This window comes from Mixophyes fleayi, chromosome 4 (assembly GCF_038048845.1).
Source record: "Mixophyes fleayi isolate aMixFle1 chromosome 4, aMixFle1.hap1, whole genome shotgun sequence".
In the NCBI taxonomy this organism is placed as follows: Eukaryota; Metazoa; Chordata; class Amphibia; order Anura; family Limnodynastidae; genus Mixophyes; species Mixophyes fleayi.
The window spans coordinates 72,624,884-72,696,972 of NC_134405.1; the positions used below are offsets into that span (position 1 = coordinate 72,624,884).

The 72,089-nt window shown below is 41.5% G+C and overlaps 1 protein-coding gene across 1 annotated transcript; it reads left to right on the forward strand.

The window, feature by feature from the left end:
* The first annotated feature begins 8,531 nt into the window (after nt 1-8,531).
* LOC142150713 (uncharacterized) lies at nt 8,532-48,519 on the forward strand. The gene is made up of 4 exons (XM_075205910.1): nt 8,532-9,104; nt 9,416-9,499; nt 9,977-10,326; nt 48,214-48,519. Exons 1-4 carry the CDS (start codon nt 8,600-8,602, stop codon nt 48,517-48,519), a joined length of 1,245 nt encoding a protein of 414 aa, XP_075062011.1. The 5' UTR covers nt 8,532-8,599.
* Nucleotides 48,520-72,089: the final 23,570 nt, after the last annotated feature.

Genomic DNA, 72,089 nt, shown 5'->3' on the forward strand with positions numbered 1-72,089 from the left:
GTGGCCACATATCATTATTGGTTGGTCGGCATTAATCCCCCGGCTGGCTTGGAGAACAACTATTCCCTTAAAAAAGATGACAGTTATGGTCAGGAAGCTGAATAGCGCCATTAGGAAAATAGTGCGGTCCATGGGACGTTTAGTTATCAATCACCCGGGATTAGGGGTAGAGTCACCTCAATTTTTTAGAAATGATGGCGTACATCTAACTGAGGAAGGTATGGGGTTGTTTATAGATAGCATTTGCGGTGGAGTTTCGGCGTGTTTAGATTAGTGGTGACGGGCTGCGGCGTCTGTGGGGCGCAGCGGGGTAGGAAGGCACTGCGTTCAGCGGCTGATTAGTGGGCGCACAGGTAGTTGTCGTAGGTCACTGCCCCCCGTTGAGGCACCAGTAACTCCCTTTTTGGCCCTTCGGTGAGGAGGGTCCCTGTTCGACTCGGTGAGGGAGGGCAGAGTGAGTTTTAAAAGGGGCAGCCACTCTGACGCCAACTCAGCGCAAAAGTTATGTTAGGATTTGTTCCCCGTGGTGTTGGACGTACGGCGGTTTGCGCCAGTCCACTCGTGATAGTGTTTGTCAGCTTGAGAGTTGTTTTGCATCGCCCTTTCTCCGCCACCATAGGTCTAGTTAAAATTAAAATCATAATAAAAGTTCTGGCAATTTTTAATAACTTATTCAAGTCTCCGTGTCTTTATTTGCATGCAAAGGTTTTAGAATCATAAGGTTGATGTAAGGTTTACGAAACATACACGGTGAGCCCTTTAATACAGGTTATGTTTAGTTTTCTACTTAATATGGAATTTTATGCAGGACAAACGTAAGGAGGATGACTTAATATTCCAGAAGCACCACAATGCAGCCAACACTGGCGCTGACATATGCTGTGAATACCAGGCAGTTTGATTAAACCTTGATTGGTATTACGCAGCCAACACTCTGTGATATCTTTTCACTTTCACTGTTGTGTAGCAGCCAGCAGTCTGGAACATTATGCATACACTGTGCTGTGATCTTAAGTCCACCGAGTGTTAGAACAGTGAAAAAGTGCATTAAAGTCTAAGAGGTCTGCGCATCCAAAGGATTAGAAATTCTAAGTCCAGAGTCGTTCTATGCATAGAAAGTGAGAATGCCAAAATGAAATATGTTTGTGTCTTTTAGAGTGTGACCCACTTTGTGGATGTAGAATACCGTGTAATGTCTTTTGGCAGAGTCCCTACCTATTTATGCAATTTATTCCATAGGAGACGTGTATGTGGAGCGATTGTTGGAGCAGATTACTTTAAATAGTTTTGGAGGCAGAGTGTTAAAATACCAATGTATTGTACATAAATCCATGCTGCTTTTACACTAAATTTAAAGGAGATAATTTACCAAAAATAGATGAACCTGAAACTCCAGGGAACGGAAGAAGCTATGTGACATCCAGGACAGGGGGAGAAGTTACCAAAGAGATAAAGCGACTGCCAAGGAACCCAGAGTCTGCGAAAAATTAGAACAATCGTAAGTGCATATATTTTATGTCCCCATTAATTTATTATGCTTGCATTTTGTACTATTGTTTTCTTTGATATTTCTCCTAGCACCCATCCCTCTTCTTTAATACAACAAAAAGAAGTGGAAATTATTATTATGATTTTTTCAATAGTTTATGAATTATACAACAGTTATATAAATCTATTTTTTCATGAATGTTTATTTTGAAAATATATTTGTAGCATCACCAGGTTATCTCAGTTTATGGCAGTCAGACGCGGGCTGGGAGAGGCGTGGCCGGGGGGCACACAGGCGGCCGCATCTCATGAAAAGGGATGCGGCCTGTGCGCTGACGCGGCCGCATCTGATGTCATCAGATGCGGCCGCGGGGGAAAGAATTGTATTTTGCAGCCGGGGGGCGGCCTGTCGGCCTACCCCCTGGCCCTAATAGCGGCCTGACCGAGCGGCCCGGGGGGGCAATGCCCCCCTGCCCCCCGGGTCAGCCCGCCACTGATGGCAGTTAAGAGCTCAATTTATCCCAGATTAGAAGAACATATACAATCAGTTGGACATTAAAAAGATGCCATTATTGCTCACACTTGTTTAACACATTTTACCAAGCTCATCTTGGATGCCAAAACATCTCTAATAATCTTTGCTATCATAAATTATTGCATTTAAATACACACATGCACACACTATGGGGTTATATAGAGTCAGATGTAATTCTGACTTGTAAGCGCAAAAAGTGCTTTGGCTTACCGATTTACAAATATCATTTTAAGTGTCTCTTATGAAATTGTATGCAATTTGCATACTTATCCAAGATGCAAGTATCTTAAGATACATGCACCTTGGAATACACAGTAAACTACGGGACGCTTTTTACATTTATGTTGTAAGTGTATAATGCGTCCATCTCTACATAAGGCCCTATATGATCATTCTATGAATGTTTTGATTAATAAGAATCATTGCAATGGACAATTTCTTTATTCCTTTGTTACTTTCTTTCCATAGTAAGAAAGGTAAAAGTAAAGTGATGGCAAAAGACATTCTCAAAACAAAAAATTCTAGCTGTGCAAATGACATAAAACATAATTAAATTAGTTCCTTCTTGGTCTTCTCTGCTGCTCTGTGCTCCATTGCTCCAGACTGACTGAATGCTGGGCGTGACATGATGACATCACGCTCGGTATTCAGACAGTCTGAATGGAGCACAGAGCAGCAGTGAGGAGGGACGCCGGCGCCGCAATCACGTGAGTATGTTTTTTTTTTTTAAAACCACCCTGCTCCCCCCCCCCCACCCGCCGCAAAAAGAAAAAGGAAAAAATTTAGTTTTGAGAAACAAACATTTTTAAAAAAAAAAAAAAAAAATCATCAGCGCAAGGGCCCGGGCCGGGCCCCATCACATGCCCGGGTAATGAGTACCCCCCCCCCTCTCGGCGGCCCTGCTTCTGGGTGACCACAAGTGAGAGAACTGCAGACATTCCTTTAATCATTGCGAAAATGGGAAAAAACATAATAAAATTGAAGTTCCGTTATCAGTTACATTGTGTCTGGGAAGCATTGCTATATCTTTTATATTGTAAGTTAATGTCCAAATAAAACTTTTCAAAGGTTTTTAACATTTTTGGGTATATTTATTTTTGTTATTAAATATTTGGTCCAATTCGTCTAATAAAGATTCATTTTGTACGAATATCTGGATTGGAGTCGAATGGATTATCTATAAGATTTTTAGATTATAGCCAAAATGATTGTTAGTCATGTTCTGATCACTTGTAGCCATACCTAAGTGAGTGAAAATGTATTATATGAAATAGAAAACCATAGGAAAATTGCATCATTTGTAAGCAGTGCTTTAGTTGTCATAGAACTCACAGAACTGAGTTCCGGCACCTTTTTTCAACGGATTTTCCAAGTTTTAAAAGTAACTTTTGAACATTTAATGTTTGGTCCACGTGGACTTGAATCGCCCTGTTGAACATAGCAGGTAGGCGGCAAAAACATTAAAATGGTGCATGCGGGCTGCTTGTGTGTCGAGTCCGATCAGGGCCGGATTTACCGCTAGGCAACCTAGGCACCTGCCTAGGGCCTAGCGGCTCTCGGGGGGCCCAGCTGGGGTGGACAGGAGCAATTTAATAAAAAAAAAAAAAAAAAATCGGCCCCTCCCCCGACTCGCGGCACCCCCGCCCCGTGAGTCGGGGGAGGGGGGTGTGTGTCACGAGTCGGGGGAGGGGGGGGAGGGTGCCGCGAGTCGGGGGAGGGGCCACACAGAGCTAGTGTGATATGCGTTATATTTCAAAACTTTCCAAGACAGAAAACAAGTGATGTTTTTTGGATGTTGATCAGCAGAACATAAAGGGAAAGCATATGTTATATCTCGCTAGGCAGTTGAACGACTGAACCTCCAGAGTATCACACTTGTGAGGATACAGAAAGATGCTAAGGATCTGGGGGGACAAGGAGTAAAATTCATGGCATATTCAGCTGCACAAACAGAGCAGGATTAAAACCTGTGCCTTTTGCTTCCAGCTGGTTTGTGCTTCAAATGTGCTGCAGTGTGGCTGTGATAATGAAATATCTGATAATGCGAGGGAAAGGCTATATTTGTGTACAATATCTGCCTGCTGGCTGAGAGAGAGGTGTCAGGAAGTGTTCTCTCTTTCATTCTATCACTTGTTCTGTTTCCCCCAAATGATGAGCAATCGCTGACAGTTCCAGAATTATTTATTTATTTTGATCCGCACCGCATTCATGACAAGGTGTATGTACACTTTTATTTTTTGCAATGCCGACACCACATTCAGTGCTGCATACGTTTGACAAGATGATGTCAGCTTTCCTAGTGATTTATTCTGGTACATGGATTACAGAAATAAGTGACTTTAAACCATACTTGCCAACTCTCCCGGAATGTCCGGGAGACTCCCGCATTTTGCGAGAGTCTCCCGGACTCCCGGGCGAGTGTGGCAATCTCCCGAATTCTGCCCACTTCACTAGGAAGTGCCCACTTCCTAGTGAAGTGGGCAGAATTAGATCCCAAACGCCGCGATTCCCGATGAATCGCGGCGTTTAGCCCCGCCCCCCGCTGTCAAATGACGCAATTTGCGTCATGACGTCACAGGGGGCGGGGCCGAAATGACGCGATTTTGGCCGCCCCGCCCCCTCACGCCCCCCTCCACTGGCTGGCTCCCGGAAGAGAGCTGAAGAAAGTAGGTAAGTATGCTTTAAACTGACCCTCTTTTAGAGGAATTGTCACATTTGTTAACCATTGGCTGGTCTCCTCCCTCCCTCCTCTGTGTCACATGGGACGTGCACCACATGACAGGTGCCGTCCCATGTCTGAAGGGGATGAAGACTCCACAGCTTCTAGATGGAAAAAGGTAAGTTGAGGGAGGGGTAGGGTAGTATATTAATAGTGTGTGTATTATGTGTGTGTGAGGGGCCACTGTCTGTGTGTATTATGTGTGTGTGTGTGTGTGAGGGGCCACTGTCTGTGTGTATTATGTGTGTGTGTGAGGGGCCACTGTCTGTGTGTATTATGTGTGTGTGGGTGAGGGGCCACTGTCTGTGTGTATTATGTGTGTGTGTGTGTGTGAGGGGCCACTGTCTGTGTGTATTATGTGTGTGTGTGAGGGGCCACTGTCTGTGTGTATTATGTGTGTGTGTGAGGGGCCATTGTCTGTGTGTATTATGTGTGTGTGAGGGGCCACTGTGTGTGTATTATGTGTGTGTGAGGGGCCGCTGTGTGTGTGAGGGGCCACTGTGTGTGTGAAGGGGGGGCCCAAACCGATATTTTGCCTAGGGCCCCATGAGGTGTAAATCCGGCTCTGAGTCCGAGGCATGCGTACTTCGTCTGCGCTGGTTGTGATGGCGCTGCTCGGCTTGTGATTGGTCATGTGGTCGCGCGCTGAGTTCTTACTGCGGGCGGCGACCGTTATGTTTCGTTACACAACTGACGTGTGTAGGTGTGTGTACTGTGATTAACTACGTGATGTGAGTTCCGGCACCTTTTTTCTTGCAAAAAAAGCACTGTTTATAAGAGTTACTCTTGCGCTGAGTGAAGAGATTTTAGTTGCTTGATAACTGCAATTAAACTAGAGTAATTTTCTGACACAGGTTTAGTCTGATGCCTGGTCCTAGAGGGACCTAATATCTACATACAGTTGAGACTGGCATATTCTAGGATAAACTAATATCCATGAGTGCAGTTCACTAGTTTAATTCAGTCATTTATTATGTGCTTCTGTAGTTCCAATGGCTCCATCTAAATTGACAGGCTGAATTCTCTTGAATATTTAAGAACCCCACAAAATAGCTTTCTCCACACTTACGAAGCAGACCCACCATACATGGGACCAGAGACGGATTTAGACCTCATGGGGCCCTAGGCAAGAAACTGGTTTGGGGCCCCCTCCCTGAAAAAATCCATAGCACTATAGTTTTTAGCATAACATATACCCCTATTCAGGGGCTGGCTGGCAGACTTTAGCCCAGAGGGGGAAGCAAATAGCACTGGCCCATAAGTAGCGGCCCATTTTTAAAGGTTGGTCTCACCTCCGGCCCTGGGAGGGCCCTCTGGGGACCGCTGGGCCCTAGGCAATTGCCTAGGTTGCCTAGTGATAAATCCGGCCCTGCATGGGACCCACAAATGCTGCTATAACATTATAAGTTTACAGCAAAAACCCTTTCATTGGTGCAACAAGATGGCTGCAGTCAGTTTAGCCCGGGGGCGCTCAGGCGCGTTATTGATGATGCGGCCGCATCGCGTGTCATGTCATGCAGCCGCCTGTGCGCTGACACGGCTGCCATCGTGTGTCTTGTGATGTGGCCGCCGGTAATATTCAGGAGATATTGTATCCACGGGGGGGGGGGGGGGGGGAGCCCAAGCAGCCGTCAGAATGCCCCGCAGCCCCCCGGCCCAGCACGGTCCTGGCTGCAGCTATGGAATGAGCAAATATCTCCCCTTTGGGTGGAACAGAGCATGATAGATAGGCGTTCCTTGTAGATGTGGCATAGGCAAAAAGAATGTACACAAGGAAATACAGGATTACGCCATAATTTCAAAGTGGCTGATGACATATTTACATATTCATGAATGGGTGAAGTGCGCACATTAAAAAATACAATAAAACTGTTTGACAGTAAAACTAAAGAAGTACAGAGGTCCCTTTACTGTCAGTAGTTAATCAAAATAAATAAAGGAGGTTCAAATTTTGGTAGAAAAATCTAAATATTTAAATTAATGATTCAGATGTGTGTGTTGGCCTTGCTTTGTATTGACACTAGTTGAGCAAGAGATGCTCTTCGATGAAGCCTCTCACAACATGTAATGATAGCACAGACTAATCACAGCTATGCATAATGTAGACAGGTGTACTCAGGGCTGCCAATAGGAATTCAGCGCCCAGGTACAACAAGTTCATGGGGCCCCCCTTACAGTTTAGCGTGTAAAAAAAAATTGCGCCGCCGCAAAAACCATAGTATGTGGTCTTACTATTTGGGGCGTGGCTATGCATCATTGGGGCGTGGCTAGCAGGTGAAAAGTGCCACCCTCCTGTAAAAAAAAAAAAGCCTGCATTGTTGTGTACACCATTGACACAAGGGTGCAGTGCCCGCTTGCCAGAGCGTGACATATGTCCCAGCAGTCCTGACTTTCAGGACATCTAGCACCCTTACATTGGACAGAGCAGTCACCAAAAATCGGAATTGTCCCACTAGAATCACAACATTTCACACACTGTCCTACCTGTTCTTCTCACTTTCACCACTTGTGGCTGCTGATTTCTTTAGTTGCGGCTTGTCTGGGTCCTGGAATGTTGGGGGCCCTATGTGGAAAAAAAATGGGTACATTTAGAAAATTACATCCAGTATCAGTATCAATCAATAGCACCCACAAGTAATAATATGGCCTTCCTCCAGCCCAATTAAAATAATAGTATTTCCATTTAATAAATAAACTTATTTCCCTCCCTGCAAACAGCCCCAGCAATAAATTAATAGTATTTAAATTTCATAACTATACCTATTTCCCGCAATCATCACTGCCATTAAATAATTCATAGGCACATTTAATAAAGAGACCTCATTCTCCTCAAACTCACCCCCGCATTCAATAGCCACCACCTACCTCACACACACTACATTGCCACAAGCCCCCTATGCCATCACATACACATTACTGTGCCCCTTCATCACAACTACACTGGCCCCCTTATGATCACACTACGCCTTCCATGCTGCACCCCCCCCTTCTTCATCACACTGTGCCCCCCCTCTTCTTCATCACTCTGTGCCTCTCTACCCCCCTTTCTTTATCACTCTGTTCCTCTCCCCCCCTTTTATCACTCTGTGCCTCTATCTCCCCGCCTTTATTACTCTGTGCCTCTCTCCCCCCTTTATGTATCACTCTGTGCCTCTCTCTCCCCCTTTCTGTATCACTGTGCCTCTCTCACCCCTTTCTGTATCACTCTATGGGCTAGATTTACTATGAGGCTTGATGCATGGCGGCTTCAAGCCGTCATGCATCGCGGTTGTTTTCCGGCGGGTTTGCATTGCAAACAGCCGGATTTACTAATGGGCGCATTTCGGCTTCAATTTGAAGCCGCCGGCGATGTAACGGCGGGATGTAATGCTCAAAGCCGCCGGCGGCTTTGAATAGAACATGGCGCTTTTGATTTAAATGACGGCGCTTTTGTGTAAAGGCGTTTTTTTTGGAAAATTACACCTGTCTCCTGGCCTGTTACTATTGGCTATTTTCAAACTCAGGAGATTTGACATCACAAGCCCTATATAAACCACTGGCCTGACACTTTTTTCTCTGATAGGGTTTAGAGGAGTTTTGTGAGAGGAGTTTGGAGGATAGTGGTTTGGTGAGAGTTGGAGTTTGGTGGATTGGTGGAGCGATATCTGATTGAAGTGTGAGTAGTCCTGTGGTTTTTTCCTGTTTTGTACATTTATTTTCTCATTTATTTTCTGTCTTGCATTTTTTGTATTTGACTTGTCCTTTGTCTGTGTTACTTGTGTGTGACTGTGTGGAGAGTGTGTCTGTAGGTAGTGTAGTTTGTTCTTTGTGTTTGTAAGTCCTTCAGTGTTTTGTGTTTTTCTGTCTTCTGGGTAAAAATGTCCAGAGATAGGAGGGGAGAACAAGCTGAGGAGAGGGAGATGGAGGTTGAGGGGTCAGAGGAGGGAGAGGGAGAGGTTGAGGAGACAGGACAGGGCAGGAAGACCAAGACAGGGAGGAATGTGCGCTTCTCACATGATGAGAATTGTGTGTTGGTGCACAACATCATTCCCTGCTACGAGATTATCCTAGGGAACCTGGCAGCCGGGACTCCTCTAAGGCGGCGTCACCAACTGTGGGGGAGAGTCTGTGAGGCCGTGAACGTGGTGGGCCCACTGAAGCGGACAGTGGCACACTGCCGCAAGCGCTTCTCTGATATTAAGAGGAGGCTTAAAGAGAAGATGGCCCAGGAAAGGAGGTCGACAAGGCGCACGGGTGGTGGCCCCCCACTTCGTATGGAGTACACCACGTACGAGGAGGAGCTGCGCCAGATAATGCCGGCTGAAATTGTAGAGGGCATAAATGTGCAGGACACAGATTCGCCCTCTTTTGGCCAAGTAGTTGGTGAGTTATTTGGTTTTTTTACCCTAAAAGTTTTTTAAAGCTGCTTTTCTCTTTTTAAAACTGCTTTTCTCTTTTTAAAACTGCTTTTCTCTTTTTAAAACTGCTTTTCTCTTTGCAAACGTTTTTTCTTATTTGTTTTGCCTTATTTTTTGTTTTTCAAAGTGTATTTTTGACTCTAATAGTTTGTAAAGGGTTTTTTTTTCTCATACCAAAAAAAAAAAAAAATTGCAAACACATTTGTGCAATAAACAGTATATTTGGAAATTGTTTTTTTCTGGAAATACATTGTATGCTTTTTCTAATACATCCAGAATCGCCAGGACCGCAGTTCAGTCCCAGTCCCAGACCTACACCTCCACCTTCAGCGAGAGATTCGGGCACAGACGAGCAAGCAGGTGCGTGATTTCTGTTTAGGAGAGAAATAATGGAGTTAATTGATTTTCTGTGCAAATGTTGCTGTCAATGGTTTTTTTTTGTTTTTTTTATTGTTTGCAATGAGAAGTTAGGGCTACATTTTACTAAACTGATATGTTGCCTATAGAAACCCATCAGAATATACCTTTACTTTATTTATTGCATTCAACAAAATGACAGCTAAAATCTGATTGGTTGCTATAGGCAACATCTCCACTTTTTATAGCATGCAGTTTAGTCTAAATAACCCAGCATGTACTACACAGTCCAAATGATAATGGTTATTAAAAGGATAATAAGTGCATCCTTAAGCAGGTAGCATAGGACTAGAAATCAGGAATGCAAACATTGTGAAAGAATCTGTAGTTTCTAAAGAATATTCTTTCCTATCCAGTGTTCAGAATGCAATATGCAAACATATTATATAGTATATATTTACCGTCATTTTTCATACACAGGGCCCTCTTCATACCAGCCACCTCAGGCGGAGTCCCTGGAAATGTCTCCTGAGCCAGAGGATCAAACGACCATCACCCTGGTAACAGTGGATGCCCCTGTGTCTGGCCTCCAGGAAGTTTCACCTGGCCCTGCTGAACCATCACACCACCAACCTGCACCTGAAAGTATGGACCCAGCCAGAGAAATGGCGCTGTCTATTGGCGCATTCCAGCAGCAACAGACATTGTTCATGGACAGGCAAACTCGCCACATGTCCCAAATTGCGGCCCAGTTGAGGCGGATACACCGCTCCAATAGTCAACTCCCTGCTGGAATCAAACGTCTGGAAACAGCTTTAGAACAGACCAATGTGCAGCTGGCCCAAATGACTGGGGCTGTGGAGGCCTTACATTCCACAGTACGTGAGGGGAATGCCAATGTGACCCGGCTGGCAGGGCAACTACATTCAGAAATTGTAGCCCGTTTACCGGCACCTATGTCTTCAGCCACCACCAGTACCGCTAGTACGCCTAGCACATCTGTACAGAGTACTCCTCCAAGGAGAGGTGCTCGCACCAGGGGTGGGCGAGGGAGGGGAGAGAGTGGCACCAAGCATTGTGATATGCCTGCAAAAAGGCGTCGCTAGTGCAATAATTATTATTGCTTCATGTTTTCACAAGTTTGCGTAAGCATTATACGTTATTATTTATTGTGTTCTGCAATAAATGCAGTTAAATTTCTATGGTGTCAGTGTTTCTTTTCTGCTAATTAAACAAGAGTATACTGATGTTTTAAAAACTATGCACTAATTTCACTTAAACATTGACCTCTGACTGTCACAATCCAGGGATGTTCATATTTACCACATGAGGAGTACACACTATCCTGTTTTTAAAGGTTCCAATTTACAAAACATTTAAAATAAAATAAAACAATTGCACTCACATAAAACACATTTTTGAGCAAAAAATGTTTTTCATACTATGTACTTACACGTAAAGTAGTTTGCAATTAGACGGTCTCTAATCTCCCTTCCGCCCTCTGTGCTCTGCACATCACCAGATGTGACACGGACCCCTTCTTCTTCACTGTCTACTGCAATAATCGGTGGGGTAAGTTGATGTATTGCTAGATTATGTATCAAACAGCCAGCCAGGATAATATCAGACCCCTTTTCAGGTGCATACATAGCCACCCCACCAGATTATTCTAGTAACCTGAACCTAGTTTACCAAAGTACAAAGGTACGCTATAACACCCCTCTACTAAATCAGTAAATAAATTGCATGGTGGGAAGACACAAGAGAAAAAGAAACCAAAACAACACTGCAATTACAAGACACTGGCCTTTTAACATATACAATCCCAAAGGAAAAAAACTTTGAACATGAAATGGCCCTTTTCCTTCTGTTCCGATTGACCACATACCTCTAACAGCACACTGTTTGAACAATCTCGCCGCTCACAAGCAGCGCTTTCATTTTGGTCTATTGAATGGCGGTTTTCCGGCGGCTTTATAAACCCCCTAATAGTAAATCCGGCTGTTTGTATGTTGAACATTGTTGAAACCGTCATGGCACTTTATACAGAGGTGGGTTTGGAAACATCATTTCTGGCCGTTTGGACGGCAGATTTAGCCTTAGTAAATCCGGCGATGGCTAAACCGCCGCCAAACCCGCCGAAAGTCGGCGGGTTTACAAACACGCCTGTTAGTAAATCTAGCCCTATGTCTCTCTCCCCCCCTTTCTGTATCACTCTGTGCCTCTCCCCCCTTTCTGTATCACTCTGTGCCTCTCTCCCCCTCTTTCTGTATCACTCTGTGCCTCTCCCCCCTTTCTGTATCACTCTGTGCATCCCCCCCATTCTGTATCACTCTGTGCCTCTCCCCCCCCTTTCTGTATCACTCTGTACCTCCTCCCCTTTCTGTATCACTCTGTGCCTCTCCCCCCCCTTTCTGTATCACTCTGTACCTCCTCCCCTTTCTGTATCACTCTGTGCCTCTCTCTCCCCCTTTCTGTATCACTCTGTGCCTCTCCCCCCCCTTCTGTATCACTCTGTACCTCCTCCCCTTTCTGTATCACTCTGTGCCTCTCCCCCCCTTTTCAGTATCACTCTGTACCTCCTCCCCTTTCTGTATCACTCTGTGCCTCTCTCTCCCCCTTTCTGTATCACTCTGTGCCTCTGCCCCCCCTTTCTGTATCACTCTGTGCCTCTCTCACCCCTTTCTTTATCTCACTGTCCATTTCTTCAAATCTCCCCTTGCCTCTCTGCTCCTTTACTTACCTTCTATTAGCTACTTTCATCTCTTCTCTCCTTTCTCTGCACCGCTCCTCATCACTAAATGTCGGGCGTGACTTGATGACGTCACGCCCGACATCCAGTGTGAACGGAGTATAGAGGAGGGACGCCGGCGCCGCGATCAGGTGTGTTGTTTGTTTGGTTTAATTCTTACACTATCCAGCCCCCCCACCAACGAGCGATTTGGAGCCCCTCCCCCCCTCCCCCCCCAGCAGAAAAAAAAATCATAAAAGAAAAAGATAATAAAATGAAAAAAAACTGGGGATTAAAAAAAAATTCGGCATGTCCGGGCCCGGGTAAATAGTATCCGCCCCCCCATCCCGGCGGCCCTGGGTGTACTTATACTAGAGAAATGCAGAAGTTGACCATTAAAATAATGTTTTATAAAATAAACTTTAACTGTTACACTGGCGTGATTTTATTTTGTTTTTTCTTTTTTTTTTTTTTTTTAAATAAGGACACTTACGAAACAGATTTAGTGTATTCACACTATTTATATTTACTAAACTGTGGGTTTTAAAAAGTGGAGATGTTGCCTATAGAAACCAACCAGATTCTAGTTATCGTTTATTTAGAATATTCTACAACACGACAGCTAGAATCTGATTGGTTGCTATAGGCTATATCTGCACTTTTTCAAGCCCACAGTTTAGTAAATATACCCCTTAGTGGATAGAAGTCAACAATATGCTCACAGATATTACTCGTTCTGCAGACCCCCATGGGTAATTAATTACCTTTCCTCCTGCTTCTAGCTTTCAGGTACATTAACCCTGCCACTTTTGTCGAAAGCTCTAATAGAGAATGTAATTATATGACTTTACATCTGTCAAGCTGTTATAAAAGCTAATGGTCGCTTCATATATAAGTACTGGTAATCTGATGACTTGCAAAATTTTATGTGTAATTCCACATTAAATTGTCAAATACTGACTTTGTTAATGCAGACATTTATAAATTGGTTTTGTCCTCAAACCTTTTAATCACACCTAGTAATGAATATTGTATGTTATATTTAAGGCCATACCATCATAAGATTAATATGAAAAAAGTTGGTTTAGACCTGTGGCCATTTTAATGCACTATATAGCTACAGATTGTCTGGGCCTACAAACCGTTAATAAACAACAGTGATCAGGCTGACATGCTTGTCACCTAGGAAAGTCCTTGTTTCCCTTAAAGCTTGACCAGTACTCAGTTGCCAACATGACATGAGTCAAAGGTGTTAACCAATAGGAAAGGGAATCAGGCAATGATTAAAAATATGAAGTATGGTAAATAGGCAAATTGTATTGTAGAAAATCAGAATCCACAAACAGGATCAGGTTCTGGCCTGGGTCAGTAATAGACAAGTACAAAGTTAGCATCCAAAGAGAAGGTCAAGGTTAGGCAAGGGTGAATAACAATCTAAACAATGAGGTACCAGTAGGAATCCATTCACATCCAAAGCAGAAGTCAGGGCAGGCAGGTAAGGCCAGTAAGTGTGTAAGAGTCAAAATACAAAAGTTATACTCGTATATTAACTGAAGAAAATCTATCATAGGCACTCTATGCACGCCAGGCTTGCTCACATATAGACACATTTGCTTCTGTTGTGGTGTATCCCACTAGTGCGACCGACATGTTGCACATCCACATAGACATGAACCAGTACATATGGTTATGCCACAATGTTCTTGCTTACTGATAAAAAAGCACTGAGTACAAAACTGAGTGACCACTTGGGTATGCATGTACCTGGGTGAGACAGTAGTACAGAAATCTTTACACAGGTTGGTTCTAGTCTTTTAGATGTTCTAATGCTCTGATTGGCTCTATGTTTGTCTGGCTCACTGCATGTTCTAATGCTCTGATTGTCTATATGTTTGTCCTGCTCACTGCATGTTTCAATGCTCTGATTGTCTATATGTTTGTCCGGCTCATTGCATATTCTAATGCTCTGATTGGCTATATGTTTGTTTGACTCACTGTATATTCCAGTGCTCTGATTGGCTATATGTTTGTCTGGCTCATTGAAAGAGCTAATGCTTTGATTGGCTATATGTTTGCCTGGCTCACTGAAAGATCTACTGTTCTGATTGGCTATGTTTGTCTGGGTCATTGAATGTTCCAAAGCTCTGATTGGCTATATATTTGCCTGGCTCACTGTTAGTTTTAAGCTCTGATTGGCTATATGTTTGCCTGGCTCACTGAATGATCTAATAATTGACAAAAAAATGTGGACCGACACAGAATATTCTAAAACATTAACTGATTATAGGTTGGTCTGATCTTGTGAATATTTTTATGCCCCTACTTTTATTATTATTATTTTTTATTTATATGCATCATAGAGTCTACAGCACCGTACATAGAGATTCCCAGCCCTGCCCACTTCAAAGTCACATTTACATGGACCTCACAGAGAATAGAAGTGCTCAAATACCACTTAAATATGGGTAAAATATAGGGCCTGATTCATCTTCGAACACAATGTGAATGCAACTTACATTTAAAAAAACGCACATAACTTGTACACATGTACGCCAGTATTCAAATACAATCGGATCTCAAGATACGTTTCCATTTGAATATGGGTATAAGCAGGGGACGGCTGATTTATTTTCGACTGGGGCAAGACTCAGCTCAGCAGCCTATTAGGAACATTTTAACGGAAATAAAATGCAGCTGACCCAGTGACCCAGCCCACGGTAGCCCACTATGGGACCGGCTCAGAGGGCAGATGCCCCCCTGCCCCCGAGCCCAGCCTGTCCCTGGGTATAAGTACATTCTGGCTGTAGGTTACTTGCCATCTGTAGACAGACTGAACACAGTGCAGGATATACACGTGTATATGTGCAATATAAAGTCCCATCAGAACACATGCAAAAAAAAAATATTTTAGAAAATTTATTTACAACTCTTAATGCTATAATTATTTAAAAAAATGATAATTTTTACATGAAATACATAAATCAGGATATTCTTAATGCGCACTATACATAAAATGTCATAGTTTCCCTTACTTGGCATGCAAACATGTAGTCATTACTCTCAGTCGGCTCTTACACCTGCCCTTTAGCTTGTCTAAGTGCTACGGCTAAAATGCACATACATACAGGCCCGGCGCTCCCATTAGGCAACCTTAGGCAGTTGCCTAGGGCGCCGGGACCTGCAGGGCGCCGCTGACTAGATTTTCTAATCTAGTCAGCGGCTCAGGAGAGGGTTCCCGCCGCCGCTGTTTTTCAGTGTCCGCGGGGCATCTGTGAAGTATCACACTGTCCGTCAGACAGACAGTGTGAATAAAGTTCTTTCCCGGCGCCCCCCTCCCCTCCCAGAATGCATCACTCCGCCTCTGTGTGAAGAAGGCGCGGATCATCTAGAGAAAAGGTAAGTAAACTCTACTTTTTTTTTTAGTGTGTTGGGGGGGGGGCCGTGAACCCTAGCACCGGCGCTGCATACATACAATACAAGATGCCCCCCTGAACTTGTATCGGCCACCTAGGCAAGCCCTTATTAGTCTGCCCCATCCCACCTCCAGTCCGCCCTGCAAATCATAGACAGTTGTAAGTGTCATTTGCATTCAGACATGAATTGCATGCAATTGTGTTCATTGGTGTAAGTCCAATTCTGGCGCAGAGATTTTTCACGCACGTTATAGCACACAAACAGACTTACATCCAAAGATGAATCAGGTCTATGATGTTTTTTACGGTGTAGTTCAATATAGGAAATTATATTTCATTTTTTTTAATCTGAACAAAGTTTTGGTTTTGCGGTGTGCGTTAGGTTACTTATAAGTGAAAGAATGAATTAATGACTAGCTCAGCATTTTCTGAAATTCTATTACAACTTTTTATGAGTGACCCTGCAGGAAAATTACCTGGTAGCATGTGATCCTTGTAATCAAATAAAGCAAGTCATTGATTTTTATATCCCATGTAGCCCGACCAATTGATTACGTCTGTATTACGTCTTCAATAACAAATCTCATTGTGTTCACTCATGTTCATCTGATCAATGGCCTGACAGCTTAGTTGTAAAACATGACAAGTGATGAGACAGACTGTTAGACACGCAAGACACAATGCAATATAGTAATCAAATTTGTTTAGTATAAACTATTGTTTAGTTTTTATATCCTCCACATTTACTTGCTGGACCGTTGTAAACGTTGCACAAACAATAGGACAGCATATTCATAAAACGGCAAAAATAGTTGCATAATGTATATCGGGTAGATGGGTGTACAATGTACCATGCAGATGTAGGAAGGTCACATACAGTATTTCTGTGCCCAGGGTGGCAGAACTGGAGCAAAAACTTTGATACAATAATCTTCTCTTCTTTTTTTTTTTTTTTTTATTCATCTCTTTATTAAGCCATAAAAATGTATTATATACAGCATATAGTACAGTGACATGGTTTTGAGCATTGGACTGATAATAATGTTGATTATTATCTTGTTAGCATATCATAGTTAGGACATTACATTATGGAAAGAGTAAGAAGGGGGATATAATCCAAGCTTTGCCATGCTAGGCTGCCCATTAGATACCTGCTTTTCAGCAACATTCCCACCCGCGGGGCAAACATCTCAAAATCAGGAAAGTCCCATTGAAATCTGGACAGTCAAGAAGTATGTTCATTGTCAAATTCATTTGTTATAGATTGTAGCTCTTGTTTATCTAATTAATAAAATGCCTGGTGATATATTATTATGTATTTGTCAGGATCTGACTGCAGCCTTCTGCATTGCATGCTGCTTGTATTGGCAGCTCCTGCCTCCAGGACCTGGAACTTGTATATTTAATGTATATACTGTATATAATGTATTTAGTGTATATTTAATGTATTATCTGCAGTACCTCTACTCATCAGAGGTGCTCCTGTTATACCTTCCTTTTTATCACTAGGGGTTAACCCAGTGGATCCTAAACTTTTTGCAGTTCAAGGCACCCTTAGGGTCTCCAAAAATTTTTCAAGGCACCCCTAAGCCAAAATAATTACCAAGTAGTCCCCGCCTTGCTTACCACTGGCCCTGGCCGAGGCACCCCTGTGAGATCGCCGAGGCACCCCAGGGAGCCTAGCCTAGTTTGGGACCCACTGGGTTAACCTGTTGCACCAATTATCTGCTGCACCTGGGTGTTCCCTATTTATACCTGCCTCTGTCCCTCTCCTGTGCTGGTCATTGCTGTTTTGTTGCCTTTCCTTGTGGGGGTTTTCTCCTGCTGCTCCTGTGCTCTTGAACTTTCACATACTGCTGCTGACATCACTACTCCAGATTTCTCTCCACTTACCATTCTTCCTGTATCTGCAGTATTCCTTGCAACCAGTATTCAGCCTTCTCAGAAATCCCTGTGCAATATCAGCAATATCTGGTTCATACTACTTATCTGTATTTCCTGACCAATAAACACCTTTATGCTTTCATCACATCCCGGGCTTCATAGCTGTGATTTACATTGAAGCGTGACAGTATTAAAAGTATTGTTTTTACTTATTGCTGACATTAAAGGTACACAAGACAGACGTAGGTGCATTGCATCAGGAACAGTGTCCCTGGACAGTAGTTTGAAATGTTGGCATCAGTATGTAGAGTCACTAATAACAGAACATGGTGCAAGATCCCAGTCTAATTTGCTCAGACTGCAGACTAGTGTGACAGATACACCTGCAAGTCCACTCAGCTATCTGCCTGGCGGTATCCTGTTCATCTCCATAGCAGTGTCTCTAATGAGACAGGCCTGCAGCCACAAAATATACCAGACTACCTTCAATAATTAAGAATCAAGAATTGTTTGGGAGGCTAGAAGGGGAAAAAAATGCATAAAATTATCTTTTCAATATCAACCTCATTATTTGATATTCAGAAAGTGGCACTTTGCAGAAGTCAAATGTCAGACTGTTATATTTAATTATTTTAAAGGGCCTAACATGAAAATAGTCAGCAGCTGCTGTCTAGATTTATATTGATTGGGTAGAGGAGACTGGGAGGAGTGGGTTACTTTTTGTTTTGGTCCATGGACAGAGTCAGGTGAATCAAGTACATGAGGTGCATGAACACGCCTACTTTTTCACTGGAATGAGGTTTAATTTTGCGGGGCAGGATAATTAAATGAAATAAAAGGGAGGTCACACAACCTTTTCCTTTCCAACACCACTGAGGTAATGAACAGTTTCACACTCCATGCTCACATCAGCAGAGACTGACCCTCCAAAGAGGTAAGTTAACTCTTACTGCTCCGGACCAGTATAGATATTATTGATAAATTGCGACAATAAGGGATTTTTTTATCATTGCAACAAATTTTGATTAAAAAAATCATCCTTTTAACTACTTTGGACCCTTCATCTTGGCTGTCTTAGACCCTGTAGCTCTCACTTCTGCAGGGAATCTTGCAGGATCATGTGGTTAACCGTGTTCCCCAGATGCAGATGTACCGCATGCTTTATGCGCTGCACACTACCAGGGACGGACTGGCCATCTGGCACTTCTGGCATTTGCCAGAAGGGCCGATGGCTGTGTGGGCCGGTCCAGTACCCTGCGCAGCGGTCATGTGAGTATTTGTATACTCACATGTTCGCGGCGCCGCAGCCCCCCGCACTCACTTAAATTTTTTTATTTTTTTTCAAAGTCTTTTCTTTTTCTATTAGCAAAGGAGGGGGGCGGGCGGCTCCGGCGCCGCGATCATGTGAGTATACAAATACTCACATGATCGCGGCACTGGCGTCCACCCTCCCCCCCTCTTTTGTTTGCACTGAATGTCGGGTGTGACGTCATCACGTCACGCCCGTCATTCAGTGAGGAGCGGCGCCCGGAAGAAAGAAGAAAGGAGAGAAGACAGAAAAGAGAAGAAATACAGAGGTAAGTAAAAGAGAGTAGAAGCGAAGAGAGGCACACAGGAATACAGGGAGAAAGATCACACAGGAATACAGGGAGAAAAGCCACAGGGGAATAAAGGGAGAAAAGCCACAGGGGAATAAAGGGAGAAAAGCCACAGGTGAATAAAAGGAGAAAAGCCACAGAGGAATAAAAGGAGAAAAGCCAAAGGTGAATAAAAGGAGAAAAGCTACAGGGGAATAAACGGACAAAAGCCACAGGGGAATAAAGGGAGAAAAGCCACAGGGGAATAAAAGGAGAAAAGCCACAGGGGAATAAAGGGAGAAAAGCCACAGGGAAATACAGGGAGAAAAGCCACAGGGGAATAAAAGGAGAAAAGCCACAGGGGAATAAAGGGAGAAAAGCCACAGGGAAATACAGGGAGAAAAGCCACAGGGGAATAAAAGGAGAAAAGCCACAGGGGAATAAAGGGAGAAAAGCCACAGGGAGAAAAGCCACAGGGGAATAAAAGGAGAAAAGCCACAGGGGAATAAAAGGAGAAAAGCCACAGGGGAATAAAAGGAGAAAAGCCAAAGGTGAATAAAAGGAGAAAAGCCACAGGGGAATAAAGGGACAAAAGCCACAGGGGAATAAAGGGACAAAAGCCACAGGGGAATAAAGGGACAAAAGCCACAGGGGAATAAAGGGAGAAAAGCCACAGGGAAATACAGGGAGAAAAGCCACAAGGGAATAAAAGGAGAAAAGCCACAGGGGAATAAAGGGAGAAAAGCCACAGGGAGAAAAGCCACAGGGGAATAAAAGGAGAAAAGCCACAGGGGAATAAAAGGAGAAAAGCCACAGGGGAATAAAAGGAGAAAAGCCAAAGGTGAATAAAAGGAGAAAAGCCACAGGGGAATAAAGGGACAAAAGCCACAGGGGAATAAAGGGACAAAAGCCACAGGGGAATAAAGGGACAAAAGCCACAGGGGATAAAGGGACAAAAGCCACAGGGGAATAAAGGGACAAAAGCCACAGGGGAGAAAAGGCACAGGTGAATAAAGGGAGAAAAGCCACAGGGGAAATAAGGGAGAAAAGCCACAGAGGAATGAAGAAAGGGGGGGGGGTAAAAGGGACTGGGTGATGAAGAAAGGGGGGAGATAAAAGGCACAGGAGGATGAAGAGGGGCAAAAGCAGCATGGCAGAATGTGATGAAGGGGGTAAAAGTAGCATGGAGGGCGCAGTGTGATCATAAGGGGGCACAGTATGGTGGTGATGAAGGGGCTGTTTGCAGGGAGGGTAATATGTTTATTTATTAAATGTGAATACTATTATTTTGATGTTGGGGCTGTAGTGAGGCCTAATTTTAAAACGTGGGTGCTATATTGATTTAACAGCGGTGCTGCTTGGAGTTTTCTAAATTTCATGTACCCTTTTTTTTCCAAATAGGGCCCCCTATATTCCAGGATCCAGACAAGCAGCAACTGATCTAAAGACACCAGCAGCCACAAGTCAGGTAGGAGAGAGCAGGACAGTCTGCCAACTGTCCTGAATTTAGTGGGTGACTGTATCGCTTAGTCAGGATTTGGTATGACTGCAAGGACAGTTGGGAGGTATGTCCTGCTTCACATTGTACTGCTTGTGAAGGCAGAACTGTGTGCACCTAACAGTAGTGCTCACGGTATTGCGTGTGTATTTGTTGAAAATGTGTCTAGTAACCATATTACATATAGGAGCCCCCCCTGTCTTAAGTGCCTAGGACCCCCCCCCTTTCCCCCCAAGCCTTAATCCAGCTCTGGTTAGTAGGAGGAATCTGATAGTTGCTCCCAGTCCCCGGACAGGACACAGCCTGCAGAGCAAGCCGAGGAGCTCTAACTCTCATGAGATTTATTAATCTTGTGAGACTCAGAGCTTCCCTGCTCACTCTACAGGAAGTTCTCATCCTGATGAGTGTCAGAAGCGTAGATAAGTACAGTGGACTAGGGTGTTGTAATGTGTTTCTGGGGTGGGGGTGGCGTGATGTGGGTGGGGAGGGCCTGATAAATGTAATGTTTTATTATAATGTATATATCAATGCCCCATGTCGACCACGCCTCCAACATAATGTGGCCACGCCCTTTGCGCCATCGCCGCTGCGCAGCGTCACCAACAGAGGTGGGCCTGTATGCTTCAAATGCCAGGGCTGATTTTTAGTCCCAGTCCGGCCCTGCACACTACTATATTGTGCTGAACACTAGGCAGCTGTGATCATGAATGACTGTCATGGGGGTAAATGACAACACGTCTCCATGTTTGTGGCCACACTCAGGAATGTGCAGCACCATTTATATGTACTATGCTATTGTGGTGCACACCCAACTGGTGTGCAAAACTGTAGCCTGAAAGGGCAGAGGGGATTATGCACTAAAGCAGTGGTTCCCAAACTGTGCACCCTGGAGTACCACGGCACTCTCACAAGGGGTGCTGTGGCCAGGGCTGGCAGTAAGCAGGGTAACCGGTAAGCAAGGCAGGGGTCACCAAGCCTGAGATGCGCACCCCTCCACCTGCCATCTTTCGCTTTTCCACTGGCCGGCCAGGAAAAAAAAATGCTTACAAATGCGGCCGACATTTTCAGTGAGGAGCAGTGCAAAAAGGGGCCAGGGAAACTGATAAAGGGGAAACTGTGATGGAGGAGTAAAAGCATGATGGACAGCACAGTGTGATGATGAAGGGGCACAGTGTGATGATGAAGGAGCACAGTGTGATGGAGGAGGGCACAGTGAGATGGAGGAGGGCACAGTGAGATGGAAGGGGGGCACAGTGTGATCATGAAGGGGCACAGTGTGATGATGAAGGAGCACAGTGTGATGATGAAGGAGCACAGTGTGATGGAGGAGGGCACAGTGTGATGGAGGGGGGCACAGTGTGATGATGAAGGAGCACAGTGTGATGGTGAAGGGACATAGTGTAATAGAGGAGGGCACAGTGTGATCATGAAGGGGCACAGTGTGATGATGAAGGAGCACAGTGTGATGGAGGAGGGCACAGTGTGATGGAGGGGGGCACAGTGTGATCATGAATGGGCACAGTGTGATGAAGAAGGAGCACAGTGTGATGGTGAAGGGGCATATTGTAATGGAGGAGGGCACAGTGTGATGAGGAAGAGGCACAGTGTCTAGCATTCTTTGAGCAGAGGAGTGAACCAGCCCTCACCCCCATGTGACTAGAGCGAGCCCTGGCAACACCCTCTCTGGCTGGCCAATCAAGTTAAGAGGTTGCGTGGATTGAGTTTCCCACACTCAGGGTGACAGACGTTTAGGATGAAGGACGGTTACAGTGATAGAGAAACAACAGGAATGGGAGCTGACAGAAAGAGGATCAGTTATAGTAAGATAAGTTACACAGAGTGGGTCTGACAGATAGAGGAGCAGTTAGAGTGAGAGAAGTAACAAGGACCGGAGCTGACCGAGATAGGAGAGGTTAGAGTGAGAGATGTTGAGAGAAGGAGTTTGACATTAAAGAGAAGTTGGGGAGAAGAAGAAAATTAGTCAGAAAACGAGGGAGAAGTTATAGTCAGTCAGAGAAGTGACAGTCAGAGTGAGAGACAGTTAGAATGGCAGCCTGTCAAAAATAGATAAAAGAGAAAAGAATATAAAATAACAGTGACAAGCAGAAATCTGTAGGAAGAGAGAAACAGTAGATTGTAGAAGGTGACTAAGAAAGTGAAAGCAAGTGAGAGTCAGGCTTTAGGATAGCTAGAAATATGGGTCTATATAGTAAAGGGTAAAAGACCCTATTTTGGCATAAACTGCTGTTTTCGCTGGAGACAGGGCTTTGCCCTATACATCAAGGGGTCAATACCGGTGATAGGAGTGCTATCGTCGGAGTTAACCACTGTCGGCGTTAAGCATCACCATGTCTCGACAGAGAAATCCTCCCCATGCAAAGCCTGGGAAACCTATTTAACAATTATCAACATGGTACTAGTACTGCCAAAATCCTTCTGCTAGGTATATAGGGTGGGGATAAAGTTTTAGCAATTCGTAGAGATGTGCGCTTACCCTCATGTTTTGAAACCAGTGTCGGTTCTAACCCAACTTTGTTTTTCAGCTTTTCTACCATTTTTGGTAAACAAACGCAAAAAGGTTTTGGTTTTGGTTCTGGATTTAATTAGAAATTGTGAAAAATAGGTAACTTAATGTCATTTTGAGATGTTTTTGCTCCTATATTGCTATTTATAGCATTAACATTCATTTCCAGTCATTTCTAGCCTATTTCGTAATGATCCCTTAACAACAATCCCAATTTTCACCAATTTTCACCAATGTCTTCAGCGATCTGGCTGGCTAAAATTAGTGACAGAGCAGTGACACCAATATATCGCACAGATACATGACAGTTTAATAAAAGATACAAGCTCTAGATTAGGGAACACAATCTGGCAGCCTTGCAAAAATGCACTTTAGAGATCATAAGTACCCTTACTTTTATGATACCTCTCTACTCTCTGATCTACTTCATAATCAAGAAAAAATGTAACAGAGCATCCATCATAGACAAATATGCTACAGAAACAGGCAGCGTTCATTGGACGGACAGTGGTAGAATTAACACAGTTAATTAATACAGTTAACACAGACATTGATAAAACTAAATAGACAAATATGGTCTACACTACTTATGCACTTAACGTTGGATAGACTATTCACCAGGAGCCAAGAGTAGAGCATACAAACAACTTGTTTTACTACATTTACTAAAGTGCTTTTTATCAGTAAGGTAGATCTGGCTAAAAAAGCTCTTCCAAGCTAAAATTCTCTGCATTCTCTCCAAAATTAAATGGGACCTTGCTATGTGTCATATCACTATATCTCCTGTATAGTCCGTATCAATGCTGTCAAAATGAAAAATCCTCCCCAGACTTTTATATGCACTTATCATTGGGTAAAGTATTCACCAGGAGACAAGTGTCAAGCTTTTATACACCTTGTGTTACTATAAGTGCTTTTTATGGTTTGAGTAATGCTGCCCTTGTGAATCAAACAAGGGGACTCGGCACTCATATATATTTGCAGGTATATAAATATGTCATGTATAATATATGTCATGTATATCAATATAGAATGTATATAAAATATTTTTAGATATTTGTATAGCTTTAAACGGACGAAACCGCTAGGCTAGGTAATATGTCAACCAGACAGTTCAGATTGGGCAATAATTGGCCTTCTCACACAAGTAAGTATGTATAACTCATTGATGTAGATTTGGTTGCCAAACATCAGTCTTGACAAGACAAAGCAAATTAATTTGAAAGTCCACATTCTGAGAAATTAAGAGACAGAATTTGGCATATTGATCACCTAACCAGCAGTCAGTTGACAGTTGGCAGGTGGTAGTAACATGCTGAAAACAGTTAGACATTGCAAGGAGTTACAAAAAGTGAATTTTGGTGCAAGAATGTAACAAAGGCTTCAGAAGAATCTTGGGCAAAAGTGGAGGAGCCAAATTGTGCAAAATGGCACTGTCCTTGGGGCCACCCACCCACCTATTAAAAATTTAAAACAACGTGCACAAAAGTTAACAAACCAAGCACTCAAGTGACAGTCAATGCCCCTTTTGTGGCTTAAGTGCTTTATTTGTTTGGGCTTCCACAAAAGCCAACATTATGGTTGTTGGTTGCACATAGTTTAACAAACCAAGCAGTTCAGCGACAGGGGCTGCCACTTTTATGGCTGGAGTGCTTGATTTGTTTGGGCCCCCACAAAAGAGAACATTTTAAGTTGTTGGTCAATGAACTGTACAGAATACATAGCAATTTATTATTATTATTTTTTTTTTACAAATTACTAATGGTTTACTATGCAGAAAGGATGAGGAGGATTATGGTGAAGCTACCAGCGCTGCTGCTGCTAATGGCGATGCACCTTCCCAGTGGGCTGTCATGGTCATATAGTCTTTGTGTTGACCAGGACCACTTGTCCACATATCCATAGTTAAGTGGACTGTCAGTACAATGGCATTTTCTAGGGTCTGAATTACTTTTTGCTTAACTTCACAGTACAGCTAAGGAATTTATGTTCTGAAGAAATGGAATTGAAATGGTATTTTGGACATATGACCTCAACTAATCGTCTAAAGCCTGATGGCAGAAATTGGGCGCACATCCATTGGTAACATAGCTGTCACAGCCGGTGGTAGTGACTACATAAAATCCGACAGCAGTTTCCCCAAATCCGACAGCAGCTTTCCTACCTGGAGGTGAGAATGACTGCTTGGAATCACTCCTGCAAACAATTCTGGCCAATGAACATGCCGGCGTGTCCAACTCACATCATCTTTAAGTGGGACCCAGACATTCTTGTTATTAAGGTGGTCATTTAAGGTGCCGCATCTGCAATGTAGAGTAAACATTGCCACTGCGGGTGGTCTATGGAATGTTATCTATTTTCCTTTTTTTGGACAAATCACCGCATTTATCAGAAAATTCCCTTTTTATACTCCACCTTACATCAAGAGCTAATCTTTTCTTTCAAATTGAATTTTACAAATAGTGTTTAGATTTTGAGAACGATTTTTTCAACTTTCTTCCCGCATTACCTTCTTTTACTAGTAGAGGTCATAACAGTAGTGTTACTGCCAGTACTGGTACAGGGCTGCTCCTGATCTGTACAGTGATTCATGGTTGCCAAGAGGAGTAAAGCTACTTGAACAGATTGGATCTACTTGTAGATACCTGTGTCACCACACCAGGGGAATGCCCAATGAGAGAAGGAAAGGAAGGAATGTTATCTTTCAATTCTTATGACATTGCTTCACAATATACTTCCAATAAACAAGTTTTATATTTTATCGGGGTGTTGTGCTGCTCTGAGATAAAGACAAGACCACCATGTTTACTTTTTTGGGATGTGTATCTGCTGCTGACCCTCACACACAAACTGCTTTCTTTAAATATAGATTTCACTAAATGACCCTTCTAAAATAGACAAGTATTGAAAAATAGAAAAGATTAAACATATAGGGGCTGATTGATTAAGGAACTTAGGCAAGAAATTGAGTAAGTTTTCTTAAGTTTTCTGGACAAAACAATGTTAACAATGCAAGGGGTGTAAATTAGTTTATTATTTTGCACATAAGTTACACCCCTTGCATTGCAACATAGTTTTGTTCAGAAAACCTAATTAAGAAAACTTACTCAAATTCTTGTCTAAGTTCCTTAATGAATCAGGCCCATAGTGTTTTTTAGGTTGTGCTGCTGCGTGGTGACCATCATAAACAGCCTTCTTTAAATATAGATTTCACTAAATGACCCTTAAAAACAGGGGGGGATTGGCAACTTAAATAGGCCCTGGAAAAAATTCCAGAAGTAGCCTCACCTGGGCAGGATCAAACTGTAGGCAGGGCAAACACAAAAGGAGGCGGGATTAGTACAAAGTTGACTATGCCACCAGAGGGCTGTAAAGTGCTAGACTGCCCATTACATACCACCCTTTACTCAACATTTCCACCCATGAGACAAACATGTCCCTGGGTAGGACAGAGCCCTAAATCAGGACTGCTGAAAAGGGGACAGTTGGGAGGTATGATTATTGGTTCATCCACACAATGGCTGCCTCCTTTGGGTACAAGTGATGGGTACACTTTGACTAATACCTTTTCCTCTCTCGAAAGAGCCCCAGGAATAAATTAATAGCATTTACGTTTAATAAATATAACCATCTCCCACAACCATCCCGGCATTAAATAATTCATATTCAAATTTAATAAATAGCCCTCTTTCCTACACTCAGCCCCACATTCAATTAATAGCCCCAAACCACCCCATCATTAAATTTAAGGTCCCGTCACCTCACCTTAACTTAATAGGCCCCACTATTAAATTAAATAGCATCACCATCACCCCACAAATAAATTAATGGCACCCCCATTAAATAATTAGCTCCAACCCGCAGTCCATTAAAAATTAATAACCTGCCTCCCACCCAAATTACAGTATAGACTGTCCAACCCCCTGCTCCGGCAATAAATTAATAGCATTTGCGCTTCATAAATATACCTATTTCCCACAACCATTACTGCCATTAAATAATTCATATTCACATTTACTAAATATACCTCATTCTTCCCAAACTCACCCCCACATTCAATTAATAGCACACAAACCACCCCCATTTTAAATTAATAGGCCCCACTATTAAATTAAATTGCCCCACCATCACCCCCAAACAAAATAGCATACATTAATTAGCCAACACCTACCTCACACACACTACATTGCCACAAGCCCCCTTTGCCAACACACACTACATTGCCATAAGCCCTCATTGCCAACACACACACTACACTGCCACAAGCCCCCTTTGCCAATGCACACACTACATTGCCACAAGCCCCCATTGCCAACACACACACTACATTGCCACAAGCCCCCTTTGCCAACATATACAATACATTGCCACAAGCCCCCTTTGCCAAGGCACACACTGCTGCTGGCTGTATGCACTTCAGTTTCCCAGTACTCCTTGGTTCATAGCCAGTTTATTAAGTCCTGGTGCTGACTCTGGTCTGTTCCTGACTATTCTTCTGCCTCATGTATTGATGCTGACCTCAGCTACCCAGACTACTCTTCTGATTTCTCCTCAGTACTTTAGTTGTCTGCTCTGGTTCTGACCGGGCTTGTTCACTACCCTCTACTAGTGATTCCAGCTACCTCACTAGTGACTGGCAATAAGGGCTGTTACAGGAGTGTTCCATGCAGTTAAGCCCAAACCTCCTTGCAGGGATCCCTGGTAAACATCAGGGCTATGTTAGATGCTACACCTCTAGCATCCATTCTTGCTAGTGATTTGATTTGAAAAAAGTCTTACACAGACCTCATACTCCTGGAGGGCTAGCCCTTCCACATTTTAAACTATAATATTGGGCACCACATCTTTGAGACTGGGTTGTTGATTTAATACAACAATGTTTATTGCAACAGGTAGGACTCAATCATATACCAATACAGGCTCTTTTGGGAGGAAAACCGAAGAAAAGTATGTCCCCTCTTATTGCTCAATTTGTCCATATATGGGGTGCAGTACATAATTAGGTAGTATATATTTTGGTATTAGATTATTAGGTGGTGTAGGTGTTGATCGGGACATATCTATTTGGAACAATGCTAAAATGTAAATACTAAAAACTATTACAATTTGGAGATATTGGGCTCGAGTCATTAAGGAGAGCAAAGCATAAAAAAGAAGTAACTTTGCACCTGTGGAAAACCATGTTGCACTGGATGGGGGGTAAATTTAAAATGTGGGGACAGATTTATAGTTTGAGTAGGGCATGTTCTGGATCAACTTTAAATTTCAGTGTAAAAATAAAGCTATCAAGTATTTGTGTGCTAGATGAAAAAACAGCCAGTATTTAACTTATGTGCAAAATAATAAACTAATTTGCACCCCTTGTATTGTAACATGGTTTGTCCCGGAAAAACATTTACTCCTATTTACTCTCCTTAATGACTCATGCCCATTGTATTCTGTTCTTGCTATTGTATTGCCCAGACAGGTCCAAAATGTATCCAAATCTTTTACCAAAATACAATTGTATTTCAACGATCAAAAAAATATAATTTTTTTTAAATTTCTTCTTTTCTGTTGACATTTAATTTGAAAATAGTTAATCATAGCAAGATCCTGTATGGCAAAAGATGGTCTGTACTTTCAAAATTGGATTGGATTGGTCAATGAAACTGTCACAGGAGACATATACATCTAACTAGAGAGTTCACATAAAAATTAAAAGACCTCTAGTTGTGTAAATTGTTTAGCTATAATAATTTCAACTTATTGTAATAGGACATATTAATGTTATTCTTTTAATTATTCTTTTAATATTTTTACAATACTTATTAACTACAATTTCTTGGCATAGTATGTTTTTTTTATAATACTTACATTTATCTACATAATATATCCTGTATTGCAAGGGAATTCTACACTGTTGCTAGTTGTATTTGTATGGAGACTATGTTGATTGTGTATTTTGTTTCGTTTGAAATTTTTTAATTTTTTATATAAACATTACTTGATAAAAAAGATAAAGAATTGTACACCCAATGAAGAGAGACACCATAAAGAGACTTAACTGTTTTTGAGCAAAACTCATCTAAATTTTAATTAATGCATTGCTCACCTTGATGTTTACGTATAGTTTACAATCTAATAATGAATCAGTGGCAAAATATTCAGCAACCCTCCTTATACATCCTTCTTATTAAATTTGAGTCATTAAGTGTGCTTTTCCTGCTATCTTGGGGTTTACATTCCTATTGGAGCCTCATCTCTCTCTGTGTTGGGTCGGTAGTTATCTGCAAAAAGGCGCACCATATGGACCTGCTAGTGTACAATTAAAGGTAACTATTAAAGTTTATTTAATTGGTGTTTGCACCACATATTATTATTATTTCCTTTTCTTTAAAGGCATGCATATGTGTTTACATGTAATAATATGCAAAGATATCTGTAAAATCTAAATGTATGTTAGAGCATGTTAGTACATGTATGCTAACACTTGGGGCATTACTGTGTGTGGTATTTTACCTTAGGGCCTTCCTGCCTACATATATTTAATTTTTGTACAATTGTCATGCTATGTGTGATACACTTTTAACCATAGTTGCCTACTCTCCTGGAATGTCCGGGAGACTCCAGAATTTCTGGGAGTCCTCCTGGACCCCCGGGAAAGCAGGCTAACCTCCCGATTCCTTGCAGACCATTAGTTTAGTGGTGGGGGGTGGGGCTTATGATGTGATTCACACATCATCATGGCCCGATTCCCGTAGCCCCGCCCCACACGCCCAACTCCCCCCAATCTCCTGGATGCCAGCTTGCCCAAGTTGGCAAGTATGCTTTTAACCTATGTGTGCTCCAGAAAACATTTCTTTCTCATCAATTTTGTTGCGGATCTGTTACTGAGTCCAGCTGTGCTCCTATAATGTACTCTAGAAGTTAGGAAATGTAGATGCGCTCAGCTTAGGTTATGTAATAAATGAGATAGAGCCTGAAAGCGATCTCCCTATGGTCCTCTATTCACATTTTACAGTTTGAGTGTAAATGCTGCATTAATGTAAACTGACTTAGGTAAGCTAGAAGAATATAATGAGTTTAAAAATAGTATAAAGCTTGGAAAGCCAATTATCTAAACTTGTATGCATTCATCTTCCTGCTAAAGTTCAGTACTGCATTGTGCCAATGGTGACTAAAAATAGAGGACGGTAAATAAATACTTTGAAGCTGAGAAATCTTTATTTAAAAAGGGAATAATCTTTTAATAGAAGACAGACATAGGATGGTTAATTTTAAGCTTTATAGTTGCACCTAAACTGAGTTTGGAATGTGTTTCTAGGCTACGTGTATAGTGCCAACAAATTCAGTCACATATTTTACTCAAACTATTTAACCCCTCAGGATTATGACTGGCATTTTAATGTAGATTTTTTTTTTTTTTTAAATGAAATAAATATGTGACACTTGCAGCACATGCATTTTGAATGTCTACCCTCCAGGCAGAGAACTACATCTTCCAGCATGCAGTGGGAAGGAAGAGCTTGTAAAGAATAAGTTACAAACGATAGTTGGAATTCTGACGGGGACTCAGACAGACATCCTGAGACAGTCCTCTGCAGCAAGACAACTGGAGAGCTGAACGGAGGTCTGAGTTATAGTGAGACCCCAGAGAGGTAGGGATGCAAGGGGAAAGTGGAAAAGGCTTCCCAGTGAGAGAGCTTACAGTACACCTGAATAGAGAGGAACCATCTTGGATGCAGATACTGGAGACCAGTGGGGATAAGTAAACGATGTTTACTTTATTATTGATTTGTTTGGACTGAGAATTGTGTTACTAGTCAGTTAGGGAACAGGTGGGGAGACCTGAAGAAGATTGTATAATACCCTTTTGCAGGACTGTTATAATAACAAGGTTGAAGTTTAAGGACAGAGACTGATGTTCAAACTGAGAAAAACTGCACAAACTCTTTGACATTATTTTCTATCTGTGGGAAAGTCTATAACAGTGTGTCGAGGAGCCAGCTTTTATTAAAGTGACTGTATGCTTATGTCTAAGAAGAGGAGTGGGAGCAGTGGGGTGTAAATTCTATTCTGCAATCATGTTCAATTGAAGGAAAGACGGACATGGGAGCATGTTTTATCAAGTCACCTGGGAAAGAGAAGAAGTGATCTGTATTTGAACGGCCAATTAACAAAGACTGCATTATTGTATATATTTGTCTAATATTCATTTGCATTTGTGTGGTATATTTTAGCAACATTAAAGTAACTGATATAGTTTAGTGTATGTTACTAGTGATAGTTATCGTGTTTAGAGAGATATTACAAGATTAGAAGGGATAGAGCTAACTCTTAGTGGTATAACACTAGCGAGGCCTGTGTAAATTATGTATTGGGTATAAGTTAGTATTGTTCTCAAGTTAGCCTTAGCCATTGATTGAGCCAAAGAGATAGATTTTTGATTTATAAAATCTACAAAAACTCCATCTCACTAATAAATGTGCCGGTGTGGCTTCTAAAGACCAGCCTGGTGTAGTAATATTTCCTTTGTGTGTTTCTGTGGTTTAGTCTAGGGGGGCGGAGGGGTCCTTGGTCTCTCTCTGATGTTTCTAACTCCAGGAACCTACCCCACAAAGAGCCTACAGTACTGAGACCAAGGTGGAGGCACTGTGTGACACTGAATAGAAGGTAAAGAGTCCATTTGCAGATAGGATACACAAAGACTAGTACACACACCCTAGCCGAGGAAAGGAGGTGTTATAAATATTATTATATTAAAAAAAAAAGCAGTTTCTCTCCACAAGGAGCATGTCTACTTCGTACATATGTTGTTTCTTATTCAATTTGTAAAAAAAACTCCAAGAAAGAATATGATCCTTTGGTAATTAAGAGTACAATATAGTGGTGAGCAATGGAATTAGTGAGTCTTTATTTAATAGAAAATAATTTATAATTATAATTTATAATTTATTTAAAGCACTTTTTTTTATAGTGCAGCTATTTTTTTTTTACTACCTTTTTCTGTAGTGCCACACAGAAAAATACAGCTAGGATCTTACACCAGAGACGGATCACCCACAACAAATATGCCCCCTGACAGGTGTATCTGAGGCTGCTTCCACTTCTGATTGTGCCACAATTGCATCAGTACATTCTTACAGTATGTGAAGAAATACCTTGAGACAGCTGTGTAGACTGCTTATTTTATTTAAGCATGTATAGTATACAAAGATAAGTTAGTTGGTAGTTAGCCTAGGACATACATTTTTAAATAGGTCAGGTATACGTTAGTTAAGTTAGATTAGAGAATATTTTTTTATAAGGGTTAGGGGCAAGAGCTAAACTGGCAATCAGCTGGTTAATCTTCCACTAGATCAGAGTTCCGAACTGTTGGTAAGATATAGTTAAGCTATGTTTGTCAGTAATTTTAGTCAGTTAAAATCTGGGGTCTCATGCTGTATAGCTCTGATCTGCTGACGTCATAGTATAATTGTGTTGTACCATAATCCTGGTGTCAGTCGAGATATCATAATACCCATATACTCACACAGTGCTTGACAAAAACTTTGCCGCCACTTCCCTCTGTTGGAAGAGGAGCGCTATGCTCCATCTACCTGTTTGCAGCCGAATCCTCGGTGCTCTAGTGGAGGAAGAGTGGCAGAGGCAGAATGTCCAAAATGCGTTACTGCGCATGTGTGGACATCTGAAACTGGAAGTTCGGCTTTCGCACCAAAATCCCATAAGTGCCATTGAGGCTCTCTGCTAGCCATACCAATATCATAGGAGAGCCTGTGCCATTATAAGTACTGCATGGACGTGCAGTTACTGAGCATGCTATAACCTGCATCTGTATGCAAATAAGAGTGTTACAGTATACCAAATAACCTGCCTGCATATATACTGCATAAGACTGTATAATCCTGATTGCTGCTGTATCTACCAACTGTGAGTACCTGCATCAATTGTTTTACCAAGTTCAATAAACAGCAGCCTGTTTAAGTTAAAAGCGTTTGTGGCTTCACATCCACCTAACACCACTGACACCTTTCACAACACCAAAGGTATAACCAATGCCCTCCCCTGTTCCACCTCTCTAAGCGTAAAGAGTCAAAGGGGCAAGCATGCATATGCAATTTTTGTGTTCATACACAATAGTTCTAACTCTACATAAGCCCCATAGTGTTAAGTGTTTTACTGTCCCACAATGGTCTTTTAAATATCATGTATGCTGAACGTAACAAATGTAAGTGTACAAAGTTATATTAATACAGTTAACTAACACTGTAAATGTTATATTATACTTGCCTACTCTCCTGGAATGTCCAGGAGACTCCTGAAATTTTTGGAGACCTCCCTGACTTCTGGAGAAGTAGACAATGCTCCCTGACCTGTGTGGAGGACCTTGAGTGCTGGCTGTTCGTGCACATCATCGGTGGGCGCACAATGTGATAATGTGAGGGAACCAGTCATCCAGGGTTATATTGGGAAAGTTCTCTGGCTGTGCATATGGGTGATGACAAGCAAGGGATGACAAGGTAAGTAAGGGAAGATCTCTGTGCAAAATTGGGGAGGGATATCTGTGTAAAAGAGAATCCCTGTGCCAGAAGGTAGTTATTATAAACGGATGGGAAGCTGACAGGGAATTTTTCTGCAGGGGGCAGTTCAGGAGGAATTTATCTGAGCAAACAGGGAATCTCTTAGAAAAAGGAAGTAGATGCTGCAAATTAGGGGATATATGTACACAATGGGAGTGTCTGTGTCAAAGGGGGGGAGAGTATGAACTTAAGCTGGGTACACACTACACTGTTTTCGTCCAATAATCGGCTCAAACAGCCGACATACGATTGCTCGTTCAAACGTCGGGTCAGTGTGTGCAGTGACACGATGGTCGAAAGTCTGCCCAAATGGACGATTATCACCTCATTTGGTTGGTCGTACCGTTTAATATTTTCGTTCCAATCTTGTTTCCGCTGTGTAGTGTGTATAAACTTCTGACCGAACCACAACAGTGAGTACGAAACTACAGTCATTGCTCATGACAACATGGCTGTAAAAAGTCGCTAAAGGGACGTCCTCTCTTCCCTTTATCGTCCTAAACAAGGCTAGTGTGTATGCAGTCCATGGACCGAGCGATCGGACCATCGATCGCATGTAAAATCGTTCGGCATAAAAAGTTGGTCGAAATTTCTGTAGTGTGTACCCAGCTTTAGATGGCAGGAGTTGGTAATCATATAAATCATAATAGACACGCCCTTTTGTGGGGTAGGATAAACCCCTTGGCCAGGACTGGACACAGCCACTTTGGCAAAGGTGTCCTTTGCATAATCCCCATGAAACAATTTTTTAAAAGTTGGCAAGTATGTGTTATATGTTACATAATATACTTAACAATCAAAATGTGATCAGCTAGAGTACAGAATATTTTCCAAAATCACACAATACAAAAACATGTCACCTCCCAACCTCCCCTTCTGCAACTGTAAGCTGTATTACAGTGTGAATGCACAATGTCTTCTCTTTACTGTTTCTTCTAACATTTCTGTCATTTGCTTTCACACCCTGCTTGTAATTATGGATTTAAAAGTCTTACACATAGCAGTAGAAATAGCTCATTTGCATAGGACTAATCTGTATTCAGCTTTAATGTCCCTCGATAAAAATCATGTATAATGTCATGTATAAGTGCTCATTAACTTAGAGTTGCAAAGTTTTTTTCTTGACTAGGATATGGACAAACAAATTAGCCTATAACATTACTAGGGCCAGTAAGAGGGTGTGAACATTTGAAAAAAATAACAAATCTGAATAATTTTGTATCTGCCCCAATTAGAACAAACCACACCCACGTCATCATCTACAGCGGCCATACTTGTTGTGACCCCAGCATGTTTGTACTTGTACTTTGACTGTTGGGGTACGCCACAGTCTAAGTGGGCCTTGGTAACATGTATGTATGTATATATATATATATATATATATATATATATATATATATATACATACAGTGGTCAAAGTGGGGGTGTATGTGGTGGTATTATGTGTCAATTTATTGTACAGTTGATTGTCTTAAGATGATCCTCCTTGAGCCGGGATAAAGTTAGATATTTCCATGTGGATTCAAAGTGTTGTAGCAGAGAATCCGCATCGGTTAGAGTTGAGACATCCTTGTGCCACAGACCACATGTTTTAGCCCAGACCAGCGCTGCAGCGGCTTGAATAATATCTGCATATAAATATAGTATCCTATATGTACTAGTCTTCAGAAAAGTGATCTTAATGTCTAGGAGATATGCGGGCGGCTCCCACATTTTATAAGCTGGCATCACCAAGGAGATGTAATGATGTACTTTTAAAAATATAAAGAATTGAGCGTTGGGAATGTTAAATTTCTCACAGAGCTATTAAAAACTGTACATAGTGCCCCCAGGATCGAACACATCCTTTATAGGGAGAAAGATGACATTATCAAGACTCAGAATGAAATCTGGCCTTCACCAAATTGGAATAAATCTAGAATATCTGTAGTTCCTGTTGTGATTTGAATCCAGGCTTTACAGGTATCAATAAACCATAATGGGATTAGAGTTCTTGGGAGATGTAAAAGCACGGCCGGGGAGTAGGGTTGAAATAGTTCCTCCTCTAAGGCTTTATATGTAAAATGTTACTGGTTCAAAGCCCAGATATGAAAGCCAAATTTAGTGACGCTGAGTGGCAGCATCTGGATGGGGTAACACAATCTGCGAAGATTACACTTGGTATTGGATTGGCATTTTGTAATTTATTTTTTCTTAACATTTGAATACTTGATATAGTGTTCTCCTGATTGTTTGTTCTTCATATTTATGATTATTATTGTTATTATTATTGCTTTTTCTACGAGATAATTTGTACTCTTTTGGAGGTCATTTGCAGAGATCAAAGCGGATGTAGTGCAGTGCAATATTAAAGGGATTGGAATCTGATATCATGTAAGCAGCAGGAGATAGGCAGTATGGCAGGTTCTCTGTCCATTCACTCTTACGTTAACTTTAAGTTGTAAATGAGGCTAAATGGAGCAGTATTTTTAGGAGACTGTAAAACTTTAATTTAATGATAGAGTTAAAGAAAGTGAACAGTGGCAGTAGTCTGGCAACGGGCGCGCATACGCAGCTGGGCTGGCCGGAAGTGCCGTGTCTGGTTGCCTGGCAACCAGACACATGGGGAAACGAAGCAGGTGACCGCCCCGGAGAGACTTTGGGACGGCGCCTGACAGAGCCATTGTAATTCCCAGTAAAAAGCCAGTTCATCAGTGAGCTTCGAATCAGCCCCAATTCCCACAAAATTATAATCTAGTTAGGTAGATTTCATGTAAAGTTCAGATTACAAACACAACAAAACACGTGTGGGAGAATGTGGCCTCTAAGAGGCTGACTACTAGACACAAAGACAATGCATGGATGGCTATCCAGGGATGTCTGCCTCTATGGACATTCATGCACTCCCGGAACCTGTGCCGATATGTCCACTGCCCCTTCTGCATCACCAGAAGGGAAACAGCACAGTGTATTTTTTGGGACTACCCCACTGCACAGGCACTGCTGGATGCCTTGGAACATGAACATAAGGACAGTGTTCCCAGAATTTGCCTTTCATACCATTCGGTATTTTATGGATTATTTCCTGGGACCCACATCATTGGGGCAAACCAGGAGGCCTGGAGCCTAATGAACTGCTTTAAGGACGCTATTTGGCTTGCCAGGAATCGCCTCATCTTGAAAAGGGAGAAGATGACCATCCAGGACTGTCAAAGGCTGATCCACAGCCTACTAAGAAGCTATAACATCATTGACAGTCCTGAGTAAAAGGAAGATGATTAATTTTCTGTCTCCCTCTTCTCCTTCTCCCCCTATGTGTCTGTTTATTCAATATAACACTGTTCAGTTTGCCTGCAAATTCAAAAGACAAGCCTGCTTGTCTTTCTATTCATCAATGACTCTTAGCAATGGAGCACTCGTCTTTGGGTGTATATTAGACCCTACACTAATTAGTGCAAATTAAGAAAAAAAAGCCTGCCAGGACTTGTAGATTACTATTTCAGCAATGACAAAATTACCAACGCAGGTCTTCTATTTGGGTGTATAACTGTATATTAGACCCTACACTTTGTAGTGCAAATTCAGAAAAAAGGAGTGCAATGACTGGTATATTAGGATTGCAGCAATGACCAACGCAGCTGTTCTATAAGGGTGTGTATCAGACCCTACACTTTGTAGTGCAAATTCAGAAAAAAAGAGTGTAATGACTGGTATGTAAGGATTTCAGCAATGAGAAATTCAGCAATGGAGCTTTCTCTAACACTGCTACCACCCTCCTCTTTCTCTTCTATCACTTTGCCTGCCAAACTGCTCTATACTCTGTCCTACCCCTTCTCTGTCCCTCTCTCAAATGGCGGTAGATCGCGGTGGAGGGTGGTATTCAAGATCCGACGACATCACAATGACATTTTGCCTCGCTTTGGAATCTGAATAGGCGCAAGAGTACCGTGCCGACTCGGCTCGGTACTCGGAACTCCAAAGTTTGCGTGTGTTCGGTTTTCAAGAAACCGAGCCCGCCCATCTCTAATGTTAAGTGCAGTCAGAACTCTAATTAGTAAGCTACAAAGTAATGACACTGGTTCTCACTTTTCTATGTGTCATTTTAAAAATAGGGGTCGACAAGGAAGAACATTACAATGCCCCATTCTTCTGCTCAGTAGGGATCCCAGATTAATTCAGGCTTCCTTAAGAAAAGACCAAGGAGTAAATTTATCAACCTGCCGGTTTGAAAAAGTGGAGATGTTGCCTATAGCAGCCAATTAGATTCTAATTATCATTTATTAATTGGCTGCTATAGGCAACATCTCCACTTTTTCAAACCCGCAGGTTGATAAATTTACCCTGAAATCTAGAGAGTCACCACCACTACCACCACCACCGCCACAACATCATTATGACCAGCGGAAGCAGTAATATAACAATGCACAGGGGATGGATCTGACATGCTGCCACCTACTATGTAGATCAGAGGCACAATTTCTTCACAGCACATGGGAAGGAACCACACCAGAGATATAGAAAAGGGAAGTCCATTTTATAAGATGAATAATAAGTGGAATTGGCTTTAGGGTTGCCATGACGTTCTATACCCAATGTTAAAACACTTTTTTATGGTAAGACAACAAAAAATAAGGAGGATATTTATACCCATATCTGCATAATACTTACCAACATTCCCAATTTGAAAATCAGGAGAAAATAGGCTATACTTCTGACCTGCCTAAACCACATCCAGATGAATCCAAATTACACTTACATCTGTCCAAACCAGTGGTTGAAGTGGGTATGTATATGGTGGTAGGCCATACTGACACTTCTCCTACTGCCTTCATTGTAAAACTATCAAATTCCATTTACTTACATTCCCATTACATTTTTCGTGCCACCAGCTTTATAGTTCCACTTTGAACACTGGCCCAAACCATATATATTTTAGGTGAGACAACACCCTTTTCCAGGCAGGCCTTGCTCTCTTCAGGATTGCTTTAGAAAAATTGGGAGTTGTCGCAGGTTGGGTACGTTTTTTCGATTACCAAAAACCCGACAAGCAGGATCCCTGCCAAAAAAATCTGATTATTACAAAAGCGACTGCAATATAATACAGACTTACCTAAAAACCGAAGCTGCACATTTCCGATGTTAGCCGCATGCTGACAGGAACTAATTCCGAGTACACAGATTTCCGGCACTTCAGTTTGACGCAAGTTAACAGTGTGACATAGATAAATGTTAATTTAAAGCAGCAATGTCGGGACACCACAGGTTAAGTGTTTAATTAAACACTTACTAATACAGTTATCCCTTAGGACATTGCCGCTTTAAATTCACATTTATCACATTTATCTCACATTTATTTATCTATCTGAAATTGAAAATGCCTTTAATGGTCCTTAAGTGTATTTTGCTCCGAATAAATGGTAAGATTCCAATAGGGTATGTGGTGTGTATGACGATATTATGTGGAAATAAAACACCCAAACTTTATTCCACTAACATTTGGAGTTGTTCCTCTGTCCATAACCACAGTATCAGTCAATCAACAATCAATATATAGCAGCAGCCACACTCTCAGAAAATATAGTTTCCAGCTCATGGTAGCCCAAACCCAGCTCTCTATATTAAGGGGTACACCACTGCCCCCACATACTAGACACCCTTAGGGGTATGTTTACTAAGCTGCCGGTTTGAAAAAGTGGGGATGTTGCCTATAGCAACCAATCAGATTCTAGCTTTCATTTATTTAGTGCATTCTACAAAATGAAAGCTATAATCTGATTGGTTGCTATAGGCAACATCCCCACTTTTTCAAACCGGCAGCTTAGTAAATCTAGCCCTTAGGGTAGATTTATCAAACCTTCTAAAAAGGAAGCGCTGAGGTGTTGCCCACAGCAACCAATCAAATTCTAGCTATCATATTCTAGAATGTATTAGTTAGAATCTGATAGGTTGCTATGAGCTACACCTATCAAAAATCTACCCCTGAGTCTGCATGTATTACAAAATAAAAAAATGACCGGCATGTATGACTTCTGTTGTGCTGCAGTTTCCCCTAACTTAACTAACCTTTACCTTAGTAAAATGAATTCATAAAATGCAGAAAGGAAATTTGTAACCACTGCTTCCTGCTCCTAGAGGCCAAAATCTTTTAAGTACCAGAATTTTTTATAAATCTGTTGCTTCCTTCTCTGCAAACGCCACTGGTGGAGATGCTGAAAAAGAGAGGAGATTCTGAGCTTGTTCTTAGCTGTGCTTTGCCTACACCGCTCCAGTTATATATTCCATCACAAAAACAAAAGTTTCCAACAGAATGATGTCACACAAGCGCAAGAAGGCTGTTTATCAAGTACATTTAGACAGACAAGTCAGCCGATCGCTGGAGGTGTTTCCTGCCCATGTATTAAAAGAACAAATGGCCTAGTTTTTACTGAACCATCAAAAGAGATATATTAATTTAAGTTGACATGTCTGCTTTAATCAGTTTTGAATTAGCATTCCATTATAAATAATATTAAAAGGAAGTGAATGAAACACAGCCTGAAAGTTAGTTGCTTTCGAAACGTGAGTAAACTGACTCCCTAATTCCACAGTTGTGATAAATATTTCTGTTCCTGCAATCTACAGCTCAACAGGACGCTAGTAATCCACTATCTTTTTAAATTGAAAAGAGAAACAAACACATTACCGTCTTCAAACATTTTATTCTAGAAATGAGGAAAGAAAAGGAAAAAAAAAGTAAGCAGGGAAAAATGAATAACACATTGCTGTGCGGTTGTGATTTCGGCAGGAGAACCTTTTGTCTTTCTGCTTTGAAGTCTCTTGCTGTGTTTTGTAATATGCAGGAAAGATCTTAAGTCATGAAAATCAACGAGCTGCGCTTGCAAGACTCTCTTTCCCCCAGAAGCAAATTTATGCTCAGGGTAGCGAAATGGGTTGCAATTGAATTTTGCAAACAGGATCTTTGTTTTTTTTTTTAAGGTGATAGGGTATCTGCACAGGGGTAGGGGCATGAAATAATTAGCTCCTTTATTACCAGGAGGTCTCACTGTCATCTTAAGCATTGCAGCGTGATGACATTGTGGAGCTTTGGAGCTCAATAGTAGTTAATGATAATGGCAGAGAATTGGTGTATTGCCCCCCAGGCAGAGTGAGAGAACATCTTTATATATCACAGCAACTAATCTGCCCATATTTTACACAGCATTAACACATTTTAAGTACAAAGAGCATGCAAGAAGATTTATCATGTCATACATAATAATTAAAAATGTATTGACGTAAAACACTCACTACAGTGAAGGGGAGCAATGATTCATGGAAAATGGGAATTTTTACTGAGCTGAGCAAAATCGTGCCACAAGACTAATACTCTATGTAAATCTTCATCCATTAAAGGAGAACTAAAGTCAGAATTGTATTATTAATATTATTTTAATACACAATTGATATAAATTTATTTATACATTCCAGGAAAAAATATCTGTATACATGGATTTGATGGCATTGCTCATCATAGCTGAGGTATGATGTTATCTCTTCAGTGTTCAATAGTGTTCATTAGAAAAATGTGTATTACAAAGCATAGCCTCCCACTATTTTATTATAGATATTAGAAGTCACCTAGAGATTTGGCATCATATGGGGATGGAACTCTGATGCTTCTAATATCTTTATTTCCAGTAGCAGATAGCGTAAACCATATAATTATTAAAATGCTTAACAGTTGATAACATAATCATAACCCTTTGTCTTAACCTTACCCTCTAAGTAACATAATAAACAACACCACAATGACTTGTTGGCAAATTAAAACTTCTTTATTTGAATAACCGTTTGCTCTGATGGTGGCGGGAGAACACTGTACTCAGCTTTGTCTATCCATAAGTGCACCTTAGCATCTGTATGTTAATAGGACAACCGTACTAGGGATGAGCGCGCTCGGATTTCTGAAATCCGAGCCCACCCGAACGTTGCGGATCCGAGTCGGATCCGAGACAGATCCGGGTATTGGCGCCAAATTCAAAAGTGAAACTGAGGCTCTGACTCATAATCCCGTTGTCGGATCTCGCGATACTCGGATCCTATAAATTCCCCGCTAGTCGCCGCCATCTTCACTCGGGCATTGATCAGGGTAGAGGGAGGGTGTGTTAGGTGGTCCTCTGTGCTGTTTAGTTCTGTGCTGTTTAGTTCTGTGCTGTTTAGTTCTGTGCTGTTTAGTTCTGTGCTGTTTAGTTCTGTGCTGTTTAGTGCTGTGCTGTGCTGTGCTGTGCTGTGCTGTGTTCTGCAGTATCAGTCCAGTGGTGCTGTGTGCTGTGCTCTGTCCTTCTGAGGTCAGTGGTGCTGCTGGGTCCTGTGCTGTGTCCTGTTCAGTCCAGTGGTGCTGTGTCCTGTGCTCTGTGCTTCTAAGGGCATAGTTATTTCCCCAATATTCCCCTGTGTTTAAAAAAATAAAAAAAATTTTTTTTTATAAAATACCAAAAACTACTTTAATATTTTTTAATTACCACAAAATTTTCACAACCAATCCTGCAGTATAAGCCCATTGGTACTGCAATATTACCAAGTTCACACATTCAGCAGTAAAAGTCCAGTGGTACTGCAATATTACAAAGTTTACACATTCTGCAGTATCAGTCCAGTGGTGCTGTGTCCTGTGCTCTGTCCTGCTGAGTTCCGTAGTGCTGCTGGGTCCTGTGCCGTGTCCTGTTCAGTCCAGTGGTGCTGTGTCCTGTGCTCTGTGCTTCTAAGGGCATAGTTATTTCCCCATTATTCCCAAGTTTGTAAAAAATAAAAAAAAAGTAAAAAAAAATAAAAAATTAAAAAAAAAAAAAAATATATTATAATTATAACCAAATTTGCAAAACCAATCCAGCATTATAAGTCCATTGGTACTGCAATATTACCAAGTTCACACATTCAGCAGTAAAAGTCCAGTGGTACTGCAATATTACAAAGTTTACACATTCTGCAGTATCAGTCCAGTGGTGCTGTGTCCTGTGCTCTGTCCTGCTGAGTTCCGTAGTGCTGCTGGGTCCTGTGCCGTGTCCTGTTCAGTCCAGTGGTGCTGTGTCCTGTGCTCTGTGCTTCTAAGGGCATAGTTATTTCCCCATTATTCCCAAGTTTGTAAAAAATAAAAAAAAAGTAAAAAAAAATAAAAAATTAAAAAAAAAAAAAAATATATAATAATTATAACCAAATTTGCAAAACCAATCCAGCATTATAAGTCCATTGGTACTGCAATATTACCAAGTTCACACATTCTGCAGTATCTTGTGCTACATATAATGGAGAGCAAAAATTTGGAGGATAAAGTAGGGAAAGATCAAGACCCACTTCCTCCTAATGCTGAAGCTGCTGCCACTAGTCATGACATAGACGATGAAATGCCATCAACGTCGTCTGGCAAGCACGATGCCCAATCTCCTAGTACAGGGCATGTAAAATCCAAAAAGCCCAAGTTCTCAAAAAACAGCAAAAAAAGAAACTTAAAATCATCTGAGGAGAAACGTAAAGTTGGCAATATGCCAATTACGACAAGTAGTGGCAAGGAACGGCTTAGGCCCTGTCCCGTGTTCATGACTAGTGGTCCAACTTCACCCAAGGATCAAAGCCCTCCTCCCCCCCCCTACAAAAAATTTAAGAGAGTTATGCTGTCAGCAACAACAACAAAACAGCAAAGAACTCTGCCTTCTAAACAGATGACATCACAAATCCCCAAGGCGAGTCCAAGGGTGTTGTTGGTTGTGAACCCTGACCTTCCCATCACTGTACGGGAAGAGGTGACTCCATCCAGCATTTGCAGCACGCCCTCTGCATATGCTGGAAGGATCACCCACAGTCCAGTTACAGATTTGGCTAATGAAGGTGTGAATGTTGTGCACTGGGAGGAGGATATTGATGTAGCTGGCGCTGAGGAGGATGTTGATGATTATGATGCAGACAGATACCAAATTGCATTTCTCAATTTCTATTTATATTCTAGATTATATAACGGCTGAAAAGTTTTCTGTTTTACTCCTAGTGGAGAGGGGATCTGATGCAGACAGATACCAAACTGCCTTTGTCCATTTCTTTGTATATTTGAATTGCTAGTTCTACAGTCTATGCAGGCTGCTTTATTTATATTCAACTACAAGTGTAGGGCGGGGGGGGGGGCATAGATAGCCACCAAAGTAACGTGGTCCATTTAATTTCACTTTCTAGCTCCACAGTCTGTGCAGCCTGCTTTTTTTTATCTTCAAAGTATTTATATTTACAAGCCTTGCAATCTAAATTAACTAGAGGTAGTGACGTGGTAGAACTCCAAAAGGCAGTTTGGAAGCCCCTGTACAAACTGGCTCTATTTTTTAACTGAGTTGTCCCCCCTCCAGTGTGTACTCGGAAAGAGTTTTTAGTGCAGCGGGGAACCTGGTCAGTGAGCGGCGAAGGAGGTTGCTTCCTCACAACGTTGAAAAAATGATGTTTATAAAAATGAATAATCAATTCCTCAATGAAGTACAGCACTGCCCTCCAGATACTACAGAGGGACCTGTGGTTGTGGAGTCCAGCGGGGACGAATTGATAATGTGTGATGAGGAGGAAGTACACACTGTAGGGGGAGAGGAATCAGAGGTTGAGGATGAGGACGACATCTTGCCTCAGTAGAGCCTGTTTAGTCTGTACAGGGAGAGATGAATAGCTTTTTTGGTGTGGGGGCCCAAACAAACCAATCATTTCAGTCAAAGTTGTTTGGTAGGCCCTGTCGCTGAAATGATTGGTTTGTTAAAGTGTGCATGTCCTATTTCAACAGCAGACCTCTCAACTGCAGCTCATCCCTCCTCTGCGGGGATAATGTCTCCTGTGCTCTGACACGTCACTCTGTGTACTCTCAGCCTCAGGATCTGACACTACAGCTACCATGCCTCTTGTAGCAGCCCTCACTCCAGGGCCTCTTCCATGTGCAGTGTCCCCCTCTCTCTTGGGTTCACTATAGTGGCATGGAGTTCTCCCCCTCATCCAGGGCACACATTCCTTGCCCTGGCTCAGTCACCACGCTCAGACTTCCAGGCAATGCTGGGGGAGCCTGGGAGCTTCCACCCCAGGTCCCCAGCTACAACTCTCCTCTCCTGTGTCTTCTCTCTCTTTCTGACACTTTAAAGATCGTGCCTTTAAATGAAAAAGTCAGTCTTGATTGCACGACTATGTGCAAGTGCAACAGGGACATTTTTTTGGGTTTACAAAGTCAAACAGTAACACTACGACCCTGTCTGTCTGGGGTCTGTCAATGACGAATTGTCTGGAGCATGTTTTGAGGAGGTATTGTGGCCCCGGTATCAAATTGGGTACCGGGGCCACCCCACTATGCAGTCCAGATACTTGTTTGGTGGAATTCAGACCAGTTGAGGGTTTTATTATTATATTGTGTGGACCACTCTATCTATACCACACTACAACTCTATACCACTCTATTTCCTACTTTAATTCTATTTAATTCTATTTCCTACTTTAATTCTATTACTAATTAATTACCATAAAGAGGAACCAAAAAAACCAATTTTACCAAAAGTATAATATGACTTAGACTTACAAACACTACACTTGAAAGATCGTGCCTTTAAATGAAAAAGTCAGTCTTGATTGCACGACTATGTGCAAGTGCAACAGGGACATTTTTTTGGGTTTACAAAGTCAAACAATAACACTACGACCCTGTCTGTCTGGGGTCTGTCAATGACGAATTGTCTGGAGCATGTTTTGAGGAGGTATTGTGGCCCCGGTATCAAATTGGGTACCGGGGCCACCCCACTATGCAGTCCAGATACTTGTTTGGTGGAATTCCGACACGTGGAGGGTTTTTTAATTATATTGTGGCCTCGGTACCAAATTGTGTACCGGGGCCACCACACTACGCAGTCAAGATACTTGTTTGGTGGAATTCAGACCAGTTGAGGGTTTTATTATTATATTGTGTGGACCACTCTATCTATACCACACTACAACTCTATACCACTCTATTTCCTACTTTAATTCTATTTAATTCTATTTCCTACTTTAATTCTATTACTAATTAATTAACATAAAGAGGAACAAAAAAAACCAATTTTACCAAAAGTATAATATGACTTAGACTTACAAACACTACACTTGAAAGATCGTGCCTTTAAATGAAAAAGTCAGTCTTGATTGCACGACTATGTGCAACAGGGACAGTTTTTTTCTTTACAAAGTCAACTAATAACACTTGGACCCTGTCTGTCTTTAACATACTTAATGGGATCTCAATGACGAATTGTCTGTAGCATGTTTGGAGGAGGTATTGTGGCCCCGGTATCAAGTTGGGTACCGGGGCCACCCCACTACGCAGTCCAGATACTTGTTTGGTGGAATTCTGACACGTGGAGGGTGTATTTATTTTATTGTGGCCCCGGTATCAAGTTGGGTACCGGGGCCACCCCACTACGCAGTCCAGATACTTGTTTGGTGGAATTCTGACACGTGGAGGGTGTATTTATTTTATTGTGGCCCCGGTATCAAGTTGGGTACCGGGGCCACCCCACTACGCAGTCCAGATACTTGTTTGGTGGAATTCTGACACGTGGAGGGTGTATTTATTTTATTGTGGCCCCGGTATCAAGTTGGGTACCGGGGCCACCCCACTACGCAGTCCAGATACTTGTTTGGTGGAATTCTGACACGTGGAGGGTGTATTTATTTTATTGTGGCCCCGGTATCAAGTTGGGTACCGGGGCCACCCCACTACGCAGTCCAGATACTTGTTTGGTGGAATTCTGACACGTGGAGGGTGTATTTATTTTATTGTGGCCCCGGTACCAAATTGTGTACCGGGGCCACCACACTACGCAGTCAAGATAGATAGATGCGTATCATAGATAAAGTACATTCAGTGGTGTGGGGCAAATTGAAAAATATTCAAAATGCACTGACATTATCAAAAACAAGAGGTTGTCACACGCTAAAACTCCAACATGTATATGATGGAGAGGATGGAGGAGCAGCCGTATGTGTAGTGTAATGCAGACCTGTTGAAGGTTTTTTATATATTTTATTGTGGTGCCCAGTGCCCACTCCTCTACGCAGTCCAGGTACATTTATTGGTGCGAATCAAACAAGTTGATGGTTTTCTTATTATATATATTGTGGTGACCCACTCCTCTACGCAGTCCAGGTACATTTATTGGTGCGATTCATAAAAGTTCAGGGTTTTTAATATATTGTGGTGACCCACTCCTCTACGCAGTCCAGGTACATTTATTGGTGCGAATCAAACCAGTTGATGGTTTTCTTATTATATATATTGTGGTGACCCACTCCTCTACGCAGTCCAGGTACATTTATTGGTGCGATTCATAAAAGTTCAGGGTTTTTAATATATTGTGGTGACCCACTCCTCTACGCAGTCCAGGTACAATTATTGGTGCGAATCATAAAAGTTCAGGGTTTTTAATATATATTGTGGTGACCCACTCCTCTACGCAGTCCAGGTACATTTATTGGTGCGATTCATAAAAGTTCAGGGTTTTTAATATATTGTGGTGACCCACTCCTCTACGCAGTCCAGGTACATTTATTGGTGCGAATCAAACCAGTTGATGGTTTTCTTATTATATATATTGTGGTGACCCACTCCTCTACGCAGTCCAGGTACATTTATTGGTGCGATTCATAAAAGTTCAGGGTTTTTAATATATTGTGGTGACCCACTCCTCTACGCAGTCCAGGTACATTTATTGGTGCGAATCAAACCAGTTGATGGTTTTCTTATTATATATATTGTGGTGACCCACTCCTCTACGCAGTCCAGGTACATTTATTGGTGCGATTCATAAAAGTTCAGGGTTTTTAATATATTGTGGTGACCCACTCCTCTACGCAGTCCAGGTACAATTATTGGTGCGAATCATAAAAGTTCAGGGTTTTTAATATATATTGTGGTGACCCACTCCTCTACGCAGTCCAGAAAGATACCTTGTTGCAACGTTTTGGACTAATAACTATATTGTGAGGTGTTCAGATTCAGAATACACTGTAAATTAGTGGAAATGCTTGTTATTGAATGTTATTGAGGTTAATAATAGCCTAGGAGTGAAAATAAGCCCAAAAACTTGATTTTTAAACTTTTTATGTTTTTTTCAAAAAAAATCCGAATCCAATACCTTAAATCCGAACCGAGACCTTTCGTCAAGTGTTTTGCGAGACAAATCCGAACCTCAAAAATAACGAAAATCCGGATCCAAAACACAAAACACGAGACCTCAAAAGTCGCCGGTGCACATCCCTAAACCGTACCCAGGCATCATGGAACCCACACCTCTTTGGGCTAATCATAATGCATTGCAAGCCAGCCCAGATGAGCTGTGCTTGCACCAAATCTAAGCCGACTCTTCGGAGGGAACGGGTTTCAAACTCTTGCTACTATGAATGTGCACTTCACCCACCTTGCTTATCCTGTACAGTGCTCTCCTGCCCCTTAAAAGCTGCAACAGCCATAGCCGAAATCATGGATCACTCACCAAGGAGTCTGTAAATATACCATACCACGGTCTGTCCCACAGGTTGGTCCCAACTACCTCCGGGGCTTAACCAGCACGCGCACCATACCACGGCCTGTGCTCAAGGTCGGCCCAACCTACCTCCAGGGCTTAACCAGCACTTGTACCATACTACGGCACGTGCTCCAGGTCGGCCCAACCTACCTCTGGGATTTAACCAGCACCCGTACCATACCAAATGGCCCGCGCTCCATGTTGGCCCAATATACCTCCGGGGCTGCACCAGCCCTGATATTATACCACGGACTGCGCATCAGGTTGGCCCAACCTATTGCTGGGTATGAAGCAGCACACCATACTGCACCATGAACCCACGCACCCAATGGCTCATCTCACCTCATCGCCTGCACCAGTACTTGTGTTTTAGAGAAACCAGGACTACGCTCCAAAGACAAATAGAATTGGGAATAGCCCTTCTCACCCAGAGAAAAGATTGCGAACCTCAGATCCAGGAGTCGGGAATGGGAGGGAGAGTTGCTTGTCCTGGAGCCAGAGAGAGCTAGCCCACTCCTCCCACCTCTTTTAATCAGTCCCTCAGCTCCTGCCCCTTTATGACACTATGCCTGGTCATCATCCCACCTTCCTGTCTTGTTAACCTTCAATGATCCATACAGTTATGTACCCAAACCTCAGCTTTTATTTCCCTGGGGCTTAACCACCCCTCAGTTCTATAATCTTTCATTTAAAAAGCACCAACATATTTGAAGCACTGTACATTTGGGAGATAAAACACACAAAGTTTGAGAAATCTGGTCATCAAAAAATGTACAATCTAATAAATTAAGGACCACTAAACCCTAAAACTGAGATTTCGGATAGGAGCCACTAACATAAATTGTTGTTCAACAATATTGCTGCTGTTAAAAAGCAAGTGTAGTCTGATCTCCCCCCCCCCCCCCCCACCACACACACACACACTCATACTTACATTACATTGCAGACAACTGAATCTCCTTTAGTTATTTAATATATCTTATTCAGCTCAGCAATACACATCATCAAATATATTAATGTGGAGTATTTTTACTTGCTATTTATTAGAAACAAATTAATCAAAACAAATTTAGTTTAATGTTCAATTTTCAATTTTTGTTACTTGATTTTTACTATCCACATATTTTGCAAAAGAAAAAATGAAGCCTTCTGATTCATCTTCGGACGTAAGTCCCGTTAACTGCTGTATTTTGCATGATATTGCTCTGCGCATGTTCAAACTAACTTTATGCCAAGTGAACGTAACTACATGCAATTCAAGTTTGAACACAAATTACACTTATGACTGCTTAGTATTTGAAGGGTGGAACAGGGGAAGGAAGGGATATATGCATGAAAGAGCGTGTCAAGGTGGAGCGCACATAGCAGTGTCCGATTCAACCTCTTGCCATCTCTGAGGTACGTGGTTTATAGCTATATGACATGTATCAGCTACAGGGCAGGTGTAAGTGCCAAATGATAGTGATTACAATCACTTATGCATGCCAGATCATGTGATTGCAATTAAGAGCACTGTAAAAATGCATTTAATGAACAGTAGCCATTAATAACATCATGATGTATTATTTAATGTAAAAAAATATATATTTATTTTTAAAATGTATTTTTGTTAATGATTATTATTTTTTCCGTGCATTCTGATGGGATCTTCTATTGCAAATATTCATTGTGAATATCCTGCAATATGTTCTGTCTACAAGTAACGTATAAAGAAGGTTTTTTTCTATCGCACTGATTATGGGGAATGCCCTCATTAATATTCTGATCACAGATTGTTCTATTGAAATATGTGAGGGGTGCTACCAATAACTAGTAATAAGTACAAAGGGAAGGATAGAGAAGAAGTTAGTTGATTTGGTGCACTAGAATTCCCAAATTGAGTATAATCTAAATGGTTGATAGAACATCAGGGGCTAGATTTACTAAGCTGCGGGTTTGAAAAAGGGCGGATGTTGCCTATAGCAACCAATCAGATTCTAGCTTTCATTTATTTAGTACCTTCTACAAAATGATAGCTAGAATCTGATTGGTTGCTATAGGCAACATCCCCACTTTTTCAAACCCGCAGCTTAGTAAATCTAGCCCCAGGTATTTAAAATATAATATATACGTCTTATGGCACTTAAGGTAATATTCCCATTGTTAAGGCATAATTAGGTATTTTTAACAAAGAAAAACATTTCTTGAGCAATTTTGCAAATAAAATACTTATAGATATGATAGAGAATGATGACAGTTAATATAGTGGATTCTCGCTTGTAAAAATTTACTGTCATTATTTTTGACAAAATAGGGACATATGTCATCAGATCAGGAAATTATAGATGCCAATGAATGCCCGCTCTTGACAATATGTGATGAATGAGATTTGTTTATCAAAGTGGGATCGTTTCTTGTCCAATGGTACCACCTTAAAAGGCGGGATTATACAAATACTAAATTGCCATTGGTATTAAAGTACGCCGGTCACACATACCCACGCCTTCTGAAATGTGTAATGTTAGACAACAAGTGTACACCTAACAATACGAAACTCCAGTCTACACCAGATCGGTTAGTTATATAATTTTATCTGTAATAGTTAAGAACTAACCTGGGCAATCAGTATGGAACATTTAAAGATGCCAGCAATGACAAAAACTATCTATAGTCGCATAAGCCAATGTAAACACACTTGTAGATGGGGTTATATGTGCACTAAATCACGATCTGGATGTTCATTAGAGACATGTTAGAATGACAGTCAAAATAGTGAAATTTTGATCATATGAACTTATTGTTATTATCTTTGATCCAAAACACGGACATATTTTAACAGATCGGGTAAATATGAATGTTAAGGAATGCTCACTTTGATAATATGTGATTAATGAGATTTGTTTATCAGAGTGATCGCCTCTTGTCCAATGGCAGCATTTTGAAAGGTGGGACTATATAGATGCCAAACCGCTATTGATACTAAAGAATGCCAATCACTGACACCCACGCCTTCTAAAATCTGCAATGTCAGACAATAGGTGTGTCTTAGAGAGTATAAAACTCCTGTCTAACTATACGATCGGTTAGTCGTTGAAAAAGCTTAGCGAAACGCGCGTCGGTGGTAGTCTGGATGCTTGCTCCACTCAGTTAGATTGCTATACTATTAGAATAGACCCTTGTTTGCTGACTTGCTGCAATACTGCCTCACAAAAAAATATATGAGGCAATGTGAAAAGATGACCATACTATAGAATAGTAACATTTATACAGTGTTACTAGTATTGATCAGTCTATCATAGGGCATTCAATAAGAGAGACAGAATAGGATAGATATTAGATATCAGATCACACCAGGGGGTAAATGTATGAAGCTGAGAGTTTTCCAGCGGGTTTGAAAAGTGGAGATGTTGCCCACAGCAACCAATCAGATTCTAGCTGTCATTTTGTAGAATGTACTAAATAAATGATAGCTAGAATCTGATTGGCTTTTTAAACCCGCCGAAAAACTCTCAGCTTGATACATTTACCCACAGATCTCTTTGGCTATATGAGCATATATTTAGATATTTACAGAATTACTCATCATCATATTATGCCCACTCAATAATTTTTGATCCTATGAATAATTATTGTCCTCTTCTAATAAAATAGAAGTACAACAGCAATACAACCAGTTTTAACTCACATTGTTCACAAATTATTAGCACATTATTTAGCTAAATTTTAACTTCATTTGAGTATGATATGAATAAAAGTTATATTTTAAATACCTGATGTTCTATCAACCATTTAGATTATACTCAATTTGGGAATTCTAGTGCACAAAATCAACTAACTTCTACTCTAATCTTTCCTTTGTACAAGGAACGTATAGCCAGAGCGTACTTATATCTGTATTGAAATGGAAGCCTTTCTTGAGATCCGATTGTACTTGAATACAGGCGGACATGCGTGCATTGTCATTTCAAAAACCGCAAATTGCATTCACATTGTGTTCTTTGTTTAATCAGGCCCTCTATGAGTAAACTCTCATTTAATTCTTTTGGAACATCAAAGGATCCTACCCCAAATGTTGCTATGTGGCTCTGTAATTCTGTGTTCCTCCCCTGTATGTCACTGTGCTCTTTTGCAAAGGAATAGTTGTCTGCCTTGTATGATGAGCCAGTTTTACATAGTTGCATATAAGTGCTTCTCTAACTTGCTAAAAGATATTTTTCACAGGCGATGTTAACAAGAGCCAAAAGTAGTGTGAATTTGATAATTTGAAGTCTACAAATAATAATGCTTGAAATAACTGCCCAAAATAATGTGCAAAACTGAGTAAATGACATTTTTATACACATTTTGATTCATACACATAATTGATATAGTTTAGCAGTTAATTGCGGTTAGTGGTGATACCACGTTGATGTTTCACCACTACTAACCAATACAGATCAACTTTCCCACATTCTGGCCAATCAAAGCGAAGAGGCTGTGTATTAATTACAAGCTGACTGGCCGCCCGTGTGTCAGTTGCGTCGTGGCTCCGCCTGAAGAAAGAGTAGGATTCCACCAAGATTTAGGTGAGCAATAAAGTGGTGAAAATAGTGTATGGGAGAGTTTTTAGCTTCAATAAAGTATTTTTTACATGTTGTGTGTGTTTATTTTTCTGTTTTCTTTACAGGTGCACTACAGGTCCCAGTAGGCCCTAAATGTCAGGGCATTATACCACCGTTAGTTCCACAAGTGCCAGCATGTTCTGGCAGCCATCAGTATGCTGGCACTTGTAGCTCAAGCTAGTGCACCAGCAAAAAAAATTAGATCTATCAGTTTATTCTCCCGCAACCACCACACAGGGTTGTTTGGAAAAGCCTTAGTGCTCTCAGCACAGGGTTGTTATCCTCTAGGAGGGGGGGGGGGCACATGTTTTTGAACAGGCTAGGGGTGTGTGACAGGGGAACCCCGTGCCGTGTGTTTTCCTGTTTTAGTGTCACCAGCCTGGGTCCTAGTATAGCACTAGTAGTTGCTTTTTGGGGGATTCCCCATACCATTCATTCCCCTGATTTTGCTGCCTAGGCTATGAGCGCTGGTGCTGGAACACTTTTCTGGGGGAACAATGGCCCCTTTTTAAATTTGTTTTTATTTATTTTAAGTTTCTTTATCATAATACAAAGATCAGTTGTGATGATCACCATCATCACCATGGATCTCTGCACCATCATCATTATCAGTCCTCAGACACCTGCAAAACATATGTGTACTGCGTGAACCTGCAGTTCAGCCTGTGACCACACTTTACTGTACTCAGTCTACGGTGGAATGCCCCTTCCCTACCCCATCTACCACGTTCTGCCTATCCAGTCATAAGGAGGTACATGTGTCAGATGCTACCAACTCCGCAGATGGATGTACACGCTATTATGTTTGGGCATGCACAGTGCAAATTAGCATTATTTACGCTAAGAAAACTGGCGATCAACCAATAGGCTGACCAAGCTGCAGCCTGGGGTGCTGGGTCCTGGGGGGGCGCAGCGTCGTCACACTTAAACAATTTGTTATTGTTGTTTTTTTAAAAAATGTAATGCATTTTTTTTTTTTCTCAAAATGCCAGGTTTCTTTATCCTAAGGGGGTGGCCCCAAGTCAGAATGTCACTCACTCTATCCATTCAGACGGGCAGTGTGAGCACGGTGTGTGGCTTGGGAGAGAAGAGGACCAGTGCAGAAGACAACAAGGTAAGTTAAATTTCAGGAGGAAAATCAAGAGAAGGAGGGGTGTGGATTGGCTGCAGGGGCATCAAAATTATATACTGGCTAGGGGGGGATTAATGACTGGGGGGGATTGGCTGCAGTGGTTCAAGACTATTAATTGGAAAAGGGGGTGGTTAATTAACTGACTGTGAGAGGTTGGTAGATCCACCGAGCTTCCTACATATTGTCGAAGTCAGCAAATTGGCTAAAGTCATTTCAATTAATATCGAGCAAACTTGGTTGTCTTTGTCTGAAAATATGCGTAGGCATGGAAGGGCGTATCCAGCCGCAACATGTGGCAATAAAAGTTTTTACACTTTTACACACATTCACACGAACACACACAATTGTAATTTGTACACATAATTGTAGTTGCAACACATAGTTATTTATGTCAAAATATCGCAGTATTTATGTTTAATATTATAAGTTATATGCATGTTAGTGAAACTCAAGGTTTAGGTTGCAGGAACTGTGTCATGTTTAGTATCATTTTAATCCCCTATTCATCAGCAGCTGTCCGGTTCATTCGCCGAAGAGATCGCACATTGCATACTCTAGTTATTGATGTTAGGGAATAAATGTTTAAAGTGATACCAGCTGTAAAATGCTAATAGACTAGTTGAAACTGGATTCTTGGCGGGAAAGTCGGAGCACATCCCCTGGAGAGATGACCCCCACCTTTGGATATTTTGGTTTGTACTGGCCTATGACCTGCAGTACACTGGACCTTCCTGAAGCTCGGACCAACAGAAGCAAGCCACATCATCTGCATTGTTCTACTTTATTTCTGACTGCATATAAGCAGGGGCTCTGGGGTTAGTGACCAGTCTTCTTTGACCACAGCCTTCAGACCTGAATGACTGTTCACTGGATCCAGGGCACCTGCGATAAGTAACGGCTGTACTGATTTAATTTCGCATCATTATTCTGCTACTTTTGGATAATAAATCACTTTGTGCTTTGGAAACACAAATCGAGATTCGACAATCGTTATTGATAGCGACAAAACGTGCATAACAATATATATATATGTATGAATATGTATGTATATATATATATATATATATATATAAATATATATATATATATTGTAACAAAAGGAGGCATTTAGCTGGCAACATGCAGAGAAAGCAGGGAAGTAGAGTAAAACATTGGCACAGTTATGTACCTAGGTGGAGATTAAACCAGGTAAAAACATATGTGTAGTTTAAAATTGGTTTACTTACATGATTTAAAAGCTGCTTCCTCTCAGCAAACAGATAGGGTGGGTCTGATAGTCTAAACATAGCCAGGGATGGGCGTTTCCTTTTAAAGAGAAGGTGGGTGTGTCGCCTGTCCATCAAGCTAGGCCTGTGGGAGGAGTGTCAGGTATAAAACCCTGCTTGTTTCATTGTTCAGAGAGATCAACGCTGGGCTAGCTGGCTGATCTGGACAAAGAGCTGGACTATGTATAGTAAGCGTTAAGGGTCTCCATAATTGCTGTGCAAGTATACGGTGTCAAAACATTATTACCATCCTGACAATAAAGAACCATAAAAAGGAAGAAGTTGTACGCGTGTGCTTCTGCAGTAGTGGGCTCTTGCCACAAGTGGTGTCAGGAGTGGGATGCTCCGGGAAGCAAGTTTCCGCTACCCAACCCGCGCAGACGTCAACATGGAGGAAGTACTGAGAACCCTCGTGAATGTGGCCGCTGCGCAGCAACAGCAGCAAGCTCAGATGCTACAAGTCACCGAGGCACAGGTGGAAAACACAAGGCTCTTAAGAGAAGAGTTAAGCCAGGTGAGGCATGACAGAAATGAACCACCTGGTTCTGTTCTCCAGAAAATGTCACCAGCTGATGACGTAGAAGCATATCTGGTGTCTTTCGAGAGACTTGCAAAAAGGGCAAAATGGCCTCCTAAAGATTGGGCTGAGAGACTGGCGCCATATCTGACTGGTGAAGCTCAGCGAGCTTATATGGATCTAGATGAGGAACGGGCCTCTGATTATATGTGTCTAAAGTCTGAGATATTGGCATGCATTGGAGTTTCCGGGCCAGGCCGAGCCCAACGCTATCACCAATGGCGCTATGATAAAGAAAAACCGGTCAGAGCGCAAGTGGCTGAGCTTTCTAAAATTTTAAAGAAATGGCTGCAGCCTGAGGAGAATTCGACTGCAAAGGTGGGTTCTGCAATCAGACCCACAAACTTATGAAGAGCTTGCCACCGTGGTAGAAAGGTTTTGTGCGCTACAGCAAATGACTAAAGAACCTGCATTTGTGCCAAAGCCGCTGCCACGCCAAAAGCCAGGTTTGACAATCCTTGCCACAGGGCCCAATGGCAAAACTGCTACGGACAGAGGGCCAGGTGCAAAGCTGTCTAATCTGAAGTGTTTTGAATGTGGTGAGCCAGGCCACTTTAAGGCAGAGTGTCCTAAACTACAGGAACCCATGGACTGTTCTGTAGCACATATTGGACCTGCATTTCCAAGCTGTTTTACCATGAGTCCCACATCAGGAAGTCCTTGTTTGTTCCGGGTGACTGTGCTAATCAACCAAAACCTTGTTCTGGCCTTGGTTGACTCGCGGAGTGAACTCTCATTGGTTTCCAGCTCTGCTTTACCCGAAACCATAACTTCTCGGTTGCCCAAAGTGAAAGGTCTTTGCGTGCATGGCACAACAGAGGAGTATGAAAGAACAATACTACCAGTCACACTCAAAGACAAAACTGTTATGGTGGTAGCTGCCATAGCACCTAAACTCCCACATCCACTCATTTTGGGGTGAGACTTCCCACTGTTTAATGATGTCCTCGGTGAGCGGATCCGGCCGGACATGCCGGCAACTGATGCAACGGTCGGAAGCCCGGTCTTAAAGGAACCGCCTAAGAATCCACAACATCTGGACATCGATCTTTGGGAACCGCTAAACCGGAATGCCATCCTGGGAGTCACAGCCGGAGTTCCACAAAAGCATCCAACTGTGGGGAAACATGGACAGTCCAAACTAGCATTGGTCGGTGATGTCGCAGATGAGCCCACCCCGCCTGTCAGTAAGGGTACGGACTGGTCCGCAATACCAATTTTGTTTCCTTTGCAGGACTTTGCTCGAGACCAACTTAATGATGCCACTTTGGAACATGCCTTTAAAAGTGTGACTGAGGTAAATGGGGTAGCGAAAGCCGCGCAGCCTGCAGAAGGTATACCATATTTTATTGTTAAAAATAATTTCCTGTATAGAGTTGCTAATGTAGAGGGGGAAAAAGTAGAACAATTAATGGTTCCTCAGGTCCATGTAACCCTAGTGTTAAAAGCAGCACATACACATGTCTGTGGGGGACACCTAGGGGAGGATAAAACACGGGAACGAGTTCTGCTTAGGTTTTACTGGCCCGTACACATGGCAGTGAAAAAGTATTGCCGGTCCTGTCCCATTTGTCAGAGAACCTGTCCCAAACCCATGTACAGGGCACCTCTCATTCCAATACCAATAGTACAAGTTCCCTTTGAACGGATAGCTATGGACCTTGTGGGGCCCCTGGAAAAATCTGCACGTGGGCACCAATATATACTAGTGGTGCTTGACTATGCAACCAGGTATCCAGAGGCAATTCCCCTACGAAACATAAAGTACAGCACCATAGCTAAAGAACTTGTATTGATGTTTACACGCTTGGGAATACCCAAAGAAATTCTCACAGACCAGGGTACTCCATTCATGTCTAAACTGATGAAGGACATGTGCCAGTTGCTAGGGGTTACGGCGCTTCACACCTCTGTATACCATCCACAAACAGATGGCTTGGTGGAACCCTTTAACCGCACATGAAAGCACATGCTCAGGAAAGCAGTGGCTCAAGAGAAAAAAGATTGGGACACTCTTATTCCCTATTTGATGTTTGCCATCCGTGAGGTACCTCAAGCTTCAACAGGGTTTAGTCCCTTTGAGTTATTGTTTGGGAGACAGCCCAGGGGTATCTTGGATATGTTAAAAGAAGGGTGGGAGCAGCAAGGTCCCAGGGAGCCAAATCTGGTACAATTTGTGTCCCAAATGTATGAGAGGCTAGGAAAGATAGGGCCCATTGTGCAGCAACATGTAAAAGAGGCTCAGGAACGACAGAAAAAAAGCTAGGACAAAAGTGCTGTTGTTTGATCTTTCAAGCCTGGGGACAAGGTCCTAGTCCTGGTTCCTACCCAGGAAAGCAAACTTTTCGCCCATTGGCAGGGTCCATATGAAGTTCTAGAGGCTGTCGGTCCTGTCAATTACAGAGTCCACCAGTTAGGTAGGAGAAAGGAGGAGCAAATATATCATGTGAACCTCCTTAAACCCTGGCATGATTAGGAAACCTCTCCTCGGGTAGTGAGTACTGCCATTGAAAAGTCTGAAGTGCCCATAGAGCCAGCCTTGTCCATTCAGCAGAGACAACAGACTGAAGAAATGATTCGCCGGAACAGGGATGTCTTCTCTTCCATTCCTGGGCGCACTACCTTAATCGAACACGACATTGTCACTGCGCCAGGAGTCATTGTCAAGCAGAAGCCATATCGTATTCCAGAAGCCAGACGGGTGGACATGAGAAAGGAGGTCGAGAAGATGCTCCAGTTAGATGTAATTGAAGAGTCCACTAGTGAATGGAATAGTCCCATTGTGCTTGTCCCGAAACCCAATGGGACAATTAGGTTCTGTAATGACTTTAGGCGCCTAAACAGTATGTTGCAGTTTGATGCCTATCCGATGCCACGTGTGGATGAACTAGTGGAAAATCTTGCTGGTAGCAATTATTTAACAACCCTTGATCTAACAAAGGGTTAATGGCAAGTTCCCCTGACTTCCACGGCCAAGCCAAAGACTGCATTTTCCACCCCTGATGGTCTCTATCAATATAAAGTCCTACCCTTTGGGTTGCATGGGGCACCTGCCACCTTCCAAAGGGCTATGAATAAATTGCTAAGACCTCACACAGCTTATGCAGCTGCTTACTTGGATGATATAGTGATTTATACCCCAGACTGGGGATCACATTTAGCCAAAGTTGAGGCGATCTTAGCTTCATTACGGTCCACAGGGTTAACAGCTAACCCAGAGAAATGTGCCATAGCCATGAGAGAAGCCAAATATTTGGGGTACATTGTTGGTCGAGGGCATGTAAAACCCCAGCTAGACAAAGTGGAGGCAGTCAAAAATTGGACAAGACCAGAGAAAAAGTCACAGTTAAGAACCTTTTTAGGCTTAGTAGGTTACTAGAGGCGGTTTGTAAGCCACTTCACCACTAGAGCTGCTCCACTTACAGAAGCTCTGCGCTATTATCTCCTAGGCAGAGAGTTCACCCTGATAACAGACCATGCACCATTAAGATGGATGCAGAACAACCGGGAGGTAAATGCCAAGGTAACCCGCTGGTTCTTGGCACTACAACCTTTCAAGTTCTCAGTAGAACATAGGCCTGGGATTCTACACAAAAATGCAGATGCGTTGTCACGAAAATATGCACTCCTCGCGAAGTCCGCGTCCCCCTACTTGGAGACGCTAGGGGGAGGGATATGTAACAAAAGGAGGCATTTAGCTGCCAATATGCAGAGAAAGCAGGGAAGTAGAGTAAAACATTGGCACAGTTATGTACCTAGGTGGAGATTAAACCAGGTAAAAACATATGTGTAGTTTAAAATTGGTTTACTTACATGATTTAAAAGCTGCTTCCTCTCAGCAAACAGACAGGGTGGGTCTGATAGTCTAAACAGAGCCAGGGATGGGCGTTTCCTTTTAAAGAGAAGGTGGGTGTGTCACCTGTCCATCAAGCTAGGCCTGTGGGAGGAGTGTCAGGTATAAAACCCTGCTTGTTTCATTGTTCAGAGAGATCAACGCTGGGCTAGCTGGCTGATCTGGACAGAGAGCTGGACTATGTATAGTAAGCGTTAATTGTCTCCATAATTGCTGTGCAAGTATACAGTGTCAAAACATTATTACCATCCTGACAATAAAAAACCATAAAAAGGAAGAAGTTGTACGCGTGTGCTTCTGCAGCAGCGGGCTCTTGCCACAATATATATATATGTATACATATATATATATATATATATATATATATATATATATATATATATATATAAATATATAATATATATATATATACGTATTAATATATGGATATATATATATATATATATATATATATATATATATGTAGGAAACTCGGTGGCATAGTGGTTAGCACTTCTGCCTCAAAGCACAGTGGAAATAGTGGTGCTATATAAATAGCTGATGATGACGAATGAAGGAATCTTCACTGGACTTTACAGAGGTACTCTCATTTAGTTTAATGATCATCGTCACCTATTTATATAGCGCCACTAATTCCACAGCGCTGTACAGAGAACTCACATCAGTCCCTGCCCCATTGGAGCTTACAGTCTATATTCCCTAACATACACACACACAGACCAAGAGAGATTAAGGTCAATTTAAAATCAGCCAATTAACCTACCAGTATGTTTTTGGAGTGTGGAAGGAAACCCACGCAAACACGGCGAGAACATACAAACTCCACACATATAAGGCCATGGTCTGGAATTGAACTGATGACCCCACTGCTGAGGCAGAAGTGCTAACCACTAAACCACTGTGCTGCCCAAATGATTGGTCTCCAAGTGATTTTGTAGAAAGGGCTTTTACTGGAAATGTTCTGTTTAAAAGATGTTTACAAAACATACAAAATTATTGTTTATAAGGTAAGAAGTTACGGCTCTTTATAGAGCAGAAAACCACATGTAGAGGTAATGACCTCTCTACCATTCTCTATTGTCTTCCAAACATCAACAAGGATATTGTCCGTCGTCTCAGGCATAAACCTTCTTTGTACTGTCACTACTTTATCTAGCTGTCGGGTTCTTTGTCCTCAGATGAATAAGCTCTATAACTTGTACTGAAGTGTCTCTTGTCTCTGAGAGGTGCACACAAATACTTGATAGCTTATTTATATACTGAAATTTAAAGTTGATATTTGTGTGCTACATGAAAAAACAGTAAGAATTTAACTTATGTGCAAAACAGAAAACTCATTTTCACCCCTTGCATTGTAACATGGTTTTGTCCAGGAGACTGAAATAAGAAATTTCTTAATTTAAGATCCTTAATGAATCCGGCCCCACAGTTTGTCATTTTTTGTGGTCATGGTTTCTGGAGCCTTGCTGTTGTGAGACTGAGATGTCAGCTGATATGTATGGTACATTTGAAAAGACAGATGTCTGAGCTCTTCACCTATAGCCCTGCCCCCTCTGCCATGGACATTGATTTACCATATTTACCAAACATATATATATATATATATATATATATATATATATATATATACATATAAATATATATATAAAAGCAGTCATTTCCGCATGGTTTAAGGCTTAATAAACAGGCCCCCAGAACTGATATAATGTCATATTACTACAAACAAACATACACATGGTTTTACAATACGAGCACGTTACACACAAATGTCAGCTGACACTTGTATATAGTTTCTCCATGAGTATGTTTTATCATATGATTGGCCAAATAACAATTATCTTCCCTTTGATGCTGGGTTCTGCTTTTTAGGCTTGCAAATTGGTGACAGATTTGACACACTCTGTAATCTGCATGTAAATTACTTTGTAATAATTTTAAGTCATTTAATTCCTTACTGGTCGTAATTACATTTTAAATTATGGATTAAAGGTTTTCTTATTCTAACTGGTGCCAATCCTTCTATATTGTTAAGGGGTGAAATGTGACCCCTATATTATATTCTACCTTTTTTTATGTAAATTTGTTATTCCAACGTATGGGACAATTGGGACATATTTCTCTATCTTTGTTTTTCTTAAATTCTGCATGAACCAGTTAGTGCTGAGTGCTTCATATTAGGGAAGATGGGAATTTCACCTCCAGGCCCATGTGGCCCTTAAGCTGGCCCTGAGTATGTGCCTGTGATAGGGAAATTGTGCACATTAGTGGTGTAGAGACTGAGGAGAGTGTGTCAAAATCCTCTGTACCGTCCATGTTGAAAATGTTTGTACTTTATAAATGAAGAGAAATAATTATAAAATTACAGAAAATTCCTCGTAGCACTTGTGAATTTACACTTATTTGCATAAGTTGCCATGCATGTTGCCATGGTTGATTCTGCTAATATGTATTATTAATGGAGATGAGTGAGTTAAGTGGCTGCATTGTATTTATTTGCAAATTTCCCAGAAAAAGAATGCTATTCTTAAATTCTAATTACAACGTTGCTGTAAAGTCCATTCTAGTCAAACTGAAGTTTTGTCAAGCGTTTGCTGGGCTGATGCTTCTAAGGTCTTTTTGTCTGATTTGCTTTAAAAAAAGCCAAGAAAACTGAATGTCAAACTAATGCATTTGATCTGCAGTTGTAATAACTGATTTACTCACGTTGAGGAGGTCATTGCAGGATGATTAGACTTCCTCAATGCATTAATTTGTGGTAAAAGCAATTGAATGGAGTAGGTAGATTTTGGAAAAAACAAAACAATGCTGCAACGGATGACAGTAATGGTGGTTTCTAGATTCAAACCCTTTTCGATAGGTTCCACTACAGTTAGAACTGCTAGTACAAGGCACAAAATTGACGCAAGTGTATATGAGGACTTGTTTAACTGCTTCCCCTCCCACTCAATGGTTAGCATTACTGCTGGGGTCGTGAGTTTAAGTCTGAGTTTGTACGTTCTGTCTTTGTTTGTGTAGGTTTCCTCCTTAATCCAAAAACATAATGATGGTTAATTGGCGGCTGGCTACAATGTGAGCTTCAATGGGGCAGGGACTGATGCGAATGATATGAATGATATTCTCTGTACAGTGCTGTGTAATATGGTGGTACTATAAACATAAACAATGGTGATAATAATAATAACTCAATAATTTACCAGCTTTCATACACATAGAGCAAATGTAATTATTGTTTCTATGCTTTATATAATGCCAACTTTAGAGGGTATTTCCAAGTAAAATTAAGAGGAAAGAGAAGTGAAATGCCCTTTATAGTTTTCACCGACACAGAAAACATGCCAGAGAAAACCTTAATATAATTTTTGCATTATAATTTCAACTGGCTTTAGTAGCCTGTTGTTATACTCTGTGTTTTGTAATGTAAACTAATATATAAATAAAATGTAAGTACTCATATGACACAATACAGGGGCCACACCTTTTTGACGTTTGAAGTGATCACACCCATATGACTTCATAAAGCTGTCAGTCACATAACACAGTCTCAGGGTATAAGAGAGGGGACGGGGAGGCCACAAGTCAATCGCCTTCAGCCAGGTGCAGAAGGGACGGGGAACCCACAAGTCAAACTGCACAACTCATTGGATGGCAAAATAGATCTGTTTACCCATTAAATGGCTCAACTGATAATACTTAATAAGGGTCATTTATGAAAGTGCAATAATGAGGGCCTGTAGTGTAAATGCTATCTTGTGACTTCAAGCACTTATTTTTGCAGATATGTCCCCACTGGGTTTAATGCTGGTTAAGAGAGATTTATGCATACATAGTTTTCACTAATGTTATAAATTGGCAAGTGGAGGGTATGTAGGTTGAGCTAAGGTGGATGATGAACTGGCTGGGGGGATAGGTGATGAAATAACTTGGGAAGTGGGTGATGAAATTGCCAGGGGAGTCATGAATTGGCTGCTGAGGTGTGATGAAATGGCTGGGAGGTCATGAATTGGCAGCTGATGGGGGGGGGGCATGATCTTTTTAATGTGTGACATTCATGAGGATGCTCTCTAAAGAGCCTAGTTATTAAGGGTTTGTAATGTGTGCACATTTTCAAAACAGGACCCGAACTTTCCAGGAGGCAGCTAAACGACAACAAAGCTATAAGAAAAAGTAAGAAAGAATAGCAATAACAAGTAAGAGAGTCTGTCTAAATTTGTTTGTTGGAGAATACTCCAACTAAATTTTACTTTGAGGTTGGGAAGGGTGCTACGGGTGTATTAGCCTAGGGCTGCCAGAACCCTTAATCCAGCCCTGTATACATTGTCCTGTCCCACACAATGCCTTCTGCACAAGTGGAATTAACTAGGTTGGCCTCACTCTTATTGGTTCCGCCAGCATTTATAAACTCCTTCCTTTGGAGTTTATAAACTCCAACCCGAAATGTGTGAATTGAAAAGGTTAAGAACTTACCCAAATAGGTTGAAGTATTTTCCGTGTCATGACTAGCAGAGCAATGCTTCCAGCTTACTGAAGGGGAGAGAGAGCTTCATAAACCAGGGTGTAGTTGACAGAAGCATCAAAAGCTGTAATAAAAATATAGGTTGACATCAGTAGTTTTGTATATGTCTACACAAAAACCAAACACATCATTGTAAGAAGAATTTTCTGACAAGAAAAACAGACTTCTCTGTAAGAGCAAACTCAGTATGAAAGACCAGGGAGTAACATATTGCAGGCTACCCGCTAGGCAGCAACGCACAAATTGATTGAGTCAGAATCTTTTGTTTTTTTTAAGAAACTAGGCTTTGTGTAGATAGTAATATCTGCACATTGTTTAGCAGGTTGGGGAATTGATGGTAATAGGGTCTGCTAGCATATCTTGCAGTCTAGAGGGCTAGTTTATTTTTAGTACTTATTTAGCGTTTTCAATTACATATTTATGCATTATGAGATTTTAAGTAATCACATTGAAGATTAAGTGTTAACCCCTTTGACACTCTTTGGGCTGGTCGCACACTCACATCAATTTCAGTAACTGTTTATGCAGTAACAAACCATACCTTTTAGAAGAGTTTGCATTTTCAAAAAATGCTATTAATTTCCTTATTCCTCCTCTCATGACAAAATAATCTATCCTAGATGGGCAAAAATGTGTTTGCTCTACTACCATTTTAAAGACTAGACAACCTGCCACATCAAGTGAGGGTGCAACATAGGCAAACCGAGAGGGGGTTTCCTAGTGCCTGTAAACCCCCCTCACAGCCTGGGGCACTGTATGCTTCAGGTGGCTGGACCTGCCCCTGGGACCAGCCACTTTGCAAATTGTGTGCAGATTGTTTCTGTCTGCACTGTTCATAGCCATCTCTCCCCTGCTGTGTGCCCATGACCCATTCTCGCCCCTGCTGTGTCCCCGACCCTTTCTCTCCCACTGCCTGCATGTCTGGTGTGCAGCAGGAGGACCGATGAAGAGGGTAAGTGTGTGAATGAAAGAAAGTGAGTGTGTGTGGGGGGGGTTCTCATGTGCTTCAAATGTAAGTGGGAGGATTTAATGCATAAATACAATAGTGCCTTTGTAAACATAGGCTTGGAGGGACTTTTAATATAAGTGTGGGGGAGGGAGGAAAATGGATTTTAATGTAAGTGTAGGGGGGGTTTATTATGTAATGTGGATGGGGTTTGAAATATTAATTTTAATAGTAGGTTGAGAATGGGAACTTTTAATATATTGGTGGGGTGGAGGTTTGGGATCTTTAATTTAATAGTGGGGTTATAGTGGACCTATTAAGGGTGGGATGATGGGACTATTCATTTAATGCTGTGGTGGTTTGGGTGCTATTAATTAAATGTGTGGATGATTTTGGGGAGAAGCAGAACTTTTTCTTAAAAGTGAATGCTAAATATTTAATGTTTGGGAATAAATTTATTTATTAAATGTAAATAATTTAATGTTAGGGATGTTTGGGGAGAAATGTATCTTTTTATCAAAGGTGAATGACATTATTTTACTGTCTGGGTTAGTTGCTGGGAGGCCTATTTATTAAATGTGGGTGCTTTTGATTTAATAGCGGGCTGCTTTGGGTGAGGGAGGCCTACTGTGTTCACTCATGGCTGCAACTTCAATATCATGTACCTGTCCTTTTTCCAAGCATCATTCCAGGATCCAGACAAACAGCAACAGTTTGACAACTGTTCTGACACACTCAGGACTTTGTCCTTGCTGGTCAAGCCCACTGGCGGTGTGGCATGGAAACCCCTCTCTACAATTTCTGCGTTTGCCCCTGTGCAACTGCTTTCATTGAAGCCAGGATGGGGCAGATCTGGGCATTATAGCACCCACCCATTTCTGTAGTGTAGAGTGTTATTGTCTGGTGATCCCTGAATAATAACTACTAACATGGCACATCATCTGTAAGGAGGGACTCCCCTATTTCAAATGAGGTTTTCTTTGATTTTTTTTTTAAGTATTGAAGGGGGAGGGTCTGTGCTTTCCTCCCCAATCCCTGGATTCCTTAATTATTTGTGGAAGATAGGGGTGTATTGTCTGATGATCACACATTATTACCAGATAATAACTATGAAAAGGTCATCTCATTTGAAAGAGAATCCTCCCTTCTTTCACATCAAGGCACCCACTGTGAGCCTCTCAGTGACAGAGGTGAACTGCAGGGGAATGACTCATATGATCATGTGATCGTGACTCTGCCTGTTAGTTCATCAACTTCCTGCTGCTGCTGTAGGAAGAAGGGGTTTTTACTATTAAGAGAGGCTATGTAAGTTTTTTTTATTCTTTTCATAAATGTGCATTTTAGTATTACTAGGTACAAAATGTGGTGGCAGTAAGTTATTTTGTCAGGGCTATCATGATAGAACCATTTTAGCCACCATCTGTAATATAATCTCTGCGTAAAATTGAAGAGTGCATATTACTTTCACTTTTGGGGGTTACATAATTTTAGGTTTGCCATGGGGAAAACTGAAAGCCCTCTGTTGCAATATTAAGGTATGTTAAGAAGAAATTGTAGCAGACTGCAAATAAGTAAATAAAAAGACTGAATAATTTCACACTATAAAGGTAATATTTTAAATTCTTACTTGCTTGCACACTTATTTTATTAGGTTATTCTAAACCAGCCTCAGTACATCATTATCTGTAATTATTGTACAATAGCACTGGGAATTTTATATTAATTCCAGTGAACTTGTTTAGGATTTTACCCACTAGAACTAACTTAATTTCTTTACATGAATTAGACTTTATTTGATAACATTTTATTAGATATGGTGACCTAAACAAATGAGGTGTTATCAGGGCTGGCAAGAAGAATTCAGGGCCCCGGTACAACAAATTCATGAGGCCCCCCTTATAGTCGAGCATGCAAATTTTTTTGGAGGTGTTGACATGCATTTTGGGGCGTGGCAAATGCGCCACTGGGGCGTGGCTAACATCAAAATCACTAGGCTCTCAATTCACTGGCGCAAAATTTTTCGGAGGTGTGGTCATGCATTTCGGGGCGTGGAAAATGCGCCATTGGGGCGTGGCTAACATCAAAATTACTAGGCTCTCAATTCGTCCGAGCGTCACATATGTCCAAGCACTCCTGACTTTCAGGACATCTAGCACCACAGTGTAGTATACAAAGAGTTCAGTCTTGGCCTGAACCTTACATTGGGCACAACACTCACCAAGAATTGGTATTGTCCCTACTAGAATCACAACATTTCACACACTTTGCTGCTCTCTCCTACCTGTTCTTCTCACTTTCTCCACCTGTGGCTGCTGGTTTCTTTAGTTGTGGCTTGTCTGGATCCTGGAATGTTGAAGGGCCTATTTGGAAAAAAATGGCTACATTTTGAAAATTACAGCCAGCCCCTGCGTTAAATCAATAGCACCCACGATTAATAATTAGGCCTTCCTCCAGCCCCAACATTAAAATAATAGTATTCACATTTAATAAATAAACCTATTCCCTTCCTGCAAACAGCAATACCTATTTTCCGCAATCATCACTGCCATTAAATAACTCATAGTCACATTTAATAAATAGACCTCATTCTCCCTAAACTCATCCGCATATTCAATAGCCCCCAAACCACCCCATCTTAAATTAATAGTCCCCACTATTAAATTGCCTCACCATCACCCTACAAACAAAATAGCACCAATTAATTAGCCACCACCTACCTCACACACACTACATTGCAACAAGCCCCCTGTGCCATCAAACACACAATACACTGCGTCTCCATCCTGCTTTCCCCCCTTTTTATTCACTCTGTGCCTGTCCCCCTTTTTTTTAATCAGTGCTTCTCTCCCCTTTTTTTATTAATCAGTGCTTCTCTCCCCTTTTTTTATTAATCTGTGCTTCTCTCCCCTTTTTTTATTAATCAGTGCTTCTCACCCCTTTTTTTTTTACTCTCAGCCTCTCTCCCCCGTTTTTTTACTCCCTCTTCTTTACACAATGAACAGACAGAAATTATTACATAGGAGGGAAGGGGATAGACCAGGAAGTATATCAGCGTGAAGGGAGCAAGTGTCAAGGAGCTTGTGCGAAACTAACAGGGTCCGAGGTAATGAAGGAGGCATTTTAGGGTGCACAATGTTTTTGATCGGAGGAGCTGGACATAATGAGACATTCCTAGATGACTGTGAGCTAGGTACAGCACCATATCTTATATTGTGTTCACATTTGCATTCCACAATAATTGGGCTTAGGCTAACACTTTCATTGTGGTGTCTTTTAAACCAGCCAAGTGCACTTTATACAGAAAAGAGCATTTTTTGGCACAATTCTATCAATGTAAAATACAAAGGTTACTCATTAAATAATACAGGCCTAATCTCCTGTCATTCTAATGAGTTATGATACATAATTGTGACTCCAATGAGGACTAGTTTAAAAGAAAAAGTAAAAATTATAATTAACTGAGAGAGTCGTCCACAAGTGATAGTTGGCAAGACTTTAAAATTAGTTTTTTTAGGTTTGGACAATGAACATTTCATCTGGGACACAATCCCACAGAGTAAATGTGCTGGGCATCTGCATAACTATACAGTTAATACATTACATTTCTGGTTTCTGATCTTTCCTTTTCTTTCTGTTTTCCTCCCCTTGCCTCTCCGTTTCTTTTCTTACCTTTTGTTAGCTTCTTTCTTTTCTTCTCTTCTCTTCTGTCTTCTCTTCTTTCTTCTGGCTTGGTCTTGTCTGGCGCTCCTCACTGACTGACGGGCGTGACGTCATCAAGTCACGCCCGGCAGTCAGTGTGAATGGAGCAGAGAGGAGAGGAGGGACGCAGCGCCGCGGTCACGTGAGTATGATTTATTTTTTTTCCAGCTCCCTCCACCAACGAGCTTGATGAATCCACTTCGTTTAACGTACTATGGTAAGTTTTTCTGTGCGCATGTCCGAGCTTTTCGGTCGCATGAGCACAGGGGATGAAAGAAACCAAGAAGATTGCGATCCCGAACGCTTGCTTCGAGGAGGCAGTGGTAAGTAACTTTTTTTTTTACTTCACAGGAACAGCAGTTTTTTGATAAATATGAAAGATAGTTCAGCCTCTCTTTGTAACAGGGAGAGGAGAGGGTAGGGGATTAGTTTCTCACAATAAAAAGACACTACTTGTAAACATAAAATTATACTGTTAATTTATATGCTTTCATTTATATGCTTTCATTTAAATGCTGCTGTTTTATTTTCTATTTCTAATGTATATTTTTGTATTTAATCATACATGTGTTTATCAGTATAAATAAACATTTCATCTCTATTTCCTTTACATGATACATGTGAAATTGACCTTATTTGCAAGGTCCGCTTTTTCTTTATAGACTACACTAAGGTTGTCCTCCGTGGGCAGACCACACCCCTTTTAATGACTGACCACACCCCCTCTTGCAGTTGGCCGCACCCCAATGTAGTGGGCCCCTTTCACTGCATTCCCCCGGTGGGCCCTTTATGTCCCAGTCCGACACTGGCTGTGGGGTGCAGGTAAGTATAATTTTAACCTCTTTGATCCCCATGTGCTAAGGATGAGTCCCACCTGTTCTTAGCACTGAAGGGGTTAAAGGGGTGTAGAGATAAGCAAAGCTGCAGTAACATTTCGCAGAAGTACAAAGTTTCAAGGATACAATTGAATGTTCTGTTTTTGCTTCACCTATCCACAGTATGCAATGCATATGTAAATATGTATTTTGCATTCAATTTCTGCAGTGTGGTGCAGTCGTGGTAGTACGGAGAACAGCAGACACATAACAACTGTGAGGTCAGGCGAATATTCCATGGAACAAAAGAACTCTACTTGTATCATTAAGAAATGTGAAACAGTTATTATAATGTTTGAGTCAATGTAATTTCATTTTAATGGGTCGATGAAATACCATGTAATCATGGGTGTATATACTGTATATAGCATACCCTCCCTTTTTAGGGAATATGTGCTTATTTCACTTCCTTTCCATCCCATTAAGAATTACCTTTAAATTCTTATATTACCTTGTATAATTTCCCCATTTCACCATTTGGATTTGATGGATCACCATCTAGGAAGCAAGAGATGCACAACTGAAGACATCTCAAAAAGTTACTATTATTATTATTATTATTATTATTATTATTATTATTATTAACATTTATTTGTGTAGCACTACAATATTCTGTAACGCTGTTGGGATCAAGAGCTGTAATAAGAGAAGGATGGGTATTAACAAACAGAAAATAAGTTAGAGGGGTCCGCTTATAATCTTACAATGTAGGAGTTTACAATAATAGGAGTTTGATACATGAGGTTAAGTGATTTGCCAAGAGGTAAGTTTTTCATGAAGGTTTGGAAAAGGGAATGCCTTATTTTATGAGGAATGGAATTCAACACAGTGGGTGAAGCACAAATAAAGTAGATGGGAGGTGAAAATCATGGGCAGAGTAAAGTTGGGAGATATTTAGGGACAATGGAAGAGATGTTTGTTGGTGCAGTTTTGTTAATGGCTTTATATGTTAGGAGAAATACTTTATATTGGATTCAGTGTAGTGCGGACAGCCAATGTAGGGACTGGCAGAACAAAGCAGCAGTAGAAGAACTTTATGTAAGGAAAATGAGTCTAGCTGCTGCATTCAAAATAAATTGAAGGGGTGAAAGCCAGGTCATGGGAATACCAGTAAGAAGGGATTGGCAATAGTCAATGTGGGAGATTACGAGCGCAGGAATTAAAGCTGTTACAAAATCTTGTGAGAGATCCATGCATATTCTAGATGCATTTCTTAGATGTATGTAACAAGATTGGGGTATAGATTGTATAGAAGGAGCAAAGGACAGCTCTGAATCAAGGATAACAGTAAGGTCAAAAGTTGATTGCCAAAAGAAATAAAGATATTAGGTAAGTAGCTTCTGTTGACTGGTGGGAAGATAAGTAGCTCAGTTCTTGGAAGATTGAATTTGATGTGGCAAGAGAATATTCAACATGAAAAGGCAACAAGACATTAATTAGCAGATAATTTGTATGTCATACATATAGAGGCGACACTTAAGGTCATATAAGCTTATTAGTTTTCCAATAAAAGTGATAGCCTGAACTTGAGTCTTGGGATAATCCAACTGATTGAGGAACCAGAGAGGAAGTGGATCCAGATAAATGAACATCGAAGGAGTGGTTTGATAAGTAGCAAACCAACCAGGATAAGGAATGCAGCATTTGCATGAGAAGTGAGTGGTCAACAGAGTCAAATGCATTGGTCAAGTCATTGACCACGTTAGTCTATGCAGTCTCTGTTGAGTGTTTTTTTTTAAAAATAAAGCCAGAATGAAGAGAGTACAATAGGTTAAGTGAGGAAATGAAGAGTGTGTAGCAAGTTTATTATTTCTTTAGAACAAGATAATTACCACGTGCTTAAATAATGATGGAAAGGTACCATCGAAGACAGTGATCAACTGATTTGTGAGAGGACAGGGTAAAGTGGACAGGTAGGAGAATGTAGGAGTGGAAGGAGGAAAAGATGGTAGATTCTTCATCTTCATTTGTGTGTAAATGAAGAGAAGGTGCCACAGCGTGCAGGAAATATAGTAATCTGGCAGACACTAAAATCGTATCAGATTTTTGTCTCGTCATTGAAGTAGAAAGCAGGAATTTGGACAGTGATGGTGGTTGGGTGGTTTAGTTTGGGAAGGTTGAGAAAAGATTGAAGAGAAGACGAATGAGAACAGATTTAAATGTAGTAAAGAGGCACACAACACTGACCCTCTTCTTAAACAATTAAAGGTCTTTGTATCATGGCTGGGAGATCTTTGCAATGTGTTCCATGCAATTTAGTTCTAGGTCATTGAGCGGCCACTGAGAGTGATTATGACCTGGGTGCACTGGCTTCTGGTAATATGGGGAGCACTGACTTCTGGTAATATGGGGAGCACTGGCTTCTGGTAATATGGGGAGCACTGGATTCTGGTAATATGGGGAGCACTGGATTCTGGTAATATGGGGAGCACTGGATTCTGGTAA

Coding starts and splice junctions, on each gene's coding strand:
- LOC142150713 (XM_075205910.1), top strand. CDS start 8,600: ATGTCCAGAGATAGGAGGGGAGAACAAGCTGAGGAGAGGGAGATGGAG. Junction 9,500..9,976: donor GGGCACAGACGAGCAAGCAG/GTGCGTGATTTC, acceptor TTTCATACACAG/GGCCCTCTTCATACCAGCCA. Junction 10,327..48,213: donor CAGCTTTAGAACAGACCAAT/GTGCAGCTGGCC, acceptor TCTGTCCCACAG/GTTGGTCCCAACTACCTCCG.